The 59,887-nt window shown below is 43.8% G+C and overlaps 2 protein-coding genes across 3 annotated transcripts in view; both read right to left on the reverse strand.

Annotated features, from left to right (window-relative positions):
* Window positions 1–2,761, reverse strand: part of cachd1 (cache domain containing 1) — a 30,181-nt gene extending 27,420 nt beyond the window's left edge. Inside the window, exon 1 of the mRNA XM_088394446.1 lies at window positions 2,163–2,761. Within this exon, the coding sequence (XP_088250572.1) occupies window positions 2,163–2,411 (249 nt within the window). The 5' untranslated portion in view covers window positions 2,412–2,761. The remainder of the gene's footprint in view (window positions 1–2,162) is intronic.
* A 6,078-nt stretch (window positions 2,762–8,839) lies between these two features.
* Window positions 8,840–58,839, reverse strand: ror1 (receptor tyrosine kinase-like orphan receptor 1). 2 transcript variants are annotated; one of them, XM_088394445.1, is made up of 13 exons: window positions 58,678–58,839; window positions 58,457–58,578; window positions 27,544–27,606; window positions 24,576–24,866; window positions 24,313–24,346; window positions 15,752–15,879; window positions 14,947–15,264; window positions 14,607–14,852; window positions 14,310–14,524; window positions 12,574–12,753; window positions 11,814–12,041; window positions 11,153–11,517; window positions 8,840–11,085 (listed from the first exon to the last, which is right to left on the reverse strand). In XM_088394445.1, the coding sequence occupies exons 2-13, from the start codon at window positions 58,545–58,547 to the stop codon at window positions 10,389–10,391; spliced, it is 2,856 nt and encodes a 951-aa protein (XP_088250571.1). In that variant the 5' UTR covers window positions 58,548–58,578; window positions 58,678–58,839; the 3' UTR covers window positions 8,840–10,388. The 2 variants fall into 2 exon arrangements, with proteins under 2 accessions (XP_088250571.1, XP_088250570.1); XM_088394444.1 differs by having other exon boundaries at window positions 58,663–58,839.
* Window positions 58,840–59,887: the final 1,048 nt, after the last annotated feature.

A 59,887-nucleotide genomic window follows, 5' to 3' on the forward strand; every position in this document is an offset into this window, starting at 1 on the left:
AGCACTGACTGATCAGTTGCTTACAGTAAGGTAAGAACTTTGCACGCTTAGCATACATCACATTATTTGAATAACAACAACCGGAATCACTCTTCTAGAATAAATCAGCGTCCCTCCTCCAACTCTAGCTATATTGAGCATCTGCCTGATCTTCTGCAACAATTACGCACGTGAAGGACACATTGAAAAAGGTGACTCAGAAGCATTGGCTAGGTAGTTTCATATTTGCTAGAGAATGAAGGGTGGAGTAGTGAAGGCTTGCATTACATTTTAAAAAGGGATGCTCTCGCCTCCATAACAAAGCTCTCGGTACAATTCAGGTAGACAGCGCCATTCGCTCTGGTTCCTCAGCCAAAAGCCATCAAAAATACACAAAAGAAAAACTAAATTGTGAGCAACCACATAAAGTCCAGTCAAAACGTTGCACTCTTTCTGACCTGATAGGAAACAAAAGTCAAAAGACCGCAAAGGATGCTGGCGTGTCAAGAGGAACACACTGTATTAGAAATAAGGCAGCCGAGGCCCAAGCAGAGCTCAGGTGAGGGAGCGCAGGGGTGACAAAGGAAGAGCCACCAGGATCAGAGGAAGCCCTCAAAGCTGACTCCCACAGGCAGGATAAAGGCATCTCAGTGTGCCAGCACAAGAGATGAAACACCATTTGGGGCCGGGGCTCCCCCACTGCCTCGCCTCTGTGTTCAGGGCCTGGGAGCTCTTCTGCCTCTGAAGTTCTTCCCCCCACCCCCAGCCTTCCTGCCTCACACACACCTCAGCGCTCGTTCATCCGCTGCCATTTGGTGACCCAATGGAGCTCCGCTATACATGCACAAGGCAATAACCAATCAATGCTTTTGTAGTTTGATAGTGAGGAAGTCATTGGACATGCAGGCGTCTCATTAGGAGAAAAAAAACACACATTTTGGGGGGCAAAACAACATTGACGCTCCTGGGCAGAAGCTCAGGAAGACAATTTGCCAACGCTGAGGAAAAGTGCATTTATTATTGATTCTTTTTCCCATTTAAATCAATGAATCCATCATCAAAGCATCTCACCTTTCCATTGTGCACCGAGTCATCAATTCAGCTAAAAGCAAATTATTTTCATCGTTTTAAAAAAATACACAGCTGCATATTCTACATACTATTTCAATATTTAAGGCCTGAGATATCATGTAAAATCTGGGACACTTGATCATGACAGTCAAATCAATTACCTTTTTTTTATTTTAATCAGCATGATCCACAGCTTGGGTGTAACCAGAGATAAATCGAGAAAGCCAATTATATAATCGGTAACGCAGCCACCCTACAGCAAATAACAGAGCCGCTGCAGTAAATGTAATTTTCAATTTTTGGCCTTATTTTGGAGGCAGAAAACAGCACTGCAGGTCTAATTAACATAAATGGGATGGGCAACAGTACATTTCAGACATTGAATCAGCAAACATTTCGATTAGGTACACCATCTAATACGATCAAATTAATGCGGTGTTGTGCATGACATGCCTTCACAAATATTTACATTGCAGGTGCAGAAAAACATCGCAGTAAGAAGTTTTTCATACATACGTATATCATTTAAATCTCTAATGCTAAGTGTAAAACTGCACGCAATCATTTTAATACACGGCTATAATTTCTGTTGGATGATATATTTTAGATGGACTTTAATGAATCACGTCAACACAAACGAACGCGTACCGTTGTTTAAATAGGTTATAAAACAAACTGGATTACCAAGGGAGATTCACACATGCGCGCGCGCGCACGCAGCCAGCCAGGCGCGCACCTTTGACACCTATGTTGACAGGAAGGTTATTTTGGGCACTTTTGACTGATAAATTAATATATCAACATAGTTAAGAAATGTGATTTCTAGGGTCCAAGAGAACCTCCGGTGTGTTGATGTTCCACATAAACACGCCCGAGTAACTTCAAACTCGCGTTGAGCTTGTTGTTTTGGCACTACCTTATGTTTTTGGCACCTCATTGTCTCGCTTATATTACAGTAGTTTAGAAGGCAACCTTTTTTTCCCTTTCCTATCCTACCCCCAAGCCTTTTATGCCAGATTCGTGTCAATTGCAGCCACTCTTAAGTGGCACAAGTAGTCTCCTCCCCCCCCACAGGTTTTGATTTCCACGCCAGCCGAGAAAATGCCATTTACCTGCATGGTAAAGACTCCCAGCTCCTGCGTCGACAGTTTCTTCATCTGCTCGGACAGAACTTGTGCTTCTTCCAAAATGGAAAACTCAGTGTCGGCTCGACAATATCCCCAAGAAAGAGCCGTGCACATGAATGCAAAGCTCCACAAACGAGCAGACAAGCTCCCATGAAGACGGAGCAACGTATCCCGGAAAGGAGCGCGCGGTGTCGGCGTCAAAGCCCAAGTGCTGTGCCTGCTCCACCTCGCCATGATGATCGGGGATCTTCAACGCGTATACCGAGTGTGAGCGAGGAGAAGAACCTACTACTACTTTTTTTTTTTTTTACAACTTTGTGCAGCGGGGTACGTGTGGCCTTTTCCTCCCGGATGACTCTCCGAAATGCCTGGCGACGCGAAGAAGCATTGCCCGTCTTCGAAATGTCTGAAAAGAAGCAAATAAATCCATGAGTAGAAGCGAAGTTTTTCTTTCCAAATCGTGGCCCCGCAGCTCAAACTCCAATGGGTCTTGCAGCTTGCGTCGATGCGTGTATGTGTGTGTGAGCCCGAGATTCTCCACAATGGGGGTGAAAGTAGGGGGCGTGGAAACGCACAGTCCTACACACGTCCGGAGCAGGAGATCAATGAATCGAGGTGCTATGACGCCTTCGGAGACAGCTGGGAAAGCCCATAATATGTACCGATTATTTCACTCGTGCGCATTTCTTCATTCAATATTTATTTCAGGAAGAAAACATGACAAACATTCAAGCAGGCGCACGGGGTTCGAGTGAAAAGCAATACGAATAGCATTAGTGTTTACATATAACGTTTAAGCGTGACATTTAATATTTAAATAGGAATCTTTATTATGTACCTAAGTTGATCAATCTAAAAATGCACAAAAGTGCTACTGGCCTTGATTTAAAAAATACTCATATCTTGTAGGTGCAATTATACTATGTTGTAAATGTGCAAATCATAACAACAGCTTTTTTCAATCACAAGATGTTTATACTATTATTCGACCGACTTTAGTGCAGTAAAGTGTCTTGCCCTTGAATACACCCTGGATTGGTCGCCAGCTTATTAGGTAGAATGTAGACAAACAACCATTCAGAATGATGCACAGTTTAGACATTTCAATTTACGTACAGAGCTCAAATGATGTCTGCCTGCACCTCGATCAAATCCTCCAAAATGGTGTTGCACCACAACTTAGACCTGCTTTTAGCTGCTCTCAACTAGTCCACTTTCTGTCGCCAAATTGTAAGGTGCTCCGGGGGCATTTTGACAAATCCCCAAACACTCAAAGTGACACGATGCGGTGGGTGGCACAGAAAATGAGGATGTGTCAGTTTTTACACAAAGGTGCATGCTCGCTTGTCTCCCAAAGTAGGGCTCTTGTCATGTTTTGACTTTTCTTGGATCATGTTTATACCACAGTGCAGCCAAAATGATAGCCAGCGCTCATCTTCATCTAAATACTCATCTTCACTGACTGACTGGTACCCGTCCCCCGCCCCCCTCTCTCTCTCTCTCTCCCTCCCTCCCTCGCTCTGCTGCTGCTGCCATCCAAACAAACACACTAGTAAATTTCATGAAGTAGAAAGTGAACCCTCATTAAGAAAGACACAAGGATTGCCATTACAGAGGATTAAACCATTTGCATTATTTTAATTACTGCATGGAAATACAAACACCACCTGGTTGGGAAAGATAAAGGGAAGCAAAAAGTCCTTCTGATGAGCCGACTCTGAAAATTAGGCCATATTTATGAAACTGCACAGTGAGGTGCTGTGAGGTCTTATTCAAAGCCAAAAAAAATCCAATTTAAAGTTTGCGCCTATATACATCATTTTTATCCATCAATCATTCTCTGCAATGTGGTTCAAGAGCTAATGAGGCTTCTTTTCTATTGAGACAAGATTGAGTCTCCTCCCAAAGAATAGCAACCTCAAGGTCCTTTTAACAGACTCGTCTTGGGTCTGCCCCAAATCTCTGGAGGAGGAATGTTGCGGGCAAAGCCCCTTCTCCTATTCCTCATTCATTTACAAGTTACAGAGGCCAACTTTCTTTCGGCGTCCTCTTTAGGTTACAAGTTTGATTGTGAGAAATGACAGAATCCAGTTTGAATCCTATTCCCTTCGTTTTCAACTTGCTGTCCTCTTCTGTATCTCATTAACGGAAAGTTTGCAAAGGCCTCTGTCATAATGCCTCGCTCCATAGGTTTATTTAAAAGCATGACAATCAATCATATTGTTTTAGGAAAATCAATCCTTTCTACAAATGACGCACAAGACCTGTCTCCATTGGGTAACTGGATCATGCTTGATGACCTTGGTGATCAGTCTATGTTAGTGTGAGATGTAAATAGCGTCCAACTGATTTTCTTCACTGGCAATTTCAGAACTTTCGAGCTTTCGAGTCTCTGGGCAGCCGTCCATCCGCTGACAGGAAAAGCTCCTGGGATAAACGAGCTGGACCCACAAATAATATAATATATCACAAAGCCCGGTGTCACAAGGCTACATACGGAGAGGCTCACATTTGCAGGGTCAGGCAGCGTTGGAAAAACGGATCGGAACGTGATCCACTGGACCTTTAAGTCTCTACTTATGAGCTTTTGCACTTACACTTTTGCAGCCGTAATATTAAAACGTCAAAGAAGACAGAAAGCAGGCCATGACTGGCCAAGAAGATTAGAACCAGAATCAAACATGTTTGTTTTAAATCATCTTGATTTAAACTGTGTGACTGTCTGGCAGAAATACAAAATGCCAGATAACTTCCGTTGCTCCTTTATCTTCGAAGGCTTTTCTTATTTAAAGTGTAATAAAACACAACTGTTAATGCAAAAAGGGAAGAACGGATTGAAAATGATTATAGATGGAAGGTAAATCAACTTGGCAGTGGACAGCTAGCCAGATCACCTTACAAGATAAAGGAGTATCATTTTTCCTGGCAAAGTTGTTCACTTGACCTTGGCAATCTGTCATGCGGGCTTTCATTGCCTTCACCCATCACAATAAATCCATCGGTGTTCTACTACAATAATGCCCATTCTATATAAGTACCGAGTGCTCTGCTCTTCTGCTGCTATTCATTTTTTATGAAAATGCTTCTAAAGTCTGCGTGTGAGTGGGGTGGGGCAATAAAGTAAGCGCCATACTGTTTCTATGGCAACTGCTTCCTTTCAAGTTTTGGCCCCCTTTTTTACAGCTGGATATAACAACCAGATCTGCGCTATTTTCCCACTACCCGTCTTGTGCCTCCATCTCTCTCTCTCGCTCTCGCTCGCTCTCTGTCTCTCCCTGGCTCCGTCGCTCCCTTTGCAACATCAAAATGTGTTCTTTGAAGACTTAAGCTGATTCCAAGTCAGAGCCACAGCTATTTCTGGCTCTATTCAGGACTGAGCTGGTGTGCAGGCAGTGCTGTGTTTGACAACATGCATAAGAAAGACAAAAGAAGTCAGTGAACTTTGTGAGTGGGGAGAAAAACAAAAAAACACTTGCAACATTGACACAAATACTGTACAACAAAGCGACAGGATGTGATTGAAATGCTGCTGTCTGTCTGGTGCTGATAATGACGAGGATCGCTTGGTGTATTCCAACGCAAGTATGACTCAATGCCAATACGAGTATGCGCTGTGCACCAGTACAGACGGACAGACCTTTCAACAAAAATCCTCAAAAGCAAAGTGGGAGATGGGGGAGCGAGGGAGGTGCAACGGAGGGCGAGAGCAGAGCTAGGTAGATGGTAGAAGATGAAAGGAGCAGATGGGGGATGGAAAAGAAGAAGCAGGAGAGAGCAAATGTTATGTCGTGTCATGCAGCACACTAGCAATAGCATCAAGTATTCCTTCCAAGATCCAGAAATGTTACTTTAAAAAAAAAAAAAGCCCAGAGAAGAGAAGGTTGCCACTTTTATCCAGGAATCACAAATGTGCGTCACGTCACTGGGAATGGAACTCAATTCATTTTGGAAAATTAAAACCAAGTTGACATAGCAGCGTTCACCACAATAATACAGTCCAATTTCAGTTTGAGTTGTGGTTGTACCCCGTAAACAAAATAAGGCGGGTTCCTCACTTCTAAAACTCCTCATGCGCTCGATCAATTTGCTATTTTCTGTGTGGATCTTGCAGGTATATGATTAATTGGCCTCTCCCCATCTGATTGTGTCCCACAATGTGGAGAGTGCTCACATCCATCCAGGGGCCTGAACCACTCTGCTCAGACAGCCTTGGGCCACGAGGGGCCCCGACACAGGGGGAGAGACAGAGAGAGAGAGAGAGAGAGAGCTCTTCAAGCTCTGAGTGGAACCAGATTCTGCTTGAAGTGGAGAGGGGGAGTAAATGAAGAATGGCAAGCCCTACACTTGAAGCCCCGCAACTGATTCACACAGATGGAAAGCATTAGGCTTCCATTCCACTGCAAAGATGGATGGATGGATGGATGGATGGATGGATGGATGGATGGATTATTAGATGCTGTGTGGAGTGAGAGAGAAAGAAAAGGGGGCGGAGATGTGGAGAGAGGAGTAAGTACAGGGGAGAGAAGCTTGTGGGGCGGGGAGTTTGCCTCCATGTTTTAGGTCATTCAAACTTGCCAACGTTCCCTCTCGCTTCTGAACGACTTTGTTGGAGAGCCGTGTGTTTGACAATGTTTACTTTTGTGCTTGTAAATTGCAGTGGCATCAAAGTGTATTGAGAGTCCTGCTTGGAAACGAGAGCCAATCAAATTGCATCCCTGCAAGATTATAAGCACAAGAATTGAAAGATTGCGTATGCAAAGAAATGGACTGGAAGTGATTTAAAAAAGAAATCAACTTTCAATGGCTAACCAAGTATGACATGACCCACACAAATAAATAAATACTAAATAAATAGATAAAGTGACCTGTAATTGGTTGCGTGTTTTTTTTTTTTTTTTGCATGCATGCAGGGTCGGTGCTTGGCTCAGGGGTACTTCATCACTAAAGTGGACTAGCCCCATTCCAAAGTCTGCTCAGCATTTATTTACAGCAAGCATAACCATCCGGTTCCAAGACCCACATTGATTATTTGTGTATAGCACTCAGGTCAAAGTTTTATTTGATTTGGGTTCAAATTCTATGTGGCGTGGTCATCTACTTCCTGCCATTTTGTGAAACATTATCGCACAGATTCATGGCTCTGGTAGATTTCAGTTCAGGAGTGTTTCCAGTTCTTACTTGGTCAACTTGTGATGTTCCCACTCGGCTAGGGGGGCTCATGTGATTTCAAACCTGTGAGGCATGAATAGAGAGCAGGAATGTGCATTCATCTTCCACTCTGTTGCTCAGCTGCCATCTTTTCCACAGTGGGATCTGTCAAGAATAGTGAGGGCAGCTTGGTTAACACTTTAACCACAACGATTTGTTTCAATTGTGGAGGATAATACGATGACATCTTATTTTGCTGTCAATCATGGTCACAAAGTCTGGCTGTGCTGACCTTTTGGCTGGTGACCAATCAAGGGTGCACCCCACCTCTCGCCTCATCTGAAGGTGGGACAGGCTTCAAGTTACTGGCAACCCAAATGAAAATGCATGAATGTAAAAAAGAATAAAGATTCGATTTTAGAAAAACCTCCAGAAATCAGGAACAACTTCACGTATGAAAGCCATGCAAAAATAAATAGAGGCAATAATCAGCATCATTACCCTACAATATACGTAGCAGACTAATTATGTTAAGGCAGTCAATTGTAAATTTAGTTAACAAATTACAGCATTTTCATTTTCGAATGAATCCCTACTTTAATGACATTAATTCCTTCTAAGTATGAAATGAAACAAGTTCAAACGGAATAAACATGTGTTGTGGTTTCTATTCTTTCCAGAACAATCAACTGTATTATCTTCATCAATATTGCATGAAATTACAAATAAATATTCACTCCATGTTAACAACTGCTTCAGTATTCACGCGTCAAACCTCTGAAGAGTGGAAGACATTCCCTCAACGTCCTCATCCCAAAATCAACGTGTCTGCATCCCTGCATTGCACCGGGTGCTCCTCCTTTTCTCTTAATAAAAGGGGAGGATAACTCGGCAAGTTGCTGCTCTCTTTGTGCCAAGTTATCAAAAATAAATACAGGATCAGTATCCCTTGTGCTGAAGTTATTTCAGAGTATTGTTTTGACTTTTAAATCATAGACTTTTTTCGGTTTGCCATTCCAGGCCTTGAATAAAAAAATAAGACAAAACAATATTCGTGCCTTGAGATCACTTGAAATATATATAGAACCGGAAAGGGCAGTGAAAAGAAGTTCATCTAAAGTGCACAACGCAAGCACGCACGCACGCACGCACAGAATCATGTTTCTTTCACAGGCCAAACAGATGGAGTCATGTGGTAATGTTATTACCAGCTGACTCTCCCGAATTCCACACAGCTCAAGGATACCATCTGGAGCAGAACATTGGAACTGAAGCTAGTTCAGGAAAGAAGGTAGCTTGAGGAAGCTTAGGGAAGGAGGGAAGGAAGGGTATGGAAGGTTAAGAAAGGGTAGGGAAGGAAGGAAGGAAGGAAAGAAGAAAAAAGAAAGAAAGAAACAAGGCATTAAGGAAAGCAGGAACGAAAAAAGAAAGAAAAAATAACCAGTGTGTGTCATTGCTGTCACCCGTTGAACAAAATTTGAAGATTCATAAAGATGCATACGAGTCTCCCTATCTCACATTCAAGCACAGCGTAAAGCAAACATCATTTAATAAATGACTGCAATACAAAAACACCTGTGCAAAAATATTCATACAAACAATTGCCCTGTTGGTCAAACGGTACAAACATGTAAACTTGCTCAAATTGGCACCCCATGATGAATTCAAACGCTCAAAACGGACTTTTATGGTTTGTTAAAAAAAATCAAAAAAACAACAACACAAAATGACAATAGTTTTATCCAACAAAAAGGACTTTGATTTGATTAAAATTCACAGTCTTGCATACAAGTGGTATTTGCATTGCTACATCACAAAGAGGCCAAATTCTTTACATATATGACTGAGCCTGGAAAAGAAATTGTTGAATTATTTTTGGCCTGAAGATGAAAACGTCAAATATGCCATCCTCAAGGTCCACTGTTCTACAAATATTGGATTGTTCCAAAACAAAGAATATTAGCAAATGGTCTCAATGTGCGCAGAGAGAAAAACGGTGAGAACACGAGGCAGTGATTGTCGCTTTCATAGGTAGTAGAGCTCTGGAACACTTTCAAAGAAGGCTTGTGGGATTCACGTGCTTACAACTGATCATCAGATACTGCTAAAGACAAAAATGAGAATGTAGTAAGTACACTTGTGACGGCTTTTCTCCACCAGCACAAACATGAATCCTTTTAAAGGCCATACAATGTTTTTCTTCTTCAGTCTAATTAAATATTGTAACATTCTTCTGGTAGAGGCCACTAAAATCCATGCATATAATAGAATTCCTCCTAAAAAGGTAGCACGACTCGCCACGTCTTTCATGTGGCAGTAACAAAACAAGGAGAGTTTCCTTCAAAATTCAAAAATAATAACCAATCGCAATTCAAATGTACAAAACTCACTCTTGTGAGATGGGGAAAAGAATGGCGACGTTGAGGCGCTTCCTGTCATATTTGCAGGAACTAAGGCAGAAAGTAGAAAAGGAGGCCTAGTGACATTCAGGTGTCAACATGGCAAATATGCGCTTAGCTGCCTGATTAATGCACAAAACCAAACGTGAAAGAACTTTAGCTGGATTGAATTCCACCTATGGCATGCTTTTGGTTTTATCGTAATATCAACAACTGGCCCAATTTTGACTGCAATATTCCACTTACACTCGTCTTCATGTCTTGAAAATAGAACTTTGCATTTCATCCGCTCATTCACTCAGGACTTGCGCAGTGTCTCTATACAGTCGAGGCAACATTTGAAACAGTATGATATAAAGTACACTTGTTTAAACGTCGTGTGATTGGCTGGCAACCGGTCTGGCCGGGGTGGACGCCGCCTCTCGCTCAAAGTCAAGCCGGCGCCGGTTCCGGGTTTCCTGTGACCCCAAAGACAAATGGAGGGATGGAAGGATGGATGGATGGATGGATGGATGGTGGTTGCAGACCCAAATGTTGCCACAGGCCAGTCTTCATTTGGTCACCATTTAATTCTTTGCCTGGGTGGCTGGATGAGAAGCAACGCCGTTTCTCAAGCCAGCCACAAGTGGAAGACAGTGAGCAATAGCGTTTTTTTTCTTTCAATCTACAGGTCTGCAGTGATGACAGCGTCATTGTACATCAGTGTGTCCGAGTCAGGTGCGAGCAGCGCTGATGTTTGCATGTGGTCCATGGTCTTCTGAGATAGCTGTCCGTACACTTGGACCGGGCCTCCGCCGTTTCCCGGCATGATACAGTGCGACAGCAGCGGCGTGTTGGCCTCGTGGTTGGAGCCCGCGGTGGAGGGACCGCCGCTGACGTGACCCGTGCTGGTGGAGCCGCTGGCGCTGCTGGGCGAACGGCTTTTAGGCGGCGGCATGTGATGCTGGATGACCCGCGCGGGGGGCGCCGGGGGAGGGAAATGAGCGGGGAAAGCCGCGTATCCTGGCGGAATGGGGTAGCCGTTGACGGGAATAAAGCGCGGGTGCGTTTGAGGCATCGCCATGGATGCCCACGCTGGCATTTGAGCCATCTGGCCCGGCGAGGGGATCGCCTGGGCCGGGTAGAGATAACCGGCGGCGGCGGCGGCAGCGGCGGCGTAGCGAGGGTTGCTCAGATTGCTGATGGGACTGGCGCTCAGCGAGGTGGTCTGGGTGGTGGCGTTGCCTCCGCCGCCGGAGGGCGTGCTGGAGCTGGCGTGAGACGACGGGCCCTCCCAGGCTCGTAGGCGGTTGTGGATGTCCTTGAAGCGAGGTCTTCGCGCCGGTCCCTCCTGCCAGCACTCGCTCATCAAACCGTAGAATCTAAGTGACATCACACATCATTTGTTGTCAACTCTTTGACTCGCATCCACACGCAAAGATACCGTACCTCGGCGGACAGTCTTCAGGACAGGGCAGCAGCTGCCTTTTTCGAACCATCTCCATCACTTCCTGGTTGGAGAAGCCATAATAAGGCTGCAGGCCGTAACTGAAGACCTCCCACAGCACCACCCCAAAGGACCAGATGTCCGAGTCTGTGGTGAACTTTCCGTAGGCGATGGCCTCGGGGGGCATCCAGCGGATAGGAAAAAGCGTTTTGGGTTGGATGCAGTAGTAGTCTGACGAGTAGATCGCTCGGGACAGGCCCAGGTCAGATATCTTCACGTGGAGCTGCTCGCCGACGAGAATGTTCCGCGCTGCAAGGTCTTTATGAATGTAAAAGTGACTGGCCAAGTACTCCATCCCGGCGGCAACCTGGGTTGCATTAGCCCAAAAAAAAAAAAAATAGATATATATATTAGGACGTGATTCTTGCATGTATGACATACAATATGAACAATGCATAGCAGCCTTGAGAGGTCACTTTCTTGGTCATTACATTTCTGGAAACTTCATGGAATGAATTTTAGGTAGACAAAATGCATCACCTATAATAGACGTTGCACACACACAAAAAATAAAAACTACACAGAAGCAATGTGTGTAATTTGTACATTCACTTATGGAAGTGCAACTTGTTTGCGGGGACAAAAAGAGGATTCAAGTCTTGCCTGTGTGGCCACATGCAGGAAGTCGCCGTGATCCAGGCTGGATTTGACGGTTCCGTCCTCGTCGCTGCTGCAGCCCACGTCAGAATGTGGCGAACGCATGATGAGGAACTCGTGAAGGTCGCCTTGAGGGAGAAACTCAAAGAGCAAGCAGACGTGCTGCTCCTGTGTCACCACACCCAGCAGGCACACCACGTTTGGGTGCTGCAGCTCCGTCAGCACGGCCGCCTCCTGCATCAGCAACCAAAATAATGACAACGCATAATGGCCTGCTTTCACGTCGGGCTTCAGACACACCACATGGGAATGTTTTAGTCTTCCTTCAAAGCTTAACGTTTACCTAGACATCCCGATAATAGCCAATGACTGTTTATGCTTTCAACTATTTTCAGGGAACATCTGCCGAAGAATCTTTTTTCATGACATCCAGTCATTGGTCGGCGACCGCATTGAAAGTGGAAATAAAACGGGACACGCTTCAGAGCTTGTGGGAAGACAGAGCTTTCCACTGGCAGCAAAGCAACGCGTAGAAATGCGGGACTGGCTGTTAATGCCACATTTCTTTTTAGAAAATGTGCAGCTTGTCACAGTGTGTGTGTGGCTCCTCCAAAGCAAGGAAGCCACTACTGGTAAGATGAGTAGAAAGAACATAAATAAACCGACTTTACGATTCAGCTAGTTGCTTGTTTAAAGATTAAGACTTCATTCTGGAAATAAAAGTCCAGAATCCCACACTGTATATATAAATATGGTCATGGCGTACCTGCTGAAAGTCACTCCACTGCTGGACGCTGGAGACGTCCTTCAAGGTCTTGATGGCGACCAGTTGTGCTTGGTCCATGCCCGGCAAGTACAGGTGACCCTTGTATATCTTCCCCACTGGGCACTCTCCAAGTTCTTCCATGAAACGGACCGCTGACAGGGGAAGCTCTTTGGCCTTACTCTAGAGAGAGAGAGATTGAGAAAGAAAAGCAATGACATCATGACTCATCCCTGCTATAGTTTGCCTTTAATCACAGGTGCTTTTAAACAACCGAGCCAACAGGTGGCGCTCTTATCCATTCTGTAGTTCCACTGGTTGATTGAAATAGTTTGTAATTAAACTACATATTTAATGTATTATAATAAAACTGGTGTCCTAGTTGTATAATCACAATTTCTGGCTGTGTACGACTTTAGCTCAAAGATAACCAGACCACACAAATGCAAAAAGAGATGTCAGCGTTAATTGTTTCAATTTGGATTGAAAACTTTTAACAGATGCCAAGTACACTCGCTTTCATATTTGAGGAGAGCAACACTGCTGTAACGAGGCCACATTTTCAGCCATCGCATTTTATGAGAGAAAAAGATACTTGAAAGTAATCAAACATCTAATCATGCGTGGAACCGCGAGAGAACTCCAGTGGATTTTTGGGTGCAATTTGTCTTGAAAGAATCTTGTCATATCGTTTCACATTGACTGACTCAAAGAGCCAACGGGCTGTCAAATGGTGCAATGACACGCCTGGCCTGGCGAGCTCTGAGTGCGCGCGTGATGTGACGCGACACACATGTTTTGAGTTACACGTTTCTTTCAGCCCTTCTTCCTTTCTTCCCACTCCACTCAACTCCACTCTAGCCAAAGCCTCAGATCCTCCTTACTTTGTGTGTGTGTGTTGTGTACATGTGTCACAGCCATTGACCCCTGTGCAGAAGCCAAGTGGCAGGGAGGAAAGGGAAGCCTATACTTTACTTTTCAGGTTTTAAGGAAACAGCATTATGCTGTGAAACGTCAACATCATCTGAACACTTGATGTGAAAATGGTCAGAAGCATCATTTCCAAATTTTTGGAAGATGGCATTGTCTCACACGGAGCCTTCAATTTTGACACCACATGGCTGTCGCGGTTCCAAGCTCCTTTTGACCCCAGGTCAGTCAAACACAGCGAGGAGCCCGGCAACATTCGGCCCCTCCGTCTCCCTCATCTCAACAAAAAGGAAATATTCATGACACCTCTGCCGTAATGCATGCTTGTCCCTGCAGAAATTGACCAGAATATTCCGCATTCCACGTTGAACACAGGTGTGCTGCTGCTGCTGCTGGAGTGTGGGAGCAACAAAAAGAAGCACGCTCAAACATTCCACAACCTGCCGGGTTCGCTTTGATGAAAAAGATATGAAGATTTTCACAACACACACACACACACACACACTTGTACAAGCGCAGCAGTCAGCGAGCGAGCGAGCGAGCTATTGGCCTTAACACACACTTGGACGTGCTGTGTTATGACTCCCTCTTGCAGTCTGCTCTTATGACTTCAAAAGGCAAACACAAGACTTTGTTTAGAGTCACCGCAGGCTTGCTCCAAAGGAAGAATGTGAATATGTAGCGCAACTGCTCATTTTCTACTAGTAGTAATAGATTGTTTGGAGGATTCCGTGGAGTACTCCACAAAATATTGATGGGAGAAGAAAAGCACAAATAACTGGCGGTCATTTTGGGATGCCACGTTGTACCTTTGGCTTGTACGCTGTCGTGAGCATGGACATCTCCACGTTTTGCCCGCGCACCGGTTTCGGCTGGCGCGGGGCAGGCGGCCTGGCCGACTTCTGGTTGTTGCGGCACGCGCAGATGAAGAAGAAGAGCAAGGCGATGGCCAGCGGGATGGCCACGCTCGGAACCAGAATGTACAAGATCTCCATGTTGCCGCCACCAGATTTCTCCTTGTGGTCTACAGAAAATCAAGGGGAATAAAATCACTCGTGTTGATTGTCATTTATTTTGGGGAGATCACGTGTACAATGCAAACGCACCACAGATGGGGATGTCACAGAGCTCCATGCGGACGCCCTCGTCCAGCGTGAAGCACCAGGGGGCCTCGTGTTTGTTTCCCGGGTTGCGGCAGTACGAATGACCCCCGTTGAGCTCCGGGAAGCGGACGGCCATGAAGTTGTGGCTGTGAGGATACTGGGAGTTCCACGGTTGACACTGACGGCCCGACTTGGTCATACTGATGGTGCCGCGGTATTCGGAGCCGCTGCTGTTGTAACACTTGTGATCTGACCCAGCACAAAGAAGACGTTTTATCAAAAATTGCCTTGATGAAGAAAATCAGTGCCATCGTCCATCGTCTTTGGAATATTTGCGCCTTACTTTTGTTAATGGGCTCCGCCATGGGGATGCCGATCCTCAGACAGTTGGCTGCCTCCAGACTGTCCGAGGCTGCCAGATCGTCACAGTTTGGCAGCTTCAGTCTTTTCAGTATGATGGGGTTGGAGCGGGCGATGATGTACTCGGTCTTGCACAGGTCATTCTCCAGGATCTCACACTCGTCCTTGCACAGGTCCCGAGGTTTGTCGGCCCCTGAGCTGCGGTCGCACGTCGGGAAGGCAAAGTGGCAGAGGGACGGGATGGCAAACTGAGAGCAGCGATCCGAGAGATGGTTGGACGTTCCGATCATGGTGAAGGCCGCTGAAACGGGAAGTCGGTTAAACACGACAGGCAATCATGCAATTATTATTATTTTGATTTCATTGTATTTTTTAACACTCAATAGCATGAGTATTTCCCATTTCTGCTGTCCTCATATTGTTAAGCGTGCACATGCTTGAAGGATGAAAGTGATCAACTGAAAATAAAAAGCTGCAGTTTGCAATGCGTGAGTGAGAGCATGATTCATAGACTGGGCACTTATTGCAAACACATGCTTCTTGGCGCTGGGGATTATCACTAAGGCAGCAGCTCCTTGTGGGGGAGAGGACAGGCAATTAAAGGTGAATGTCCAAAATGGGCTCTTTTCCAAACCACGAGCGTGAGTTCTTCAAATAAAAATGATTTAAAAAAAAAAAAAAAAAAAGACCTCTTGAAAGAAATCTAACGCTGGCTAAGTGGAGAAACAATTGATGATACAATAATGGATATGTACCTAAGATGGACGAATCAGATGTGTGTTTGTCACCTGTTATCTGGGTCTCGATCTCGCCCTGCATCTGCAACGAGTCGACAAAAATGCTGCGGTTACCGATGAAGCGGGCGCAAGCGATGCCTCTGTATGGCTGGCAGAAGCCCTCCTCATCAAAATCATCCCTGGAAAACAAAACAAAACAGAAACAAAATAAAAATTGATTTCTCCTTTGCTACAATGACACTTGAAACGTGACGTCTGTCTGGAAAATGAAGACACCAAATGCCATTCCACACTTAAGCCGCTAGAGAGCCCCCTGTGAATGAAAAACAAGCGGCCAGTGAACCACAGCTCAAGCAAAGTTTGCCTATTTGCAGGTTTAAAGTTCACTTCAAGTCAAACGATCCGGCTCTAAAGCACACAGCTCACTTCGGGGTGTAAACTACATGACAAATTAATGTTTGAGTGTTTGGACTTTTTACAGTTTACGCCACCGAGATATCCTTATGAGACATAATCGGAAACATATGCACCAAAGAAAGATGGGGGAGGGAGGGAGGGAGGGAAGAAGTAATGATGTTTTCGCCACTAAATGCAAAGCCTCTACTTTACATCCAACGCCCCTTTCCCAATGTTTTGTTTTGATCCAAACGAGAGCCAGAAAAGCAACATGGTGATGCTTTGAGATTTGAAATTGGGCCTCAGAAATGGAGCTGTGCGAGGACAGGCCACACAAAAAGCCACATGCTGAATATTGCCTTGGTGTGAGCTCACTATGTCATGTGCTCTAAGTTGTGCCATATGGGACCTTAAGACCGACCAGGCAATATAGGCGGATAGTGCGAGCTGATGTTGTGTATGGCCTTAACCCCCCCGCCCCCCAGAAACATATTGTAACTATTGGCGGAGTGAAGAACAAGCCCATGAACCCACACCTATTTAAACCAAGTGCTTTTCTCTACAGTTGCGCCATAAATCTCCCGTGGCAAAAATAAAAAGTCCACTTTTATTGCATTTTTAAAGAAAATATCTGACTCCAGATTTACGATTATGAGTTCTCTGAAACAGAAGCAATAAAAATAAACATTAGAATTAATTGCAGGACTATTATGTTAATCAAAGCAGTCTACACTGTACCTTTTATTTCAATTGCAACCTTTATTAATGCTTCTTTGTCATTTTGGGGAAGGTTTTAAAAGCTCTGTGCAAATGACATCAACTCCCCCCCCCCCCCACGGCAAAAAAGAGCAATCAAATGCTTCAAAGAAGCTAGTAGGGAGCGACACCACCACCTTAAATTATGAGGGCATCATGGAGTGAGCACGGGGGTCATGAGGTTCCCTCTCTCGAAGGAGTGTTAAGTGACGGAGAGGTCAAGGTCAGCTCTCTCTATGTGTCCAGACACGTCTAAATGGACCTTTCGGGCATAGAACCAAAACACACTAAACTATGACCACAACAATGTGATAACATGACTTTTTTTTTTATTGGGCCTTTATTTCCCCCTTCATATTGGGAATTTAGTAGCTACATTAAGAATGTTGCTGTTGCCAGTAGACAGATTAGTGCTTTATTTTAAAGCTACGCACATCTTCAGATATTTTCCTTTGGCAACAAGTTTCATCTATGAAGGTGCAAATCATCACTGACAGAGTGGAATCATGCAGAAAAGAATTTGAGACTTTTGATCGCTCCGCTTGTTACCGTTGAAATGGAAAGTGGAAAAACACACACGATATTTAGTCAGCTATGTCCTTGCAGCCAGGAGGTCACTTTTATGGTGTGTCACGGAAGATAATGTCTCTCTATACATCCGCTGTAAGATTTTTGCCACAGACACGCAAATAACAGGTTGGAGGACAACATTTAGTCCTAGCAGGAAAATGCAACTGCAGCCAAGCCAAACAGCTTCAAAGGAGGCAGCAAGGTCCATCCTTCTTTGGTTCCTCCAACTATCCATGTGCAGGCAAGACACAATTCAGGCTCAATTCAGACAAAAGTGAAGTGAAAAATCGAAGACACTGATTCATTGTTCAATAAGATTTTTTCCCCCAAGCTCATTATTTATTGAGGGAAGCCCTCTGTTAGCGGCCGTGTTTTTCTTGCAGCACCGCACTGACTCACATCCATATGGACACCTGGGTGGCGCCGGTGAAAGCGCAGACACCATTTATGAAATACGCCTCGCAGGTTGATGACACATTTACTAGGCCTTCCAAAAACGGCCATCGAAGAAAGGATGTAAGAAAGGCAGCCGTCAAGAAAATATACATCCTTCAATGTAAAACGTCAAGGTTACTCCACTGGAGGGTGTAAAATTCTGGAAGGAGACTCGGAATGATGGAGTTTGGGGGACATGAAACGTAACGCACTTTTGGCGGCAAAGGGGCGGATCCCTGAAGACATTTCCCATTGCGGTCGGTGGCTGCTGAGTGAAGAGGAGACCGGCTGCCAAAAGCGTGAGCTCACGTTTGGAGGAGGAACCGAGCTTCAGACATTTCATCACAGCTCCTCGGTGTTGCTTAAAAGCTCGTCTATGATCAAACGATGTGATGAATGCCCGCTTGCTCGTGTCATCCTGCACATTTCAGGTGCAAGACCCTGAATAAAATGCAGACGACATACAACGGCGCAGTGGCAGCACGTAATGATCTCTCAATGACAGGCGGGCAAAATGCTCACGAGAGACTGAGGTTGACTGAGGTTGACTGAGGTCGACTGAGGTCTGTGGTGGCTGCCGGTGGCTGCCAGTGGCCCGTGACCGCACTGGGAATCAAGAGCGAGCGAGCGAGTCAGCGAGCGAGGGAGGGAGGGCAACCGAAGGAGGCACAATAGAGCAAGAAAGGGTCTTCGTGTTACCCAAGCCGCTTACTAAAAGAAGCTTCTGTTAGCCAAGAAGCGAGAGATTTACTGTAGACAGGAAACAAGAGGCAACTCAAGGCAGGAGAGGAACGGCCAGTCCTTCAGCGAGTTGGAGACCAATCAACAGGATGTTCGGTCACTTAATATGACAGACCTGATGCGATCATGGCGCTTGATGCAGATCTGCATTTCATGACCATCCATAAAATCAATCATTGGAACATTCATGAACGGAATGAGAAGAATACAAAACGACCGCAAAGCCATCTTTCTTATTTATGGATGTTTCTTGAAGAAGCCATACCTCAATGTTGTATTCACTGACTAGTATTTTGTGATGCTATTTATGTTGACCAGGCAACTATAGTCATATGGTGTGCACACCCTGATGTGGAAAACCAACCTAGATTATGGTTAGAAAGGGTCAACCAAACTAAACTGTACAGCTGGGTGGAAACGTGGTTTTTGGATGGTGGCGGCACAGGAACTTGAGGCAAATCTGTCACGTTTATCATCCCGGGATGCTATGACAGACATCCCAGTTTAGATCCTTTAGCTGTGGTGGCCATGTCTGTTGTGTTGCATACACTTCCTATATGTTTCACACAACCCCCACAAAAAAAATGTCCCAATCTAGGAAGAATTTGCGGAAAAGGATGGATGCATTATAAGCACTAGTTTGTGTTTGGCAGATTTATCCAGCCACCTTCACCGAGAATGTCCAAACTTTGGCTCCACAGACTGTTTATGTTGTTCCAGTATGGTCCTCTTGCCATTGCTTTGTATCACAGATCCCGCTGGGGAGGGAGGAAGTGTGCCTGTCAATCATCTTATTAATTAGCAACCTGAATATGTCTTGCGGTTTGGACACCATGCGCACGTGTGTGTATATATGACAAATACCTTAAGAAAAGACAGATAAGGCATTTTTATGTGACATTATAAAGACTAATGATTGATCTGCTGTCCTACTTAAAAATTTAATAATACAAATATAATATAATTATATAATATAATGAAAAAAGCCAAAGCAAAGAAATGATCTGTGCAATGTTATGCAGGTAAACAGACATGCTTTCAATCTCAACTAAAGCAGTAATATATTTAGCATTTGTTCCTGGAATTGTGTCAATTTTCCAACTTGCTCACTCCGCAATGTAAATCATACAGAAACATTTTTCTGCATGATTTACGAGGGAATTACTACTCCCATCACAGAGCTCAATCTGGGTGTAGAAAAGCAGACAGCGTGTACAAAGACAGGAGTACACATGTTTTGGCGGCTGACTGCTTACCGACGATGCTTCTCCAACAAGAACACACACGTCTCCACGCAAGCGACCTGAAATATTGCTTGATGCGAGCGAATGAACAATTGCTAAAGCATTTAGGACGGCCAAGGGATAAAGAATCATAATGTGGAGTTTCGAAAAATCGGACACACCTGCACAGAAAACAGGCAGTTCATTAAAGCATAAATAAAGGGATACTTCCAAGGAGCTTTTACATGGTGTTTTGAAATTTGATTTTGTTCCTGGTTAGCTGTGGTAAAATCATTCCAATGCAATCAAATATGAAAAGCGCCATTATTGGTAAAAGCTAAATAGAGATTCAAAAGGATAGTAATGCAAGTTGCATTGATCAAGTAAAGGTCTACAAATGAATGAATAACCTCTGGCCCAGACGTGTCACATCTGAGTCCTACAAACAAAAGCCGCTATTTATACTTGGAAATGCTCAAGGTAGACTTTGTCGCCTGCCCTCATGCACTCCGCCAGCACCAAGGGCAAAGAAAGAACACTTTCTGTGCATATATGTTTTTTTAAAATGTCCGTCTGTGTGTGCGTGTGTGTTAAGGGGGCAGAGTTCAGGGGAACAGCGCATACCCCATTTCAAGCTTGTGACCCGTTGGGAGAAACCAGGATTCAAACAAACCACACGCACACACACACACACACACACATACATGCACACACTTTGCCAGACGTGACCTTGCGCAGACCTGCCAACAGGATCGCCGTCAGATAGAAAGCGGGAATTCTGGGAAACAGGAAGTGGGGCCTGTTCCAACGAAGAGTACCACACTAAGAGATATCTAGAAGGGAATGTCTGCTTTGAATTGGGATTATGGCATAAGCAGGTAGCACAACCACCGGGACCACATGTGCGCGTGTGTGTTCATACACCATCCATCCATCCTGTGGTGTCTGTGACGCTTCAAGAAATGAAGTAGGAGAGAGTCATCCAGGTTTCTGGTAGAGGGGGTTCTGGAAGCATCTCTAGTTTCAAGTAGTACTGGCGCCTAGGGACCAGAGCGTGTCAAAGGCCCTATCCCCTATGAGCCATATTAGGGCTCTGATCCCCAATCAATCAGCACCGGGCTAAAAAGAATCTACAACGAGACGGCAATTAAGACCCGTCGAGGCCTTAACCAAACATCTGTGAGAGAGCCAGAGACAGAGAGAGAGAGAGAGAGAGAGTTTGTAAGAGGAACTGTGTGTGCACCAATTTGACGGTGCTTAATGCGGGGCTGCAAGTGTGTCACACGTGTGTGTGTGTGTGTGTGTGTGTGTGTGTGGCTATGAGACACGCTCTGTATGTTAGACGCCAGAGGTGTGAAAGAGCTAACTGGTTGGCACTATGTGTCAACAACGACATCCACTTACATTTTGTGATTTAAAGCAATCCAAACATAAACACAAAGGCAGCCGCTTTCCTTAAACTATTATTTACATATACTCAATCCCCCAAAAAATCCCAAGAGAATGAATGTTTAAAGTGCCACCATTTATGCAGTTTTAAGGCAAAATATTGATAAGGTAAAAGAAAGGATAAGGTCATGGAACTAGTTAGTGACAGCCAACAAAACAACACGAGTAAGTAGGTCACAATCCCAGCGACATACTTCTTAATAGGATTCCACAGCAAATTAAAAGGAGCCGACCCCCCGCGCGAGTCCGAGGTGGCTCGTTCAAGTGGATCAGCATGTGGCTGAGGAGCAAGGCATCCCAAAAAAGCCCGTGGAGTGGGCCTGTCAGCCCTTAAGTTGAAACGGCCACAGCAGACACCGCTTGTGCAGCAGATCATCATCAATCCTGGCCAATCTCTGAGCAGCGCCGCTGTGTTGACACTGGCACTGAGGTGAGGAGAAGTGAAACCCAAATCCAGACCTTCTCAGTTCAGCACACAGGCAAGTTCACACTCCATGCAAAGAGCCCATCTTTCCAATTCCTCTATCCCAAACCAAAAACAAGCGCGTTGCAAAAACGAAGGATATTTATCTTAACACAACATCGAGCTCAAGACAATTAGCAGTCGGACCAGTGTTCTCACCAACCTTGAACATGTGGTTCACTGACCGGCTAATGTAGCGAGACAAGTGCATTGTTTTGACAATAAATAGCCTGGAGATGAAAATATTCTTGCCACCCATATTTCAAGACTTGCAACTGCCAATGTCAGCTGCTGGAGTCATTCAAAGTTTGCCATCTGGAAAGAAACACTAACAATATGTGAGATAATACAACACTTCAGATAATGAGTTTTTTTTTAACTCCAGGGTTTGCGCTAGCGCTGCAAAGTCTTATTTACTTTTGTCATTTTGGGTAATGGAGAAAATACAGTATGCCTTGTGATGTATGCCTTGTGATTTTTTTACAGTACATCTGGAAGTATTTATAGCACTTCTCCATTTGTTATGTTACAGCCTTATTCCAAAATTGATTACATGAATTTTTCCTCAAAATGATTTATTTACTGGCTCAGAGTGGAGCACAGGCCAAGCAAGCCCATTTAGAATCAACTTTCCAACAGCGGCACGAACAAATAGTCCAACAGTTTAAGAACAATGTGTCTCAACAGCTATGAGCCGTCACATCATCAAAGAGAATCTGGAGAAATGAGCAGCGAGGCTGGAAAGCAAGCAGAGAATGCCTGTGACCTTTGACCCCTCAGGCTGCACAGCATTAAAAGTGCGCCGGAACCCAGCAGAGAAAGAAACGAAAGCGAGAAAGTGTGCTATTTTAGTCTTTTTCTCCTTTGACACTGCGGAGAGGAAAGAAAAAAAAAAGAACGAGAACATTTAGCGAACTATAAACAGTGTCAGCAGCCAAGGTGTAGTGCTATTAATCTTTTCAAACAGGGAGAAAAGCACATTGTAAACACAGACAGAGACTTGGGCTCTCTGCGGCGACGTTCCATTGAGTCCTTCTACTGCTCTTGTCAAATTCAAAAGAGAGAAAAAAAAGAAAACAGCCATTTTGTAGTTTGAAGAAATGGCAAATATGGCGCTTCTCTTTGTCCCCATATTTCAAAAGCCCTGGGTCATATCAGCACTTCATCATCTTGACTCAGCAGCAGCGGGATGAATTTGAAGGAGACCATTAGAATGCTGCGGCTTTGCGGTGGCGACCCAGCCGTTGAGAATGGAGTGGTGTGGATGAGATGTTCCGAGCAGAGTTGAAAACACAGGCCTGAGTCATTAGCTGACGGTGATGTGAGCTTACAGCGAAAGCCTCCTTCGGCTAAACACAAATCATCACACCCCAGCGCAGTCGGGAATCAAAGAACAACACGCAGCCTAAGTGTTAATGGTACCGTCGTCCTCCCGCTCGCCTGACACTGTTTTTCTTTCACCCTCCCGCCGTTTCCATCACTGCTCTCTCTTTTCCTGCAAAAGAGGGAAGTGTGGCATGGAAGAGAGAGAGAGAGAGCGACTGGGGGGCGGTGGGGCTCTTTCTTTGGCAGGCCAGACGTTTTGTATTTGTTCAGAATCTATGAAAACAGGAGCGATGCAGACAGAAGAGAGAAACGGACGATGAAGGTGAAGGAACGAGAGCGGGGATGGAAGCCCGTTGTGGAAAGGTACTCATCTGTCTCTGGGTGGAAGATAACTCTTGACATATTCATGAACACTGGACTGAAGTGGATTTGAACTTAGTTGGACTCAAGTCATAAAATTGAGGATGCGAGGCGTGATTTCAAGGAATGGTTAGGACTTCTTGGGAAATAAAGTTCTTGGCTTGCAGAGCAAGAGTTAAAGGAGAACATCATTAGCATTCTTTGTGTCTTGGCTTGGGCCGATGCTTTCCTCAAGCCTTGTGGCCAAGAAATGACCCACCGCATCATTCCACAAACGTTTCAGTTTTTATGTAGGTATGTATAAATAAAACATCATGTGTTCATTTGGGATGGTGGCAAACACATTTTCTATACAGTGCTTGCTCCAGAAAGCCATAAGAGACCAACATTGATTTGTTAAAAAACAAGCACTGTTTCTAACACAAATGGAATACAATTGTTTTATAATGTATGTGGGAAAACGGCCATTTAAGCTACTTCTTAATTTTCAATTCCGGTAGATGTGGGACGCCAATTGGGAGACTTTGCAATGAACAAAAATAAAAACAACGCAGTAGTGCAAAACTCATAGTCAATGTGAACCATGTGATGCCCAATTCAGAGCACATTTTATGGCTCATTGCCATTGGCAATATATTCATTTGGCCACAATAAAAGTGGAACCAATAATAAAAAAAAAAAAATTATACGATGTGGATCATTACTGGTGTACACTGCGGGGTGCCTTTGTGGGCACTTTCTTCAAAATTGGTGCCAGCCAACACAGCACAATGTGTTTGAAAAGACATTATGAAATATGGCATCAACAGGCTCAAATGTAAATCATAATTTGGACCCTTAGGAATGCCAGACAAGAGGCCAGTAGACAGATAGAGGGAGATTCAATGACTTACGTTGGCCGTCCCGGTAGAGGCGTAGGCAGCGGATCTGAAAGAGAAGCCAAGGGGAGAAATATTATTATAACCAGATTTGTCTCTGCGCTAGCTGCCAGCTACGAGCAAGAATAGGTTGAGTGTTGTTAAGTGGAGCCAGATCCGCTCCAGGAAAAGCACAAAAAAAGTTCAATCAAACCAAGAGGCTTGACTGCAGCTCATCCAATGTGTTGGTTGTGAGGTAGGAACGTCATGTTATGCTTTTCTCAAGCAGGTTTTCTTACCAAACTTGACAAAGAGCACGCCGGTGGTTGACACTGTGCCCTGGGCGTTGGTGGCAACACATTGGAAGTAGCCAGTGTCTGTGGTGTCCAGATTGCGGATGCGAAGACGGGACCCGTACGGTGTGGAGCGGTACGACACGCGCCGTGGCTCCTGGACCACGGGCGCGTCGTTCTTAAGCCAGCGCACCGTCGGTGGCGGGTTGCCGGATACGCGACAGAACAGCTCGGCTGTTTGGCCCAGAGAAGTGGTGATGTTGTTCATAGGCGTTTCAAGGCGAATAAATGAAAGCCCTGGAAGACAGGAAAGTCGAGAAAATCAACCATTAAATGGGAGAACAAATAAGCGTAATCATGCATTTGTCATCTTCAAAACTGGCCAATTGGATAAATTCACGCTCAGCAGAAAAGTACATTTTATTGTAGGTAAAAGCAACTTTCCCATGCCACGGAAAATGACTTTGTGTTCCCTCAATTGTCTAATGACATGTGACACAATTATAAACACTAACATGACGCCGATCAAAAGACAACGAAACTGCAGCTAAACAAGAACTTAAATAGAATCGAGGAAGAAATGTACTGAGGTTACAATGATAGGTCGGCTCGCCTGTGTTGGGAGCTGGCTAGCCAACGTATTTGATCTTCTCACTTGATTATCTGTTTGGAAGGCTTGTTAAGTCAAACAGAGACGACACTGAGGTCTGTGTCATTGCGTGTCTGTGGTGACCTCATAAAGTGTCCTTGAAGAAGAGCTGATTTTGTGGCGGCCTCCCTCCCACCGTGTGGGCGGGCGTGAGGTATTGGCAAGGCTGATAGGGGACAATAAAGCTTGATATTTTTGGCAAACTTTCTGAGAGCAAGCAGAGAACCCGCTGTGCAAGAGCTGATTTGTTTAGTAGAGCTCTGGTTGAAATAATCTAGGCTAGAGAGGATATCGAGAAAAAAAGCTCATGCAGGAGACAGAACAGAGAGAATGATTGCATGTGGATAGAGGATATCGAAGGAAATAGAATACCAAACATTTACATATGAAAAAGAGTCGGAGAAAGGAATTGCCTCGCAATGGCACAATGCTGAGTTACATTTCCAATCATTTGTTCATTTCTTTGGCCGTAAACTACGCGAGGGACAGGACCAGCAAACAATCAGCGTGTCATCGAGCAATGGCCGTGTCTCACTGGCAACGATGAACGTTCCAAAGTTAATTTCACATCACGTGATACACGTATTTTGCAAATTGATTCCTGTGGCATTGACATGTTCCGGGAAACTCCACGCTCCAGGAACTGTGTGCGTGAGCCGTATTAAGAGGACAAAGAGAAGCAAAATGGCCTACTCTGTAGGCAATTGTCTTGCGGTGAGTGTTGTGCTATTTGGCATCAGGAGCACGCTGAAATACAAACACTTTGCTTTTCATGTGGCGGCCGGCTAAATGGCGTCCTGTCATCGAGCCGCGTTTTCTCCCAGAGCTTATGTTCAATCACACACTCGCAGGCAGCAGCACGTATGCAAACAAGAGCACCGCAAGGCACACAAACTATTCATAGGGCCAACAAGATACATTGCACGACACTTTTTTGTCTCCAGCAGAACCGTTGCATTCTATTCGGCCGGAGAGCGCCCGCCAGGGGCCGACCCAGAAACCCGAGCGAGCAGCTAACTAAACACACGCCGAGAAGTCGGTCGGCTGCCAGCGACGGCTAAAGGTGAATTTCATTAAAGTTGACTCGCTCTCCAACTGCGAGAGAGAGGACAGGAAGGATGGGGTGGGGTGGGGTGGGGGGAAAAAAGGAAAGGAGGCCGAAAAAGGAGAAACTATGTCAACTCTCAACACCCCTAATTACATGGCGGTATTGCCGAGGCCAATAATGAGCCTCTTTCAGCACAACTTCCTGCTACTGGTGCCTGCTGATAAAGTCCCGATACCTGAATGCTGTCTCCTTGGTCAATCTAAAGCGTTCCCCGCCTCAAGACAAAACAGGTGGCGCAATTATCATCCATCCAACCATCCATCCCTCCATCAGATAAGGAACACATGTTGCTTACGAAGCCGGACTCCAAATACAAATCCAGCACTTTCTCCACATGACTGCATATCATTTGTGTTTTTACACTTTCACCTTTCGTGTTCCTCACAGCAATTTGCATCATTTTTCCGTTTGAAATATGCGTGTGCAACCTTGGGCTTCTCGGCCAGGTGTTTCAACGACAACTTCGCCTCTGTGCTTTTTCACTCGGCATCTGTTTTGGGACGGATGTTGTGGTTGAGTTGGCCCCCACAAGAGCTGAATTAAATAAACCAATGAGAGAGCAAAATAAGGTCAAATTCAATCGTGCCGAGGGCTTTCCAATTGAGGGTATCTTGGTGGGTGATGGGGCGGATGTCGCTTCCTTGAACCCCCAGACGACAAAGCAGATTTGCCAGATAATACTCTTAGGAAAACATCCCTATTTCGCTTCAAAATCATGATTGATTATATCTACCGAAAGGATGCAGTTCACTTTTAGGCCATTGCAAATTAACACCACGCAAATAGGGATGCTCCTTCATTTTACTACATGCAGCGACTGAGTATGTGGTTGCCACCAAACAGTCGACCTACTTCAATATCGTATAAGAAAGCACAGCAACATGATGATGTACACATCTGAGGCTCCGCTGGTACGTAGCTTCTGAAGAAAACAAACAGCAAAGTGGGTCAGTGGAAATTAGCCATGCACCTGTGGCTAGGACCACATGTTGAGTACATTAGTGGCTAATTTCTTCCATCCTCTCCAGTGCTGCAGGTTGCCATTCATTTGTCAACACCTCATTTAATGCCATTTAGGAAAACAGCCAATGAAGTTGAATTTACGCTGTAGTTTGGATAACGGATGGATGGATGGATGGATGGACACGACATATAAAGACTAGATTTATCGTGGCTGCTTGAATGTAAAATGAGTGTGTGCTAGAGTGTTTATTTACCATCACTAGAAGCGTTCCATGAAGGGACTGCTACCACACTGGGGTCTTGGGCAAAGTCAGACTCTGTAAGCACAAATGGAATTTTATATTAGCATTTTTAATCATACAAAAACACATGCACAAGATATACATGTTGTTTATTGACCTTTTGAAACATATCGTTTTCTAGATACTTGCGAGATGTTTTTTTTTCGTGCCTGTGGAAAATTGTGGTCACTCAACTAATTCATGAAAGTGTCTTGCAATACATCCGAATGTTCTTTACAGAAGCATTTGGATGGAAAGCTGCTTAAAAAAATGAAGACAAGGTTTTTCAAATCCAACTTGGCGCCTGGCTGGCCAAAGTTTCAATATAGAAGCGAGATCCCATCAGTGCGGAGCTAATGCGGCGTTATTACCATCCGACGACAGCGCGGCCTTCTGCTTCTCATTACAAATGAGGGGCACCCAAAATGAGACACATAAGGGGATTCCTGACAATTGAGAAGAAAAAAAAAACCTCTTCAAGGAGGGCGCATTAAAAAGAAGCATATCGTGATGGTGCAATGTGAACTCAAAGTAGTCCTGTTGACTCCCCCGACACACAACAGTGTATTATTGTGACTCCGTTGCCCCAAGGTGGGTCTAACTTTCCTTTTGTATTTAGGTTTGATAGGATTAAGAAGCCTGAGGCTTGTGCGCTAGACAAAGGACAGAGGAGAGGCCACGATGCAGTTGACTAACTTTGAAAGAGGTCAATAAGACCTGGGAACGGGCGGCAAAGTGGTGTTTTCTCCTCTAATTTAAGGCAATATGCAAAAATTCACCATCATTTATCAAATACTACAGCCTGTGACAGTATCATTTATGTATCCTATAAATTGAAAGCTGACTAAATGATACGTCTGCTTTTCTTTTCCCGCTTTTATTTGGGTCACATCTGTTAGTTCTCTATCTGGGATGAATTGCAGTCATTTTAAGATTAGCTTTCTGATGTTACGCAGTAATTGCATTCAGTCCATTTCTTAATGAAGGTCTTCAAAACAGAGACCTTCATTGGGGATGTGTCACTTTGGATCAGGTCAATCTCGTATGGTTCTGCTGCTGCTCCTGAATTGAATCGTGCGCCGAGAAAATGTTAGGACTAAGCCGGAGGGACAGGATTAATTTTTGTCTCATTTTGGCTGGGTAAATGTGACACAGTACAGGACACTTACAGTGCAGCACGTTGAAAATAAAATTCTGAAATACTAGTAACCACTGCATGATTCTTCTTCTTCTTCTTATTTATATAATAAAATTATATATATATATATTCTTTTTTTCCTCAATTGGAGTGGACAGAGGCATGGAAAGAGGCTGCGTTAAGAGACCTGTGGTCACAACAGACCAAAGAACACAAGGAGCTAAGCCAGCAGTGTTTTGGCATGTAACCTTATAAGTGCACAGAGATGAATGAGAGAAAGAAGCAAGAAAAGCTGAGAGCAGAGGGAAATGCAATCGGAGTGCATGACAAGCCCTCTTTCTTCTTGCAGAGTACTCCAAGATGACCACCTTTTCAAACGGATGCACGGCTCATCAATTGAACATCAATCAATGGGCCAGCTTGTTATATTCCATATTCTGCTTCTGACTAACATCAATGGATTGTGCCACATTGCCACAGCCTGCAACCTGAGGATTGTCTGAGCATGCATTTTTGGAAAAGGAAGGCCTTACGCAGAAAACTCAGGTGCAGCCTGAGACACCATTTCGCTCAATGATCTCATCAACCATCCAACCAACCTCTCAAGATTCCCTGAGGATGACACACACAACTGTTTGAGAGGCCCCAAACAGATGGAACGATCATGCTCTTGGCTGCCAAAAAAATGATGAGGGATTTAGACATCAGGTGACTATAGTCGAGTAGAGCAGCAAATCCGTAGCATTTTTTTTTTCTCGTCATGCCTGTCAGTACTTTATCATTTCCCCTTGCCTGGAGGACAATATAATGACTGGAAATTGCTAGAAGGTTGCTTTAAATCACCGCTTCCTTTAAGGTGAGGCGCTATTGGCTAAACGGAGCATGAAAAGCTAAGGATGCTTGATTTAAGTAACAGAGGTGGCACAAATGTGGAAAACATTAGCAATATTATCCTTGATGGGCCTGCTCTTTCTTCCATCTGCGTTTGCTCAAAAGCATCAACGGCTAATATCGATATCAAAATGCAATCAGACTTTTTGTCTATGCCAGTAATGAATTTTTATTTACGCCAGAAATGAATGTTCAGTGATTAACTTATTATTTTTATTATTAATTTATTTATAATTTATTATTATTTATTTTATTGTTCTCCTTGCCTCCTCAACTGAACTCATGTAGTATCTGCTAGGAAATGAATGGTGCCTTTAGGCTAAACTGCGTTGATTCTGGGAAACGGGGTGATGCATCCTCAATTCCTTCAGGAATTCTCCTCAGTCAGACACTTCTGAGTCAAAAGTGCAGATAAGCCACAAAAAGTCTGACGATGAAAAAAAATATCTGACAGCACTGGGACGAAGGCTGTGGAGAAAGTGCCGTGGAATCCAATAGTGTTAAAAAAGTGGAGTGTTATTTAGTCCAGCTTGAATTGTTGTGTTAGAGTAAGTGAAAGGAATTGCAGTAAAAACATCTCATTGTATTCCCATTTGTTATTTTTTCTTCACATTGTCTGTATTGGCTTTAGTTTGGGTTGCCAGCAGCCACTTTGAGGTAAACTCGGAGCCTTTCCAGCATGCTTCCCTGTCACTCACAGCAAAAAGCGCTCTTCATTCCAGGTTAAGAAAATAAGCATCGGCATTCCTCCACTTCTCAAGGTAACTGGCCAAGCGACTAGCCAAAGTCAAATGGAAATCTAGGAGGGAGACGAGTCGTTGGAGGGGGGAAAAAGAAAAAAAAAAAGAGCTGCCTGTCCCCAAAGGGAGAACTGATAACAAACCAATGCAGGATTCAAAATTTGAGATCGGCGCAGAAACGGGAATGTATATATATTTCATTCTTTTCGGTGCCTGGTACCTATGACACCACCTTGAACCATGATGGGCACTGGGCCATCACCCTTCTGATCATCATCAGTGAAAACCGTAGCAAAGGCAAATGTTGCAAACACCCAGACAATAGCTGGAGGACTCCCAAATAGTTTTTGTGGAGGAGGACAGTGATGAAGTGCAGAGAAAAACCTTCAACCGGAGCATCAAAGCCAGGGTAGGGTAGGGTAGGGTAGGAGACACACGTGATTCATGACGATGGATCGACAAGACAGGGAGAAACGTTGCAAAAGATGCTTTGGAGAAAGTCTTCATCATGGACAGATGAGTTCTACTGCAAGCAGGAAAAGATTGTATGGGAACTTTATTAAAATGGTTATCAAGTGATATTAACAGTAAGCTGCACACAAAAATTGCAGCGGCTGAGGATTAGTTAGACAGGCAGGCAGGCAGACAGACGGACAGACAGAGTTCAAAACAAACGGGCAGCAAGACGGAGCCTGATCTTGCTTTGTTTTGCATGATCCTTGGCTGCGATTAGATGCCGATGCGTCCGTGCACAGATGTCTCTGTGGCTCCAACGTTAAGCGAAGAGTAGAGGGAGCAATGCTTGCTGGTGGAATTTAGCAAAACTTCACCTTTCATAATACTGCAAAAAAAATATTGAGCACCGCTCGACAATCAACAATTGATACCAGGGCGTACCTGGATTTGAAGAAGGTTTTTGAACTTGAAAAGCACACTTGTGGACCACACTTACTGAAAACCTCCCATATATGCTCCAATGTTTACCGTGCAAGTCATAATAATTTCGGTACACACATTCAGGTATGTCCGGAAGATAACACAACATTGGCCAGGTAAACTTGTCACCACGACTCACTCAGTACTCAGCAAACATTAATAGCATTAACTAGCACTATGTTTTTGGCAGAGGTCTAAATCAGAGATGGGGAGCGAGCCAGCCAGAGCATATGGAATATGTTTCCAGTAATATTGCTGCTTCCTGATGTTGCCATGGCAATTACCATCAGTTTCAGACCTTCTCGCTCCTTCCCAAGAAAGAGCCCTACTTTTTTCCATGTAGTATCTGTCTAGCTATCTCTCTCTCTCTCTCTCTCTCTCTCTATCCTACCAGCCAATTGCGCAGACTGTCTCTCCCTTTTATAGACATGGGAGCAGAGCAACGAGGCCAAAATGGAATTAAGGCTCTATCATACCAGCATAAACAATTATTCCTCCTCTCCAGAATGGAAAATGATCTGTGAGGCTGTTGAACATTAACCTGTTCAAGTCTTGCATACAAGTGGTAGTGAATGAGAGTCTGTTTTATTTCTGGAGTAAAGACAAGTTCCGTCGTCTAAGTGGGGAAATGGCGTCTTGATGGAAGATAACGTTCAAGGGAAAATTGACGTTAGGCCTCAGATTTTTGCTTTCGATCGTAACATGGTCAGCCCGTGAGAAAATGAAAGGGACAAATATACACATATAGTATATGAAACAAGTCTGCCCACATTTGTAGAGTCGCATTTGCAATAGAGTTAAATGTGAGAATTTGGAGAGGGAGGAGGTTCTTGTAGCTCCTTGAAAAAGTTCTACAGGGCCAAGAATCTTCCGAGTTTGTTGTCATGTAAATAGCGCTTATACTAGTTTTACCTCAGCGCCATAAACCCTGACCGACAGCAGCATTAACAAACCTCAGTGACTCACAATGTCTTGACTTTGTTTTGACTTGGTTGCTTGGGAACACAAATATAAGAGTGCTTGCAGCCAGCGCTCCAACGAGGTTGCACCCAAAAACAATAAGTCTATCTTGATGAGAAATCTTTATATCTTATGAGAAAAAAAAGCCTCGCTTGTGATTTTTTTTCCCCCAAGGCTATAAATTGCACAGACTTTCTTTCCAGATAGATGTGACTTTTTACTATTTTGTTATTGATTTGCCAGCTTTACAGTACATTGGCTTCCCGTCTATTACAAGTACTCAGCTCTTCTTCATTTAACTGTCAGGCCTCACGGGAACCAAGCCTGCAATAACTTTCAAGTCATTCGGCTGGACAGAGAATCCGTTTTTTTTCTCTGTCAAGGTCATTGCACGGACAAACCATTCCAGTCGGCTGGTGTTCTGTTTTTGCTGACAAAAAAAAAGCCGAAAGAACTGCCGCTGTCTTGGAGAACACAAAAGCAGCGACTGTACCATCCGTGATTTTCAGACCTTTGATTAGGAGCAGAGTGACAGTGAAGGAAGACAGCTGGCCACAGGAGAAAATGAGCCCTCGCTAAGATTATGAATAGTCCTTTGTATCAGAGGAAGCTTATAACAAGCTCTGTATTTGATGAATTTGAGATGAGAGTACAACTCAGTTAAGATTAAAAAAAAAAGAACCATTTAGGAGTGTGGAGAAGAAAGAGAAAGCAAGACCTTCAAGGATCTTCCGCCAGTGGAGTTTGTATTTGAAAACAAAAAGTGTGTTTTCCATGAGGCGTCTTTAATCACTTGCACATGAGGGAAGGAACAACAAAAGTTGGAAGAGCAAAAAAAAGCCGAGGACGGAATCAGAAGGCCACTTTGATGCCCTCGTGAGCTTTGAAGCAGCCGTCGGGAGGACGCTGAGGTCATCGTCAACGCTACGCTGTTGAATCCATTCCGTGACCAAGCTCACAACGACATTCCTCCATTTAAATCAACTTCAATGTAAATGTTAAAGTCCCAGTTACATTCCAAATCATCCCCTCATGAACTCATCATTTTGACTGTTTGTCTTAATATCAGTGAATTGATTCTTTCATATTTTAAGCAGTCCAAATTGTTTTTTAACTCAAGTTCTCCGGGACCATGAATGAGTTTTAGCCGTGTTCTCGCTCCTCTCAAACCTTGTTCGTTCCGACTGCATTTTCAATAAAGATCCATCTCAATACAGTGGTGAGTGTATCAAATTCTCCTATTGCGCAGCAAAACGACTGAGGCATGAAAAAGCATATGGAGCCACCATCTGCAGGACGAAGTAGCCAAACAGGACAGATAGTATATAAACCTTTGAAACTGCAAAGAAAAAAAGACCCCCGCTCTTAAGCAGAACTGTATGCAGCATTTTTATTATTGTTTATTGATGTATTATTTTATTCATAATAAGCACCGAGATGGTAAAAAGTCTTGCATTTCCTTCATCACCATAGACGCGAAATCCTTTTTTACCACAGAAGACCGGATTCCTTTTGCCTACCACTAGAACTACAAAGGTTTGGGTCATTGTGCAGCCAAAAATGTCAACGTATTTGTAAGAGACACCACTGCTGTTATCAAGTTCATTTTAAAAATATGTTTCTGTGCTTGATTCTGGACTTTGAGTCGAGGAGGATATTGTTGGCAGGATAGAACATTTTTCGCAATTTACAAACGAGTGGCTGCAGCCAAGTCCGTCGTCTTTTTCAAGACAATGTGATGAAATGTGTCATCTAATGGCTAGGTTGACTCCCTCTCCCACCCACTTTGACTTGGCTAAAGTTAGAAGAAAAATGTTATTTTAGCCCACATATTGGCCAGGCACACAGGAGAAGAGCACAGAGCTCTGGCAAGGTTGAACTCTTTGAGAAAACACAGGATCACAAACACGTCAACAAGCAACAACGCTAACCCCAAAACACAAATCATAATGCCCTTTATCAATGTCTCCTTGCTATGGGAAATTGCTCTTCCTAACGGGAATAGCCATGTTGTGAGAGTGCATTATGCAATTTTCTGAAGTTCAAACCACAATAGCAAAGAAACTGAGAACAAAGTCCGCGAGAAGCGTAGAAGATGTCTCAACTCCAACAAGAAAGACAAACCACAAGTCATCCAGCTATTATGCTTTCAAGCTTGCTGGATGGGGAAAAAAAACATAGAGGGACAACAGGTCAAATCTAGCCAAATTCATTTTTCTTAGGTGCTATTTACAGCTTTAAATGTGATAAAAGCACACACACACACACATCATTGTTATTTTTAGTTGACAGCATGGTTAATTTGTGCGTGTGAGGCCCTCTGATGTTTATACACTAACTCACTCAAGAGAAACAACTTCTCTTTTTTGGGGGCATCATGCAAGCTTCCAAAATCTTGAAATGGCTATCTACGTACGGTTTTTGCCTCATCACGCAGAGCCGTGACAGGCTGTCGTCGTCCTCCTGTGCGTTAGTTGAAACATCAGCTTTCATTTGATTGGAAAATAAATGTTTGTGTTAAGCGGTACAAGCCAAAATTTTGTTCAAGTGGCCAAGATTATTATTATTATTTTTTCAAACCATGAATGTAACACCAAATGGTTACCGCATAAATTACTCTTCTCTCCAGTGGAGGGATGCAAACTCTATCAACACAGCAATATGTAAGATGATCGCATCGCCTGACAGTCATTACAGTTTTTTTTCCTCTGAATGAGTGAAATGATTTTCTGATGTGACATCATGGCAGTGATTCCCTGCCAAAAAAACTTTAGCCGAACCTAAATGCTGACCTCAATAGGAAAATCTGACGTGCACATTTTACGCGATAAGGCATTTTTGTGAGCGTTTGTGAATGGACATTGCATTCTGCCTCGTGTTTATTTAAGTCTGTAAGATTCAATTCATCTGGAAAGGGATGAGCAGCTATTTTTCTGTGATAATTATTGAAATGATTAAAATGAAATAATTTCACAGCATCAATGAATGTACATATATACACCACTTTATGAGACTTCTCCTTACGGACCACCCAGAAAGCCGTCTCGCTATAGCAAAGCAGAACTATTAAAAAAAAAAGCTACTAGAGTGGGTGAGACAATGATGACTGCAAGTCAAAATAAGCAAAAGAGCCAGACAATGTGAAAGTAATACATTGCAGCCTCCAGAAACTATAAGTTACACATAATTATGGTGCGGCTGTAATCTACACCCATTGGTTCACTCGGCTTCATCCAGTAACCACTGCAAATCTTCCTATTTCTGTAGTATCCTTGCGCCAGATGTGACACAATCCTCAAACAAGTCTCTTCTTCGATTTGGGCTGATGTGCATTTGCAGCAGGCAAACACGGGTAGTAGGGAAATAAAAAGTCCAAAGACTTCCAGAGTCGGTCGGCTGTACTCGAGCCATTAAGGTTGCGCCGAGGAATCAGTCTGGCTATTGCTGGCTGCCTTTGCCTTACAAACATCTGCAATTGTGCCTGTGTGTATTTGGCAGGAACGCCAGAGGTGATCTTTTTATTGGCCCACTTGAGGTGTGACAGCAAGCAGCAAGTTGCGAGTGCCGCTTAGCAACCGGGAAAGTCGCACAACACCTCCGCAATCCCATAAAACAACAGCCCTTAAATTTTAACTGGCTGACAACGGCTCGATTTCCACATTCACTACTGCAAGGCCTTATCACTTTTATGATTCTTGTGACAGCCTCAGACCATTAAGTGAGAAGAAACATTCATTGGAAAACACTCGACAAGTCTTCACGAGGCCAAGATACCGAACTTGATCATTTCTTTTCATTCTAAAATCACGGAAGGGCTTTTAACAGTTGAACGGGAGCAAATATACACTTGAGCCTCAGCTGAGTGGAAATGTGGCACTCCAGCAGACGCACTGGACAATCCTCTGCAGCTTGCCTGTATCGAGGCAAGTGCGCTATTCAAACATGGGAGGGAGCATTGTCAGTTTTGCCGCCTCGCTCAGGAAGCAATGAGGAGGATACCATGGAATAACTGACACAGTCTGGTCAGATTTATGAGCACAGGCTGGCTGACAGAGTGTGCCAAAGAGAGCAAAATCACTACACAGCACTTTGGCTCTTTCTCCTTTTCATTGTCTGGAATGAATCAACTTTCTACTTGTCCTTTCTTCAACATTTTAGTGATCCCTGAAAGCGGCTTTTATCCAGCTGCTGTCTTCCAGAGTTTCGTTTAATGGCCCATTGAAAATGCATTTGAGATTTGAAACAAATGTTTCGAAGCTTGCGATATTGCAACAAAAGTCTTGGGACGCAGCTTGATCGACACTCAATGTATCATCGTAACAAGACCGTTTGGACGATTGTATTCATCCAAACAAGTTCCCTTCCTGCTTTAATATGCACATTTTTTGAAGAGGATAAATGACTCATAAAGGCCAACTATTGACAACCTGCTCATTAACCTGCACCGTGGGAGTTTGGGTGTGGAAAGAAAAAAGTCAAGAGGCTCATAAAAGTGGCATGAGGCTCTTTAATTTTCACTGGAGCTGTTACATTTACAAGCTGCTGTGCTGGAGTGAAGAAACAGGTGAGCAAAGCGGCCAGCAACAATGGCGGCGGCGGCGGCGGCGCATCGATTGAGCCAGCTCCGTTTGGATTAAGGATCCAAAAGCAAGCTTATTTTTTTAGGTTCTACATCATCAAACAGGACATTGGATTGGAATGTTTGTGCGAGATTGTGACGTTGATCTAATAAAACAAAGGGCATCCACCCGTCCAGCCCTTTGAAAATAAATCAATCTCAGACAGATGGCGAGAGCGGCCCGTGTCACTTGGAGTATTGTTTTACTTGGCTCCACACACCGACCGCATTGCTTCCTCTCCAACGACACCATATTCCAAAAAGAGAGGACAAGTTCCAATTGAATTAAGAAGGAAGGAATCCGCCAATTGAGTAGTCATGCTTGAAGAAGGACCAGGAATATGATGAGAGCTCTCTCACAAGACCCCAAGACACAAACCAAAACAGCATCATATTCTAGAAGACATTGTTAGTGGAAAAAGCAAAAAACTGAAGTCCCAATTCAAGCGAGCCTTGCTCGAGTAAAGAGAAAGCTGATCCAATGAAAACTACAGCAGATGAGAGAGAAAAAAAAAACAAGTGTAGGGGGAGTTGCAAATCCAGAAAGCGGAAGACAAATACAATAAGACGACAAAGATAATTAGAAGGGCACTCCGTCGGTCAAGGTCAAACAAAGCCAAACATGTGTGACAGACATGCCACGTGTTGGTTTAGTGTTCCATTCCAATCCTACGCATGTCATGCATATTGCACAGCGGCTGCCAACTCACACGCACACAGTGAGCTTTTATGCTATGTGGCTGGCTGACAAGAGTAAAAAACAAAATGGAATTAAAACAAATAAATACATTTGAAATAAAAAGAAAAACAAATGTGGAAAAGCACTCTTGCATTCTCACTGCGGAGCTGCTTTTGTATGAGCCACCAACGAGCAAGTGTTTGCTTTCCACAGCTGAGCGGAGAATAAAACGCTTGAGTTGTTACAGTATGTTTGTTCATCATGAGCTGTTGAAACGTTCATTGCCGCCGGGAGTTAAACTACACGATTTTTCAGCTTATTCAATCACGTCTTGACAGAAAACTATATTTTCATTGGCCCCTTTCGAAGATACACCTGCACAAGTGCACCATTTCATACTTTTTCCACAATCGATAAGATGTGAGGCATTTCAACACCGCGTGAAAGAAAGTCAAAGAAAAAGGACAGAGAAAGATGTTTCAAAGCTTTCATCAGTGCTATCTGTTCGTCGTATCCAATTTCGGAGTAGCGGGTCAGCTTCAGTCGCATCTGCCTGCATGTACACAACATTTCTTGGATTCCACCATTTGTGTGTGTGTGTGTGTGTGTGTCCATCAGATGATGATAAGAGAGTGGAAAATTACAATTACGTGAGCCACCAAATGTCAAATCTAATCTCCAAAAGGCAGCAAGACGCTGAAAACATACTTCAGGCTCGAATGTGGTTTCTTAGATTGTCTTGGTTCTTTTGAACTTTGTGTGGAGCAGATTGCAGATACTACAAGCAACAATACCAGCGGGAGAGTTTCGGCAATAGTACAATCATATTTGGCTTTCTGGATGCAAGTTGGTGAAGCTAAAAATGACATTGCCGCTAAAATTCCATGACATGTTCTTTCTTGCAAGTAACTACGTATATGTGAATAGAAGGTAGGATGAACTGAAGTGGTCCCTTCACAAAGAACTCTTTCATCTTGTCCCCTTTGCTGACCTTCCTGCTTGCCCACATCTCTGTTTAATGCTGCTGCTCTTTATCTCCATCTATTCCCTAAGGAGATGTCAGTCTCGTCCCCTCAGGCCTGCTCGCTGGCCTGCTCACACAATTGGCAAATCATCAACCTCCTTTTGACTGGTGAGCTCAGCGCTGACGGGGCAGATCTGACCAAAGGGAAGACATTTAGGAGCCCTTGCAGAAATGTGAGGTTGCCCACTGCCAGTGAGCAAGGACAAATTGAAAAAGACTTCCTGCCTGATAGGGTCTGTTTTTTGGGCATCTCAGCCCTATCTGCGCAGTGCCAAAAATGACAAGAAAGTTGAAAGAATTTGTTTGGCTTTCCCGGCGCTCGGCTTGAGCCGTCTGACAGATGACGGCCGCCACTATCGATCGCTGAGTGAAAGAAGAGCAAGAAGAACGGACAAGGTCATGCAGAGCATTTGGATTAGAAATGACGACAAACCTTTGCTCCTATATGCTAATAGTACAAACGATCAGATTCCAATCTCCACTAGGACTGTTTTTTTCCTCAATGGGATGAGGAGTTGCAGGAGTAGAGGAGGGGGGGGGCATTAATCACTGACAAGACCACTGAGGTCAGCAGTAGTTCACTGGCTAGGCCACGGAGTGTAAAAAGACCGAGTGGTTGAGAGAACGACTGAGGGCATGAAAAATGCAAACTGAGGAGAAAAAAGACACTTGTGGCGCTTTGCCTGTTCTAATTAAATGAGAATTTCCTTGCCACATGGATATTGCATCATCTCAGACTTCCTCTCAATTTGTCCCATTCCGTTGTGGATGTGAAGAGAGTTTACTGTCTGCAGCAAAACAATTCCCCTTTCTTGGGTGGATATATAAAAGTTTCTGCAACTGTTACTATGCATCCATAGAGTTGCAATTTTTCAATATTTTTTAATTGAATTGTTTCAGAGACAATAAGAAACAGATGATGATTCCCTGAAAGCATTTCCGTGCGGGTGGACTCTTGGAGGGCAGGCTGGCAGTGTTAAAGGCCAGCTGACCTTGCCTGAGGATCGAAGCGGGGGTTGATGAGGGGAACAGAGCCCCAGAGAAGAGAATCTCGATGGCTACAGTACGGAGGGGCCGTAAAAGGGCCATAAAAGGGGGTCAAATGGAGGCAAGGCTAAGAAGTCTGGGAAAACACACATACACACAGCATCCTGATGACTCTCTCATCCGCATTCCAAGGCTGCCTCGCAGCAGGTCTCTGTCCTCTTTTTTTTTTTAAAAGTCAAGAATTTATTGTGATCACAGATTGCATATCAATCACAGTACCAATCCAAAACATCATGTTGGCAAAAGAGCAACACATTTGATCACATTGTTAAAAATATTTCAAAAAACTTTCCTAGAAACAAAGTCGTGCATTTCAAGTCATTCCACCTAAAAAAAATAATAAAAGTGTGATAATTGCTGATGGCCTGGCACTGGAACAGGCCATTGCATAATTCAAATAAGATGTTGCTTATCTATAATGGGAGTGTTCAGTTTGAGAAAGTTCTGAGTGGAGCGATGGCTGACCTATGCCTTGTCCGCTCACCCATCATGCTCACTGTTTAAATCCTCTGTCTCAGTCCATCCATCCCACATGGAGATCTGCACTTTGATAAATGCTACTCCTCCATTATCCCCTGACAGGCCTTTCTCCATTTTTCTCCTTTCATCTCGCTCTCTCTCTCTCTCTCCATCCCCCATGCATTCCTTTGCCGTTCGTCCTCAGTTTCTGTCTAGCTGTGATTACACATAATACATCCCGTGCATATGAGCGTGATTACATGCAGATGAGGCCATTGGACATCCTATGGAACCAAATACTAAACACTACAAAAAGTGATTTCAAGATCAGCATGCAGATTTCTAATCCTCTTGTAATTTGACTCTATTTCCAAACACGCCGCATTAAAACTCCAAAATAATATCTTTTCACTTGCGGTCCCAGCAGAGCAATAACTGTACACGTCACACATGCTGAAATGATAGGATCTTACATCTTTAATAAACTTTTACGGCTGACCAAATTGCTCTTTACAAGCTTGTGGTTCAAAAGTGCAAGGAAATGTGGATGAGGAAATGATTTTTCAGCACAATACTTATTTAATACTTTTAATAGGTGCATGGTGGTTTTTTTCCTGCAGATGACCACATATTCCAAGGCAAGTTAGTGCGGACGCATCAACTTGAATGCAATAAAATAAGTCTAACAATATATTAATGGTTAACCCATCTGACCTAAGAGAAACAGCATGCTTCTACGGGCAAGCTGCTAACTTATCAGGGAACTGAATTGCGGTGAAATTTCTCGCATTTCTCCTCGTCATTTCTATGGTGATAAATGACTGGGTGACACTTTATGCAAACTCAAATCAACAGTTATCACTCAATTTGACTGTTAAGTAAAAGAGGTTAGTATTCACACGGAAGCTTGACGCGATATTGAAAAAAAAAAATCAATATAAACATTCTTTCCTATGGAATGCTACATATGTGCAGCTGCGTGCGGAGAAGCTTTACTAATTGGCCAGTGGCGGTGGCTCAGGCCTTCTAAGAACGGCTGCTAGACTGGAACTGGGATGGCTGACACAAATCTCATTAATCCGTGAACCCCACTGATCCTCACTGTGGTGGGGCGAGGAAGAAACCGTGTCGGTTTGGAGTTAAGGTATCGTACAAGCGCGTTGTAAATCTGAAAAGCAAATTGGAGCAAAAATGGCTAAATCCATGACTGATGCATTGAAAGGTCATCAGTCAGAAAAAGCAATACAAACAAACAACCACGGGTGGCCAATCAATTTCCAAGGGGGCCAAACTAGAGAATGTAAAGCGGTCGGTCATCTGAGGCCGTAGCGACATTCTTATCTCAAATGTGTTCCATATTCGGTCGGGGTAGGATTACTTGCATTTCAAAGTCAGCTCAAATACTTCATCACATGTGCTAGACATACAAAGTAGTCATCAAAATGACATTCCGCGCATTCCCAGGTGTAGTAAGTCGTAAGAGTTGGCAAGTACCGACCCATAACTGGCGTCTTACATTGGACTTTTGTTCATTGGGCGTCCGAACGGCTTACCGAGCCGAACGGGAGGGCGACGCTCTATTGAAGACAGGCGACTGATATTTGCCAATACTATCTGCTTTTCCCCAACGCCCGTCCAATTTACAGTCCTGACATGATCCAACACTTGACTAAACACGATTCATTCGTTAACAGAAAAAGAAAAATCCCACTTCACAAGGGGGTAAGTTAAAAACTTAATAGCCTTTGGGGCCCGGGGTTTTTTGGAATGTGGAGGGGTTGGAAAGTAGAGGTGTAAGGAAGAAGCAGGACATCAAGCATGAATGCTAGCTTTGTAAAGCACGGCCGGGCTCAGTAATGACATGCAAATACGAGTTTGGGGCCGCAAAATGAGAAGACAAATATCCTCCGCTTGCTTTAGCTGTACTTCACTTGTCCGTCAATGCGAGGTTGTCTTGCTCCGTCAATCTGTCACTCCGGGTGTCAAAAAGCAAGTAAAGCTTCACTTTAGATCAAATACATTTTGAAAAAAGAGGATTTTTGTTCCGCCAACTTCAAGTACTTTAAAACCGGTAAAACCTGACACCTATTTTAAAATACATACTATATCTTCTGCATTACTTTTGGTGGATTTCCGTTTTTGTGAATCCTAGAATGATCTCCTCAAAGAAGCATGTTGAGATTTTAATTATTTCGTGATTCAATGAACGCTCAAGCCTAATTTGAAAATGACTCTCAAGAGTTCATGAGATCATATTGTGACTCATAACGCTTCAATGAGACTCTCCATTGGAGATGATTCTCCAAGAGGCTTTTGTCACCTCGTGTTTGATTGGTGTTCCCATAGTGCTATGCTATGCTATGTGTGTACGGCATTCCAAGGTTTAGTCCTGCTCTCCTCTCATTAACATCCCATCTGTCAAACGTCATCCTACGACGCTGCCACCCTGTCATTAAGCTCAGAGTGGGGATGGGGGGGGCACTCTCACTCATCACGTCTTATCCGAGGTTAGCAAAGTAAAAGTGGAACTTTGCAATGAGACGTGGATATTGAAATCACACGAGAACACAACACACAACTAGAATGCAGCTTGGCCAACTTGCAGTGAATATGAAGCGGCTTGTTCATGTGTTCGACTTTACCCCGCAGAGTTGACAAAGAGCAAAACGATGTGCTGGAAAGCGATTCCACACCTTCACGCCTGTTTTTTCCACTTGATCAAAATGAGGCTGGTAAAGAAAGGCCCAGTTTGTTGTGAGAGTTTGTGCTGACACGCACAAGGTCAAGCCTATCTTTGGCTTTCTCCCAAACAAACACACAGGGAGGGCCAGGGACACCTGGTCTCCCTCGCTCGGTCCTCAGTCGCAAGCAAATGACACACGGCAGGTCTCACACGCCCAAATCCAACAAAAACAGCGAGTGTGTGTCCATGTGCCACAATGTCAATAAACTGTGAGACGATGCGGATCCAAACAGAGGAAGCTTAGAATAAAGCGACGACGGGCGGGCGGGCGGGCGGGCAGGCTGCGTCTGCCACCCTGGGAGAAACCACTCTGTCATGTCTACTACTTTACAACAGACGGATTTTGTTTCTTTAATACTTTGCTGTGTAGGTTAGCGCCTCTTGCAGGTCAAGCATCATATGCCATGTTTGGTTTCAATGAGCCAGGTTGCTGACTCCTGCTTGGTGGTTGTCGGAAAGCGCAGCTCAAAACAACTGCGGTCGTTGTATTACGGTGGCGATATGGAATCATTTGGTTTTATTTGATTTGGGCTGGTCTTGACACAAACAGAGAAGTGACGCACCCAAGTGACATTGCCGGGCAACGCTTAAACAACGACTGGCGTTTTTCTACGAACGGACCGGTTTCAAACTTGCATGCAGTCATGAGCGCAATAAATGGCTTTTATTGTATTTATTAAACACAGAATGCAACAACTTTGGCTTTAGCTACAGGTGCTTCTACCTCAATCAGGAATTCAATGACCTTGTTGACCTGCCGGTTGAGTAAAGCCATACTAAAGTTTAAACGAAACTAGAGTCAAGTTTTTACATTTTGTATTCTTCACCTCTGGTGGTACATTGCAGTCTGCCGCTTTTTTTTTTTTTAAATTATGGTCTACCGTTGCAGACTGTAATATGGTAGACTAAAGCACTCGGTGGAAGCTTGGTTCGAGATTTCAACTAAAGGTTTGGAGCCAAGGAAACAATATGCCATTGTTTCAATTTCCACAGCGGGCAGATGACATTGTCAATTTTCTGTCTGCAGGTCCGAACAAATGAGCAGCCTGACGGCAAGACTCACGTTGCTCAAATTCCAAAAATGACGCCTGAACACATGCTTGCTTTGAGAGTCACTTCATGCCTCTTGTGCTGAAGTCAAGCCCAAACGTTTGTCTGCTCCCGCCTGCAAAATTTTCCTTTGTGGTTTTAGTTAGCGAGCGAGCGAGCGAGCGAGCAATGCCTGCATTTGATTATGCTTTCAATGTCAATGATGGCTGTTTTGTAAAAGAGGCCGGCCTTGAACAAGGATGAGGAAGAGGCCGAGTCAAGTGACAGAGACAAAGAGGCACAAGGAAGGCAGGAAGAAACAATCGTGGATGGCGGAATGTTTTCAGAAGCGGAACAACTTTATCTGAATGTTTGTGCTTTCCTTTAGTTGAAACCTTTGGAGAGAACTCCAGCGCACCGCTGAGCTAACCTCGTCTTAAAGTTCAGTCCGCAACAGGCGTCCTGCCTCCCTCCCTCCCTCCCCGCCTCCCTCTAAACATCTGCAAATGCATACGGCCATTCAAAGCATCCCGCAGCCAGGGGTGCTGTTGCTTTTTTCTCTTTCTTTTTCTCCATTGCACTACTCGGAAGAAAAACAGCAGACGGGGCGCCCGTCCTCATCTTGGCACCGCCACGAACATACGGTAATCATTGTTCACCAACCAACTCTTGCAGAATATTAGGCTAACGTCAAGGAGTTGTTTCATTATTCCATATCATCACATGATATTTGAACAAAATCCAGGAATTTGGTGCATATGTATACTGGCAGGATGGACGGACGGACGGACGGACGGGGGAGATGGAAGACTAAAGAGATCCTTGTGGATGTGGAATGTTCCCTGTTGGCTTTAATAACTAATCTCACAAGACTGAGGCCTTTATATGACAAGGCCAACACAGATGATAATGATAAGGCTAGTGTACATGACCCCTGCGGTTTTTCAAATGATAAGCTTTCTTCAGGACCTACGTTTGACTTCACATTTGGCAAGACCATGCAGAGAAGAAAGTGAACAAATAACATGCATGAAAATAGCTCTACTAAATCTTTGAAGCGACACAACATGATTATATTGGGGGGAGGCTGGGAGTGATGCATACACTGTGCTCAAGTAAAAGCATTCCCAAGGAGAAGATAAATTGTGACATGTCATATCAATATGCTGCACAAATGAAATAGGAACACTTAGTATTTATTTCCAAAGCCAGGCATAAACTATTATATGGCAAAATACATTTTCTTAGTCGTGGGATTTTTGACTCTTCTACTTGAAGCTGAAGGCAGGAGAGCCACAGCGGCCGGCACAGTCAAAGAAGAAACTTGAATTTTCAGACGAATCAAAATATGCTTTGCAGTAAAATTGGGCTGCTGACTCATTTTTAATGTCTCATTTTACAATGGGAAGTCCCAAGTACTGACATTGGCACCTTGCAGTTCCTGTCCGCTTTTTGAAGAGCAATGCGGCATACACAGTGCTGCTTGCAAAGACTATATCAACATTAAAACGCTACATTAAATACCGCGTGCTTGTTTTCAATGTCATGGCGTATTCCGGATGGGAGTCGCATAAACAAAGCCGTACGCTGACATTTCCTACTGTCGCTATTATCACTCAGCAGCTTTCATCACTGGCCCATCAGCAGGCTAATACAAATCCAGCCAAACACACAAACACACACGCACGCACCATCAACGCTAACCCCAGGGCTGTTAAGTAACACGTAAAAACATGCAAGGCAGGGATTCCTTTGGGCCAAAAAAAACCAACAACAAAAAAACACTGATAGTCTTCCACCCACCAAAAGATGACTAATTATAATACTTCCGGTGTGGAGTTTGCATATTCTCCCCGTGCCTGCGGGTAGGCCAATTGACAACTGGCAGTTGACGACTCTTTTGGGCTCATACTTTGCAAGTTTCATGCAAGTATCCGATAAATGAAGTCGAGATTCATTGTTAGACTCTGAATCATTCATACAAATCCTAACTTTTCAGCTTTGAGAGAAATATCTGGCCTTGAACATGCGGATGGCTTTAAATCAGTAGGCCTGGAGGATTTGAGCAAGACATTTCCAGAGAGAAAAACATTAAGAAAGGCACATTTCCAAAAGGGCAGACAGACAGACAGACAGACAAATGAAGGAGGAAAAGCAGAGACGGAGTGGAAAAGGAAATGCTGACTTCTGTGACTTGTGTGAGATGGACTGTCAGGGAAGAAACGTGGTAGGATCATAAAAATGTTATCTTTCCTTTCCATCTGTTGCAGCAATCCACCTGGACTACCCAATTCTAAAATGTCAAACTCTTTGTAGAGTGAATTTATCGGCAGAGCTCATTTGAACATTTTTGATATGTGTCTGTGAACCTTGAATTTCCCCCATTCCAATATGCTCTTTTACTCATTTGTAACAAGCGTGTTCTATGTCAATTTCACCTCCTTGACTCCAAAAATCCTTGTGTAGTTTATATGATCTTTTTCCCAAACTTGCATTCATCCGTCATTGTCAGTGACACTGCCTTTTTTGTTTAATGTCTCTGTCAACACTTGAAGTTAAGGCTTATGAAAAATGAGCCCGAGCGTACGTCGGAGGGAGGTGATTTCCCTCGAGTCACTTGAAATTGTTTCAAGCTTGGACCAGACAGGACAAAACCAGGAGGCCTTGCGCAGGAAGCGGCACAGGAAATGGTTTGGATTCAGCCAGTGAGGCAACATGCTGCCTGCCTGCCTGGCTGCCATGGCTGGCTGGCTGGCTGGCTGGCTGGCTGGCTGGCTTGCTCTGGAGACACAATGACTCCATGTATCAAGAAATGAACTTTTCCCATCACATATACATATGTAGGTTCTTTGTAATGTTGCTCTCTGAGAGGTTAAGAATGAATAACTCCAGTCCATTGCATCTGTGTGTTTAAGCTCTACTAGTTTAGTCCAATTACCATCAGAGGCTACAAACTAAAATGTTGTCGTTGGAAATCTCCATCGACTTAACTGGTAAAACATTGAATCAATAAAATAAAATAATAATAATATTAAATAAATAAATATGCTTCAGCCCTTCTCTGCGTTCATCGACATGTTTCCTTTGGAAATCTGCTTTGAATCAAAAAGCTTTTATGCTCGAGCTATTATTAAAATCAAAAGAAGAATTATACGAGGTAACATATGTGCTGTGCGGGGGGAAAAAAATCCGAACGCACCATTCTCCGTAGCCATAAATACGGCAAACCTCGAGGGCAAAACTGGCTGAGGGCTAAGAAGAAAAGTATGCAGTGGACCATGCAGAACAAGACTTCACCTCAGCAAAAGTACAGCTGTCTCATTAACTTCAAAAATCTCCATGACCAGTCGGACCACCGGCGGAAGAAAGAACACCCCAAAGCAATAGAGCTTGTTCGAATGAATGCAAAGAGAAGTTTTCTCAAGCAACCATTGCTGTCTGTCCAAGCCCTTGGCTGTTCCATTGCAATCTTCTTGTCTCCTCCCTCACGTCTTCCTTGTGCCGTTTGGCCCTTTCTTCCAGCTAGGATTAGCTCAGCAGGATGCCGGCATTCCTTCCCTACTGGTAGTCTTTGTCTTGACATTCCCACTCCTCCCAGTGTCCTCCTCTCTGGGAGGTGTCAAATTCACAAAAGTGCTATCAGTGGGGTTGTTCTCCGTGCTATTGAGTGAACTAAAGCAAGATGTAATATTCCTTTGCAGCAACTTTGATTTAGAGCCTGCTCAGTATCTTGCTTTAGTACGTCCGTATATTCCTCGCTTTAAGAAACTTCTTCACCCTGAAGATAATTTAGAGCCTTCACTTTTTTGCACGTATGTTTCCATAGCTTTACTGAAAAGAGACCAACAAATCAATCCTGAGAGACAGAATGGAACATGAGAAGATGAGAGTCATTTTGATTGATGAGGATCTCCGGCAGATGATGGGACTCTGCCTTGGGACTTGACCTACCACTGCTAAATGAGTTCACCTGGCCTGGACAAATGCACTTCAGCATCGGGGAAGTGCCCCGGTTCAATACCGGCGAGGATGCTGGCCTTGATTCAACTCAGCAAGAGGGCAGGGCACATCATTATGCAAAGGCAAGTGTTCAAACAGCGTCCAGGTCATACAAGGTCCTGCCCATTGCCCGAAAGCCATCACCGAGGTTTACATAAGGAGGTCATTTTAATCAGGTGAATAGCAAGCAGCCTAATCTTTGGGTTTGTGCCCGAGCATAAACAGAGGATATCCCGAGGCTCATTTGGGATGGCCGGGAAAAGTGAAAGCCAGTGGAGCAATCATGACCTCCCCTGACAACTGCGTATCACAACGAGTCCAGGTGCAGGCCTTCCCTTCGTCCTCATGCCTCCCTCACTTGATCATCCTGAACTTTTATCTCACTCTGCACATTGGCCTGCTTCAAGTAACATCAAGTATGCAATCTATAATCCGGCAGTGCGGATAGATGTGCTCAGCCTGGCAAACCCCCCAAAGCGACTTAACTCATGTTTTTTGTCTGCTTGAGTCACCTCATTTTTCATAACACCACCTTATCACGTGTTTAAATGCATGTTGAAATTTTAACCAGGTGGCGGAGGGCATCCAAAACAATTCATCTGCATTTCTTCTTCTTTCGTCCAAGTCTCTCGCAACGATGACTCATCTAATTCCATCTTGCTTCACGTACTCCAGACTTGTGTGACTACAGGACGCAATTTGTATTGAAGTTTTAGGTCAAACTCAAAGTTGTTGAAGCGCCAAGTCATTTTGATAGGGAACTGTACAGTCATCCAAAGTTTTTGCTCTCGCAACTGGGCGCACATGGGACACGAAAGGAAAAGCAGCAGTTTCCTAAGACACATTAACAAAATCCACAACTGGTGTCCAGCATGGTGCCTCTGTTCCTGTAGGTGATAGCTTATCATTAAGAATCCCTCTTAGGGCAGGAGTGGAGTGGCGGCAACTTTGTTATCTATGGGCTCTCTGGGGTGTGCCAATTCAAACTCCGATTGAGACACGGATTGGAAATGACAACACAAGTGTCAAGTCTTAGCTATAGAATGAACGCACTGCACGGCAGTTGGTCGGAACTGCATTCTCTTTCCGTTACAAGCCAGTGATTTAATGGCCTTGTTACTATTCTAGGGTTGGCCCCTTATCCAAGTGGCTCTATCAGTACGGAGCTATTCGAGAGAGCTCACCAAAACCAACTTGCTTCTCATACAATAGTTAAGAACTTCAATTAGTGTGACATACCAGAAAATGTGTCAAATTGCTTGTATTAAATTATTTATTGATGCATTGGTGTGATCTAATACTTCCATGAATATCACAGTGTATTGAAATATCTTTCAAAAAAACTGGTCCAGGGGAATTTTTGTTCATTAAGTAACCATTTTTAATAGCCCAAGGGAAAATCAATGAAACGGAGAAACTTTCCAGTATCATTTGCAATGTGACCGTAAAGAGTTGTTTTGTTGCACCATATTAGGGAATCACAAGTCACATTACATAACAATGCAATGGATTCATGACTTTATCAACCGAGCACTTTCTTAGAATAAAATTATTGTCAGACTAGCACTCCCACTCTCTGCTAAAGGTCATTTCTCAAGTACTGAAAAATAAGAGAGGACACGTTTTGTCTTCAATTTAATAGGAATTAATTTGGCAAACGGCAACAGGAGTCGAGCACAAAGGTGCTCAGTCTTGACTGTGCCAAGTGGGCCGGCATCAAAGAAAAGGTGCAATGCGCTAGATCCAATGAAGAAGCCCGACAAAAGACGCTAACAGAGAAAGAAAGAGGGGAATGTCTCACCGGGGTCTGTTCGCTAACTCAACTTATTCTCAGTGGACCAGTGCCGCTGGGGGAAAAAAAAAGTCAATGGGGCGGTCGGTGGAGGGTCTGCCATGGAACACCTGCCTTCACTTAACCTCTTTCCCTCACTTTCTGCTTGAGTTGCTTCTTTCATCGTCTTTGACACTTAAGTTTGTGGACACAGTAAAACACAAGCAACGACATGGCACAGTGGATTGATTTCTAATTTTTTGCCATTTAAACAGCAGTCTTGAGTAAAAAACATGTATATATATATATATATATATATATATATATATATATATATATATATATATATATATATATATATATATATATATGTATACTGGAAGTGTAGGCAGGTCATTTGTGCTGGAAACCTAGTTCAACATGGCAATGCGACTTATATAACAAGATGTTCATCAGGAAAGACTTGTGACTGGCTTTATTTTCAAATGACAATAGCTGCTTGTCTTTCACGGCCTTTGGACTCTGGCCACTCTTTAAATAACCACGGTTCACCTAACTGAAAAACGTTGTTATTCTAAGAAAAACCGAGTTAACTAGTAAATTGAATTCCAACAGCATTTATCCAAACATGAGACATTGGGGTAATGGCTGGGTTTAAACTTAGACACATTTAGTATATATCAACTACAATTAGTGGCTCACTCATGGAGGCCTTTGCCAACTGCTCAAATTTCACTTACCAATATGAGACGGCAATAAAAACCTTAAATGAATTTGGTTAAATACATTGAATGTTGCCCGAATGGATTATAGTATCATATAGATGATTTCATTCAGAACAATATTATCTTAACAATTATTTTGACATTACTACATTGAAGGTGACGTTAAGAATAATGCTGTGCCTTTTAAATGCTTTTAACGCACATCTGTCCATCACACACACACACAAACACGTGTTGCCTTGGTGCAGAAAAGTCACCGGAAAAACAAATGACAGGACGTCCTATGTAGTTATTTTGTTGTTTGACTTCTTTTTGTTCGGCTCTTTCATACATGATTGAATAACGCATCATCAAAAAGCAAATCAGCTGGGATAGGTTCCAGCACGCCTGCAAACGGTGTGGAAAAGCACTTCAGAAAATGGATGGAAAATATATTAAGAGCATGCATTTTGCTCGTACGCAAATATTTTGTCCGTGTCGTACATCTGCTTAAGTAGTGTACGCCCCACCGCCCGCCGTAGCACGGATTATTTTTTATTTCTCTACTCTACGGGGACATGACAGTGCCAGCAGGGGCAGCTCGTGAAAAAGTCTCCAAGGGCCGCTCAGCTTTCTCAATCTTATTTGGAGATACTTTAAGGATGTGGGCAAAGGGCCCGTGGTTAGACGGACTTTCCTATTCATTACAGCGCCCCAGCCTGCACTGCACTGAGTGCATTGGCATTGACATGAAATGCTATAATGACGACATTTGAAGACGCTTATGTCACATAGCACGTCACTTAAATATTAAATCAACGTCATTTTGAGATACATTAAAGGCCTACATTGCACTGGGACAAAAAAATGATGAGGCCCAATCAATGCTCCAAAAGTTGTTTAGCTCCACCACCACAACATATGTTACAAGATTGGTTTTGTTTTTTTGTACGTGCATTGAAATGATATAATTTCTCAGCTTTTTGGGGAGAAAAGTCTACAGGACAAGTTGTTTAGGGGCTAGTGTAACTATTTGTACAGTCAGACAATACAAACATGAAAGAAGGAGTGGATGAGAAAAAGAGAGCGATGGCTAACTCCATTGGAGTTAGTTGTTGATGGAGCATATCAGCACTAAAAGCTACGGTGGACACAAAGGAAGATAACATATCATATGTGATTCCTGCCGGGTGGAATGGCGTAAGGCAACAAACTGCCAAGCAATGTTCAAATGTTTCAAGCAATTGATTCTGTCATTTCTTGGCTTCCTGTCTATCGTCCTGCTTTGGAGGTCACAGCACCTGACTGATGAATTCCAAGGATTTGAAGGTATCTTCTTGTGGCATTCATTTACATTCAAAGCCTTACATAGCTACCTCTCAATCTTTTTGCAGGCCTTCACTTCAGCCTGTACAACATAGTTTACGATTTCCTGATAGAGAAGGCAGCCCGAGCTCTCAGAGGGTCCTTTGAGTCAAAAGCTGCTTTTCAGCTCTCAAGGTTGAGGTCTCCCAGCTCAGCTCACTTCAGATAACTGAAATATGCCTGCCGGCTGTGGGCTTTCACCGAGGGGTTGGTGGGAGGGCTGGCTGGATGGCTGGCTGGCTGGCTGGATGGATGGATGGCTGGATGGCTGGCTGGATGGTTGGCTGGATGGCTGGCTGGATGGTTGGCTGGATGGCTGGCTGGATGGCTGCTGGTCCTCATCTGCTCTTCCCACAGCAGCCAAGGTGAAAATGACTTTGCCATGCCAAGAGGCATTTGTTGCTCCTGCATCCACCATGTAATGCTGCTCCTACACACTGGCTGTCTGAGATGATGCTCAAATCATTGGACTGTATGAACAGCTGTGCTCAAGGAAAAATGAAAAACTCTTGGGATGGGATCCCCTCGACCGTCACGGACAGTCGAGGTACCTTTAAACAACTGCACTCTTCCGTTTTTTATGTATCTGATTGTTTTCACTCACGGTATAATTGAGTTTCCTTTTCAGATCTGACTCAGGACTCTTTTGTACGTGGACATAAATTGCTTTTGTTGGACCAAAACCTACTAGGTCACAATTGGGACTCTTTCAAAAACGATACTATTGGTCAGTCAGCAGTCATCATATTATTAAATGTTAAAAATGGCTTGCTCTCTTTGCTGATAAAATCATAACGGTTGAACAAACACACCATTTTGTTATGGGTTCGGCTGCGGCCTTCCTGTTTGCATGTTCTCCCCGTGCCTGCGAGGCTTTCCTCCCACATTCCAAAAGACATGCATGGCTAATCATCACTGACATTTGCACAGATTTTGTACGGAACAATGGAAATGAGTTGAAAAAGGAGAGTGTGAGCTCAGGAGCTCCAGCAAGCCTGCACCAGGTGACTTTTCCTGTGGACAGCTGGGAGTATTTTTCCCCTCATTTAGCAGGTCATGAAAGAAACCACAGGCTGCCAGATGTGACAGAGGCCACGCACCTTACTCGCACATTGTAAACACACACACACTCACACAAAGGAACCTAATCCAAGCCAGAGGTGGCTAGAGTAGCCAAGAATTGTAATGAAGAAAAAGTACGTGCTCAGATAATAAGACTTCAGTTAAGATAAATAACAGTCCTATAAATAATGACGTGAGTACAAGTGTTGAGTGAAAAATCTACTCAAGTACTCAGGGGAATACTTCTGATTTATTTTTGAATAGCGCATTCATGTTAACTGAACACATACTATTTCAAGGAGAATGCAGTTTCAAATATTGCCCAACAAAATCGGTGCCGATGCTCGTTTGCACTTTTGTGCCTTTTCTGAATGGGAAGTCTTAATGCAAGAGATCCCTTGTGCAAAGGGGAAAAAAAACATAATAGTTATTCTTTGTTTGCTTGAAATTCTTTGTAGTGTCTTTATATGTATTTGAGCATGATGTGCAAGGACTCATTTTGTGCGATTAATGTTAATCAAGTATGTTCCATTAATTCTGCTCTATAAAATGACTTATGTTAATGTTACGGAGTAAAAGCAGTTCATTATTAGCCACCTTTGATGTGAGCAAATATTCATACAGTGTGCGTGTGACACCAATTTACTACATTCCAGCATAAGTCCCAGGCAGATAGAGCTCTATCCAGGGGGCCGTGTCAGATGAAGGAGATGGAGGGTGAACACATCAAAGCGGCCTGCAGGGAACGGAATAAATCTGGATTTAAACTCCATCTAAACCCGCTTTTACTTCACATTCAACTTTAACCCTGAGCAAGAATTTGTAACTCATACCTTTGGTTTGTGCTTGATTCCTGAAACACACATGATGGCAAGACACCTACCTACCTACAGCAAAGTAATGACACCAGCATGTACCTAAAGCTCACTGCTGACCTACATAGCCTCTTGTCATCGTAAAAGTGCCGGCTGCTAATTACTTTCACATTACAGAACAGTCCAGTGATCTTGGTGGCTTTCCAAGACCACCTACACCGGGACTCGGCATTTGCAACGCATACCAGCGATCTGCCAGATTGAGGCCAAACATTCGGACTGGCATCCAGCACGTAACGACCAGTGAGCCTTGTGAGGGTTGATGTCTGGGTCTGGACTTCCGATTTCTTGTTGTTTTTCTCAGCCTTGTGATGAATTCGATCACCATGTAGCGGTAGGATGGATTAGAAAATTGGATGGAGAATACAGTCTTGGGTACAAACAGAGACTGTCGTACAATATAAGGATACATTTTTTTTAGGGAAATAAAAAAGATTGAGCCTGTTGAATGTCTCCGTACTGGAGACTTTCTCAATCCACGTTTGACTGCCAAGTAATGAGCTCTTGCGGGCAAAGCTTAGCACCACTAAGGCAACCACGCCGAGGTTATGCAAACAATCTGTGGGATCACGCGGGCCTAAGCCTCTTACACAAACCCCTCTGAGGAGCAGATCATTGACTTCTAATAAACGTGTAAAGGTCAAGAGTGCTCCAAGATGGATGCACCTACAATACACCATAAAGCTTCTTTTACATCAAAAGCGTGTGAAAACATTGTGTCACCATAAAATGGCTCAATTACAGTAAACTGGGTTACTCCTGTTCAGCTTTTGATTGATATCACCAACAGAGTTGATTATTTAAGCTTACTGTTCACCGCAATCAAAACAAACTTTTGGCGGAGCCATGACGTCCTGGGTCACATCAATTATTTCACCTCTTCTACAAAACTCCACGGATGGATTTACCTTACTCGCTGTGTCTTCCTTTTTCCCTCAGCTGATCACATTCCCCTGCTGTGAGTTGCAGGATTTTCATTTCCTGAGCTGTTGAAACCAATGCCTTTGAGAAAGTTTTTTTTTTTTTTTTTCCTTCTTCTTCTTCTAGACAGACCGAGTCAAATATATATATAGAGCGACAGGAAAACAAGAGTGAGGTCTTAAGAGGCCTGTTGGCATGCGGGACACAACCGCATCAGTAAGCAAATGTCAACTTAAGTTGCTTCCAAGTCACTGTCAGCCTTGATCAACATCTACAGGGATGTTAAATAAGCCTTGAAGTCAATTTTCCCCTCAACACTCCTCTCCTCATCTTAAAGTGAGAGCAATTAAGCCGGCCGGGAGTGACATTGGGGGATTTAAAGGAATAGCAAGGAAGTTGCATATGCTGAATTTGCTGCTTCAGAGTATTTCAAAAGTCCTCCCGCAGGTAGACTACAAAATTCTACGTGTGACTGAACTGGACAAAGCCAAAGGGACAAGACATGGTAATGTGCATTGCAGATTTTGGCATCCTTTGAGCTTTTCCACTTCCTTCCACAACACAACAGTTGTCATCACAAAACACTAGTGCGTTGCAAAACTCAAGTGATCAAATCTGGAAAGCCTCTCCATACAATACGCTGTTCTTTTCTTGAACTTGTGTTTTCACAATGACACTTCAAACTTTTAGCATATGCTGCAGACCATTCAAAATTGACTGGGGACGCCAAACAGCCCAAGGCCGTAGGTTGGACACCGGCACTATCGGTCGGGATTATATCATGAAAATTCAAAGGTAAACATGCTAAGACGACTACATATCGCATATGAAGTAGGACCAAGAGGCAAGGGAAGGGGTCAGTTTGGGGCTTCATATCCAAGCAATGAGAAGAAGTGTCTTGAAAACATCGTTTCAGACAAATATTTACCATGGAAAGCTGCCAAGCCATTTTAATCGAAATATTTTGTGAAAGATGCCTATTAAAAGTGGAGCGCTGTGTTGTTCAAAGGCATAATTGAGTGTGGAGGGAACGCAGGCTCCCAGTTTGCACTTGGAGTTTGCTTAATGCAATACAAACAGTGTTTAAAAGATTTACTGGGACAAGTGGAGGGGATTTAAAAAGTTGGGTTTTAGCCCAGCCCCTATGAAATAAACCCTAGCCGGATCTACACTCATTAAAGGCAGAAACACAGGAAGCAATGACAAATGCTAACAAAGGTGTAATTTGATAAAAGTGAAATGAAGCCTGGCCTCAAGGAGCTTTTTAAGGCAGGCAGGACTATTCCCTGCAGACCTCCATGCCAAGCGCACACTGGTAATTGATATGCTGCACATACCTGGATGTGTGGTCTACTCCATTAGACTCATTAAAGTGTCACTTTGTCATTAGGATACTTTGTGCAAACAGCTTGCAGTCAAGGCTCATTCCATTATATACAGTAAAGACTCAATAAGAGTTGGATGCCATCTGTGTTTTCCATGCAAAAACTCAAGCGGAGGAGGCAAGAAGAGGCATTCACATTCATATTCACGGCTATGGACAATTTCAAGTCTTTAATTAAGCCACTATGGATGTGTTTGAAATGTCGGAGGAAGCCCACAAAGGAAGGAATTAGCCTGAAATCCGAACCAGGGGCGAGGCACAGAAGCCGGCCGGCCGGCCGGACTCTCCATCAAATACGCTACTTTTTTGACAGAGCACATTTGTACCAAGTCACAAAACGCAATGATGGAATAGCAAAACGTGAGTGCTTCGTGTGCTACTTGTAATTAAGGATATAGTGGTTGCCATAGCGATGATAAACTATTCACAAGATTTTCAAGATGTTATATAAAGGTCAAATAGTCAACTTAAAGCTTTGGCCTGAGCCTTGAAGCTTTTTTCCCCTCCTCTTCTAACAGACTGACCTCCTAAGTAGAGAGTAAATTGCAGGAAAAGGTTTACACGCTTGGCTACAGTTTATAGTGGTAGAAACTTTATCAAACGTCTCTAGTAAAGATCAGAGGCGAGTGTGTTTATCCCATGATAGAAGGTCTGCTTTGCCAAAACACAGTGACCACTCAAAAATAAACTCGCTGCACACAATCCAATTTAAGGGAGTCGGAGCAATTTTCTGCTTATACAGTATTACCCAAAGTCAAGTCTTAGTATTCGCATAAAGCTCAGGCTTGGCATCGCGTCGATCAATATAAAAACGAAAAGCCCAAATGTGCCCCCTGCAAGATTCTTCGAGCAACCAAGCATATTGTCAGGACATTCCAGCCAATCATTTAGTGGAAAAGACATGTAACCTTAACTATCATCACACATCATAAGAAAAGTCCATAATAAGTGAATTCCACATCACACAAGGGAGACAGAAACATTAAACACAGGCTATGTGATACATTCGGAAAGAAATGTTCTGCATACTTTTTAAGAGAGTCAAAGCAAACATTAGCTTTCAATATCCTCCAAAAAGTTCATCGTAGCCGCATTGACATTTAGCAAGCGACAAAGACATTTTGTCCTGATATTCAATATCAGAGTCTGTACACATTTGCTGCAAAGCAAAAACATTTACGCCGCTGAAACTTTTACGCGTGTTAGACAATGTGCGCGACATTAAGTCACAAAGAATTTTGTTGTGATCCGCAAGGTCAACTTTGAGGTCAAAATGTAAAGTTACTCAAATGTGCACTGATCTACAGATTTGGATTTCTTGTTGCATTCCCTTTCCAACAAGAGCGCTTTAGTAAAGATGGACCCAATCATTCTTATGATATAAGGGTTCAAAGGAAAGTGGGCACGCCCCTTTTTATTAAAAGTGGCTGCAAAGTCAAATTTGAGATTTACTGTTACGCCATCACTATCAACAAGCACAACAAGTTTCATTCAAATCATGTCATGAGCCAAAACGTCAGACGACGCAGAGCAGCGCACACGGCAGGACAAGCCCCCATACATGAGTGTGCCCCCCCCAGATGTGAAGTGCATTTAGTGTCAACATTGCGCTCTGTTGCAGACTGTAGCGTGACAGCTGGGCCCAACATGATCTATAGGCTTCCTGACTGTTATGAAATAGCTCAATGCAATTGTAAACACATTTCACATGGGGGCGGGCCTTTTACCTGCCCCACATCAGGAACACATACACAATTTATGTAGTGGTAAAACATTGTCGTCAATTTATTTTTATAGGCTTGTCACAGATTATTACTTTGCAGCTTAAGGGCACATCTTGATTGATGGGAGGAGAGGGAAACACACATTTCTATACAATATTTGTGCACCTTTTTCAAAATCTCAAGCTGCAGTAATAAGATTCCAGATAAGGTGATGACCCTCCTCCCATCAAATTAATCGGACAATTTTTCTGATGACAGAACTCAAATTAAAATGCGCCACCTTGACATTTTTAGTCATGTACTGACTGTTGTGTTTCCCCAAATCTTATTCTGACCACAAGCCTTATCCACTCTATCTGGCTCGAGGCTTATCTTGAAATGACTGAGGAATGGCACAATAGCCCTCCAGCTGACCGGTTAAAAGGCTCCCATTGTGGCCATGAGGAGTCAAGTCCTTCCCCGTGTGGATGCTGCTCACTGACAATGGGCCCCATCAACTAAGTAGCAAAGATCATTTACATGAGAGGAGAGCCCGCTTTGTTTGCAGCGGCCAACTGTTTCAATTACACGTATGGGATTATCACGGCCAGGGAAAACCAATAGAGGAGGCAAACAAAGACATGCAGAGTGGAATACTACATGTTGGCATCGAAATGACCTTCTCAACTTCTGCAATAAACTCTCAGCATCACAGAAAAAAAAAAAGAAGAAAAATCTGCAGTGACACTTTGATTTTTGACAGATATGCGACCCCACGCGTTGAAAAATCCAGAGCATATGTGGAGGGCAAAGTGGTTGAAAAAGTTTGGAGACTCACCCGACGCGCCGAGGTCCAGGAAGCCAAGGAGCAGCACGACCATCCAGCCTGGATGACAGCCGCCGCTCGCCGCGCTCCGACTTGGGTACATTCCTTCGACTCTGCCTTTGCACCTTGGCCAGCTGCAAACATCCACCAGTCACAAGTTGAAGATCGAGAAGAGCAGCAATGTTGGCGACTTCAAGTTAACTTCCTCAGCGTGCAACCTCCAAGTGACTGACTGGGTGAGCGTCTGCGACAGAGTTGCGCCTCAGCGGTCTTGCTGGCTGTCTGTCTCCTGGCGAAGCTCTGCTCTGCTCTGCTCACTTTGTCTGTCCCCTTTGCAGTCTGCCCAATTGATCGCGATCCTGCCCACTAACCTCTCGCTCATTGCGCACAAGTCTGCAGACGCTGTGATTGCGTCCAAGGCACGTGCTGCCACCCAGTGTCCGTCAATGGAAGCGTCACAGATCACTTTGCATCGCAAAGAATAGTGTCTCAAATGTGAACGAATGCATGAATTTTAAGGGGAGCCCTCTTCATTATTGTTGGCCTGGCCTGCCCGAGGCTATGAGCCGAAACTGTTGCTGGTCCTTGTCAAGTCCAAGAGGAGGCCTAGAGCAGTCTACTTAGTGTATCTAATTAAAATCTAACTTCACTTCCTTCCTCGCATCCATCAAGTTTCAGAATCATCCCTGGGGAGATGTTGTTAACCAGAGTGTGGAGATGATTCAGCCCAAGCTTCCTGCTGATTTGAGATAGTGCAGGATGTGCCTGAATTAAAATCAAAGTTTCATTTATTTTTCTATTGTAATAAGTCAGCATTGAGTATCTTTTCCACACCATTTCTAACTATAATTTACAACACCTTTCCTGCTGGTAACCACCGGTCCGGTACCGCACATAAAAAGATTGGGCACCGTCGCTGTCATGCACCGTACAAATAAAGGGCCACAATATACTAAGCGGGAAATTTGAAACTTTTCGTATTCTCGAATCTTATTTCAAAGTTCCGAGAATGACGTCTTTGTCTCGCCTCTTTTTTTCTGGTGGACTGAATGGGTCCTTCTGTAAACATGGCACCACGCCAGTTCTCCAGAAGGCCATTTGGTCCTTTAATAGCACCAGACCAGAGCGTCTTAATGTAATCCTTTCTGTGATTACATGATGTAATGACAGCCAATTGAAATACAGGCTGTGGGCCATTAGCGGCATTAGCACAGGAGAAACACATTTTCAATTACGTACACGTCCAGGCAGTCTCCGTGCCCTCCCTGGTAGTGACGAGGACATCAACGTCCAAAGACGCTTTTTACAAATCCCAGGAAATGCTTCCTACATATTGCAGTTACACATCAAACAAGACACCCTGATTGACTAATCCCTGCTCAAGAAAATTGAACGTGACTCGCTTTGGTGGGGGATTAGTGAACGGATGGTCGCGGGCACGCC

The sequence above is a fragment of the Syngnathus floridae genome, chromosome 13, assembly GCF_059516105.1.
Source record: "Syngnathus floridae isolate MCC-2025c chromosome 13, RoL_Sflo_1.0, whole genome shotgun sequence".
Lineage (NCBI taxonomy): Eukaryota > Metazoa > Chordata > Actinopteri > Syngnathiformes > Syngnathidae > Syngnathus > Syngnathus floridae.

Excerpts from the sequence above, each read along its gene's own strand:
- ror1 (XM_088394445.1), bottom strand. The coding sequence starts at position 58,547 with ATGTACCCAAGTCGGAGCGCGGCGAGCGGCGGCTGTCATCCAGGCTGG. Across the intron at positions 24,347-24,575 it reads CGTGCTCTTTGTCAAGTTTG|ATCCGCTGCCTACGCCTCTA; the intron begins GTAAGAAAACCT and ends CTTCTCTTTCAG. Across the intron at positions 11,086-11,152 it reads CCTGAAGACTGTCCGCCGAG|ATTCTACGGTTTGATGAGCG; the intron begins GTACGGTATCTT and ends GATGTCACTTAG.